The sequence below is a fragment of the Blennius ocellaris genome, assembly GCF_963422515.1.
Source record: "Blennius ocellaris genome assembly, chromosome: 16".
NCBI classification, from domain to species: Eukaryota; Metazoa; Chordata; class Actinopteri; order Blenniiformes; family Blenniidae; genus Blennius; species Blennius ocellaris.
The window spans coordinates 12930023-13002111 of NC_137665.1; the positions used below are offsets into that span (position 1 = coordinate 12930023).

Here is a 72089-nt window from a genome sequence, read left to right on the forward strand (position 1 = left end):
TCCAGTTGAACAGCTGCCTGAATGAGAGGCCCATAAATCTACTGCTGAGTTGAACTATAATGTTTGTCATCAATCAGCATTCAACATAGGCTTTAGCTGAAGGCTGCAGGTTTTCAACAACATGCCGTATGCTGAAAAAAGTAACCAGGAAAAGACCAGAATAAAGTTTTGGTTACATGTAATTTAGTTATTTTCTTATGACTTCATCATCTTTGACAGAAGCGTGCATTGTTTTAACACAATAGTCTTATTATTACACAATGCTCCTGAAGCCATTTTTTTTATTTTTTATATCTGAAACAGAACCAGAAAAGGAACTGTGCATGGACTGATTGGAACAGAAAAAGGATCACAACAAATGTCAGGATCCTTTCGAATGAAGAACAAAGAGCCCATGGACCTGTGTGTTTATGACTCTTGATCGGCGCGCAGAGTTCATTTGTGCTGCGAGGCGGTTCGAGTCCCCGACTGTGAATCAGGCCGGTCTCTCTCTCTGAGTGTGGAGAATTGAATTGGTGTGGATGTTTGTACAAGGGAATGGAAGGCAGCAGGGGAGGAAATGCTAATGATCTTTACGGGCAATAAACAGGACGTATATCTTGGGGCTGAAAGATGCACATGACCTCTAGTGTGATTTAGTTACATGGAGTGAGTGTCTGGGGAAGGTTCATGTCAAAAGGTCTTCCTGAAGGTCCATTGAAGCAGAGATGAGAAAATGCAGAAGTTGAAAAGACCTTAGTCACATTCATCGGAGCCTGCATTATTTTTCTTTAATTTAATCTATTAATTTAATAATTCTAATCGCTTGCTGACTCACTACACACTCTGGTCGTCTGTGCCATTTGGTGTAACACTATTGATTCCTCTGGTATCTAACAGTCACTGACCTGTGTGTATTTGCGTGCAGAAACATTTCAGCAATGTGCCGTCGCACTTTGAGATCAAAGTTGAGGAGTTTTTAAGATTCGGGTGGTTGGCGGGAGCTTGGCACGCTGAATATGAATACCTCCTGCTGCAGGCCTTAATGGTGGAGAACACCCCCAGCCCTACCCCTCACCTATTTTGGTGTTTCTGCCCTTCAATTCCCATAAGCCCTTTCTGGCCTTGCCAAGTTTGGATAGATAGCTATGGGGGCCTCTTCCTCTGATAGCAGTGTGACTGATAAGCCTTGTGTGGGACTGAGACTACTCTGAGAGGTGCCTTCCCTTTTGATAATAGAATCTATTTTAAATGGGAAGAATAATCTGACCTTTAAAGAAATGCACTTCTTGATTTTCCTGCAGATGGGGGATGCTACTCTTAAGTTTCTCTCCAGTGTTTGCAAAGAGCCTGCTCACTTATAACGAAACTCACTTTCTGAAGCGCCCATATGCCAAGATTTTAAAATATGATAAGAAGTCAGTGAGTGATGTATTATATCAAGGCATGGTAAAAATAATTCAGAGCTTATCATTTATCATGATGATTCTGAAAGAAGACAACCATGCCCTTTACATTTCTGTACAGATTAAAACAATTTTGGCACAAAATTCAAATTACAACACTGGATGTTGACATATATTGAGCCCAATTTACTGAAGGTTTGTGAAAATAAAACACATGCTAATGCTGATGCTAATGCTCTCTGCTTCATGAAAATGAAATATTGCCCATCTCAACAGAAACAGAATACTGACAGGATTGTATCCAAATAGATTCACATTCTGCATTGTCTCTTTTAAATTTCTTCTCATTCTTCATATCTTATTTCCTAATTACGTCTGGTGTTGTTTTCTTTAGGTTTAAATTTTTTATGTGTGCTGAAACTCACTGAAATGTTTGCCAACCTCCTCCTCCCAAAAAGATCCAACTTCACATGATCACATTTCATTTTGTTGACATCTCCATGCAGTTTTTAAAAGGAGAATCTAGAAACCATCGTTTCACACTATTATTCTTATTTGCCTACAAGGGATGTTTCACTTAAATGTGATTTTTTTTTAGTCTTTATTCAACAGTTTAATAACTTATCATTTTTCTCTTTTGCATATTCTGCGAAATCCACGCAAAAGATTATCAAGATTTCCACTGTTCATGTTTTGTGCTTTTTCCAAGACTGAAACGTGTCTGTCTCCTACACCTGCCGATGTCAGACCTAAAGTGACATAAGGTTTGTTTTTCTTTCATTCACCACCCGTTCTGGAAATATTCTGTATTGTTGCACTGGATATGAGGTCCATATGTATTGTAATCAAAAAACGCTCCATGTGTCCTTGTTGTGGTTATGGCTCATGTTGTAGTTTCACCACCAGAGCAGGAGGAAAAAAAACCCCACAATTTCTAGGAGATTTATCTTTCTCCACCCTTGTGGTGTACCAAATGGCAGCCAATGGGGGGGTTCTAATGTCAAGCAGCCATTTGTTGAAAATAAATCCACAGAATAGGGCCACATGTTTTACAGTCACATAAGGTATATGTTGGCTTGTAAGTATTTCAATCGCAGCAGCTGTAATGGCTCATACATGTACAAAATATACAGTATGATATAAAATACATCATGGAGTCTCCAGATTTGTTAGCAGATGCACACCAGCAAGGCTTAAAAGGACTGTTTTATGTTGTTTATGTTCTCGGCTGTGGTGAGCGAAACAGATAAAACCAGACCTGCATATTGTATACTATGCTCTCTGGCTTCCAATGCAATTTCCTGGTCTGGCAATAACTATTCTGCTTGATTCCTATGCGTCCATACTAAAGCACCTCAATGCATTATTGCTTGCCTGCACTTGCCTGTGTTCGTCTGTACTCGTGCTCCCTTTTTATTTTTTCATAGGATCCAGGCAGCATAATTACTCTTAACTGCACCACATATCAAACGGTAGGGTTAATATACGATATGGAAGACACTTTTATATCCCAATTCATTATGCAGAGTAGTTTTTTGAATTTGTACATCAGCTTCCAAAGACATTAAACATAAAGAAGCAGTTTTAAATGTTGCTTTTAAATGTTGATAATCCGCATTCCTGCATTAAAGTTCTTTCAAAGTTCAAAGAGTGCAGCTCCTCTTTCAGACTATATGCACATGATGAGGCCTATTCATCCCGCTCTGGTGCAACTGAAACAAGGGACGAGAGTCATGAAATTTAAAAAAACTAAAAGGCTGGATCACTTGTGCATACAACACCCAAGTGATAACATCTGTAGCGCGTTTGATGCCCACAGGGTCGTACCACCTGTTCCAGCTTGATCTATACAGCATAAAGTGCACGCTTGCATGCAGATTGTTCTGCAGGCGTAATATTGCGTCATTTGTTCTCAACTTGAGAAATCTTCGGAGTCAGAACGGAGATTAATAGTTTAATTAAAGCAACAGAAGAAAGACGAATGACTGCGAAAATATGAACAAAAACAATGGCAACATATTCATTAGAGACTAGGTGGGTTTTGCTTAAATGCTTCCAAGAAGATTAATCATGTGCTCCTACAGAAAGTACACAAAGCTGTTCTGACTCACATGAGGATTTAAAAGGGAGGAAAACATCATCAGCCTCCCTGGCACGGTTACATGTACAATTAAAATATCATCTGTGCCGCAAAAAAAAAAAAAAGAAATCTCAGCTCAAAGTTTCTCAAGCCACAAAGTCCTGGAAATGATTCTAAGAACTCCTTTCACTGTTTAAACCTGTTGTGCGGTAGAAAAAAAAATTCAGAACTGTCAAAATCAAACCCTGAACATGATAAATTGCTTCAGTGAATATCCAGTTTTGGAATATTCTCAAATATGGGAACAAATGTTTCATTACAGCGTCCTAAACTTATTATTATGGACTATATGAGAAATGTGTATTTTAATACACTTACTAGAGTGACATTATTGAGTAACAAATAAATGTTTATATATAAATGTATTTAGATGGAAACTGTGTGGGTCAGCCTAATGCAGGGGCAACAAACGCAGAGGCCACAGGCAGTGCAATTTTGTTTCCAAGTCAGCCACAAATAATAGTATTAAAATATCGAGATAACTAAAATGTCAAATCTGTCTTTATTTTAGTGCAACAACATATCAATACATTATTTAGAAGTTCTTATTAAATAAACTATTATTTTGCAACACATGACAAATCTGACATTTGAATGAAAGAACAGCAATTTTAACATCATGCCTCCGTTTATTAGGTGCTTTACAACTTACAGATCACAGTGGATTTTTATTGCATTATTTACATCTTTAACGACGTAAAGCATCTGGTCACATGTAGCCGGAACTCAAACACATAGTAGGTTAGTTCATATTATATCAGAATAACTTGTACATTTCTATATCTTTATGACTATCTGACTCATCACATAATACGGACTAAAGTGCACCTGTCGTGGTCAAATGTACATACTGCAGTTAATGTCACAATTTTTCATAGCTGGTAAACTTCATTCTTCAAAACAGATGAGAAAAACTACAACCTTGCAGTCGGCAGCACCCAGAGTTTATGGCTGTATTAAGCTAGTGCTTATTTAAATGCTGCAAATGTGTCTGCAGGTTAATGCTGACAGAGAGAGACAGGAGCTCTAAAATAGCTTTGCTCCACAATGTAAGTAAGACGTAACATGATTACAGTAACTCCAGAGCTGCATTAATAGTTTCTACTGCCTCTGGGTGTTTTTCTTTAGGTCCAACACTGCTCATATGAAACTGATTTGTTCAACAAACTTGTGAAGGGCTTTAAGGTTTAATCATGTGACTCATGACTGAAGCACTACTAAAGTTACGCAGATGCCTGAGGGAAAGAAACAATCCACTTTATGGGTGAAATGAAAATGAGGTGCATCAACGGCGTCAAAACCCACGAACATGTGAAGACAGATTCAACATGAATGTTTTGAAATTACCATTTCTGAGGACCCATGAGCTAAAGCTTGGGATATGTTGCCATTTTTTGCCATTTGAAGTATTTAGCACAACAGGGGAATGCCCATGAGAACCAATTACAGATAAATACACCACAAAGCAGAATTTGGAAGAAAGTGTGAAATTGCAATCACTTTCAGGAATCTAATCATTTAATTCATCATCAGTTCAGAGTGTATGTTTTAGAGATACAATGCACCTGACAAACAGAACGGAGCAGCTGATGAACAGGCTTGTGTACATGGTGGTGAAACGCATTTGGTCTGCTGGAGGCATGGCACTGTGTGCGTCTCTGTCTCTCTCTCTCTCTCTCTCTCGCTCTCTCTCGCTCTCTCTCTCTCGTCGCCGCCCCTCTCTGGGCCCCCTTTTCCCTCCAAAGCCCTCCTCTTTTGTTCTTGTGTTTTGTGCTTTGTTTGAGGCCTTCTCTTATTGTCGGTGCAGACTCCAACAATCTATTTATGGAAGCAACTTTATATACGTTTCTGTCAGGCATGTTTGTTCCTTTAAAATGCAGTTTTGAATATAGCAACACAAGTGCATCACATGGCTCTGGACATTCCACCCTTTGCCTACCAGCGGCTCCTTTTATTGACTCTTTTAATGCATTGTGGGAGGTTTGGGTGGGGATGAAGCTGAGGTGGCCACCCTTGTCTGGATGGCTTGTTTTATTTGAGGTTTGGATTCACCGCACAGGATTTTTGAGAGACATGCAGAGTTCAGTAGATGACAGGGTGCTGGACATACCTACCGCACATTTCCACACTGAAATGGTGTCAGTGCATCATAGGAGTGTAACCCATTGTCCCTCCGCTCATCATGTGCACATTATTTATGTATTTAAGATGGCAGAGGGATGAGCTTTATTAGCAGAGTGAGGTTATGCAGAGGTGGAACTCTGTGTTTATAGTCCACACATGGAGAACCCCTGGTCAGATCGCTGAACCACAAGGGTGTCATTTCACAGTTTTTTTCTTTTCTTTTTTCATCAGCCACATTTCCTTCACACCCCAAAACACATGATATAGTGCTAACAAAGAACGTGCCTCAATTCTATTCACAAACTCAAAAACAGACAGCTGACTGCTTGAATACAATGAAATGAAATGAAATGAATTAAAATAAAATCTCCTACAACAAACAAAATCTCCAAACATCTCGGCAGGTCTGGGTAACATCTTGAACCCGATTTGCTCTGCAGCAGCTGTGCAGGAGAGCCAAACTTTAAGCTTAACAAGCTTGTGTAAAAGAAAGCCTGAATAAATGCATGGGCCTCCCTGTGCTTTCAATCAGATAAGAGTAAGTCCAGGGAGCAGGCATGAACTTCTCTGAGCATTCCTCCGCTGCAACACACAAGACGGTTTTTGTCTGCCCTCCATATCTGTGGCCCCTATTCCAGTGTCAGCGAACGATGCGTGCTGGTTATTAGATGCAGAGGCCTTTATTCGCTTGTACCTAATTGGATCACACAGAAAGATGATGTGATTAGATCCTACATGCACTGTAGTCAGTGGGCCACCCTGCTCTCGTATGGCACGACATGGTACGAGTACTGCAGAGAGGCGGACACTGCATCAACACAATCAAACACACCCAAAAGTGTTGTTGTCGTCCTTTTATGTTTTGTGTCTGTTTTGTGTTCACCGTCCCTCTGATGGCTGCCTGGTCAATACAGCTTTAGTTAAAAAAGAAATAAATTTAAAAAAAGCTGTAGCATTTATCCAGAACCAAAGGGTTAATGCTCCAGCGTGACACAGGAAGAGATGGTATCATTATATCTGCAGCCTTGCAGCCTCAAGGCATATTTTGAATCTCCACACCTGGTTGCATTAAAATCAAAGGAAGGAAGGAAAAACACTCACAGAAATAAAACCCCCCAGTCATTTACATTTCCATGGTAGAAGAAAAGTCACTACTATAATCACTATAGTGCTATTTAGTGGAGCAACACACAACGCCTTTATACACTATATCCAGATTTCGCTTCAAGTTTGTATATTAATTAATATATCACTGAATGAAATGCTTGATAGCTGCTGATTAAAGTTTGGAACCTTATATTTACCTTAACGTCTGTAGCTTAAGTATGTCAACAAAGAGTTTATGTGTCAAAATATCCTGGTCCACATACCTCCTGTGGCACTAAACATCACTGTCAGACACCACAATGCAATGCAACAGAAAAACCTCCATTTATACCATATACACAAAAGAAAAATCTATACTGCTTATACTGAAAAAAAACAACACCATTGTGGGAAACCTGCAAGTTAAAGTACAATAAGTAGTTACTATTTTATCTGTATTTCATTCAAGCCTGTAGTTTTTTTCACAACATTTTCCTTTTATTCCCTTTCTTACATGCTCCCTTTCTCCTCTCGTACTGTCTGACATTTCTAACACTACTTTTAAACTGTTGATAATTCAGACAAAAAGGGATTGTAAGAGTTCTTCCTACTGCAGATGTTGACACATTTGAGCTACAACCGTTTTGGTTACAAGCCAAGACTAAACAATTTCAATGGAATTTATTAAATATTTATTATCTAAATGAAAAATGTATTAGAATGGGAATTTGTGCCTCCGGTTTTACTTCACATCAAGTCTTCAACATGGACTGGCTTGATGACAAACAAATTTGTGCTGTTATTCATGCAAAAACTGTGTTTGTCAGTCAAATTTAAACAGGGACGCGACTGATGGTGTCCTGCTCTGAAGCGACGTCAGTAAGAGGAAGTGTTGTGTGTGAAGATGAGCCACACCTCACAGAGGTTGGACCACATTGCACCTCCTCATCCCATCGACCGCACATGCGACATATATGAACAAATAAACTACGGAGTCAAGTTGAACTCTCTGTGCCCCTGCTATAAAGAGTCTCTGAATTCACCTCTGTCCTGATTTAAAAGAAAAGGCAACACTGTGAGAGTGAACGTGCAAAATCGTGTGTCACGGAGCCATTGGCATATGATACTTTTGGATCAGTGTCCATGTTGAGGCGAGACAAAGATGCACATTCCTCTCACCATCACATCAGTGTTGATATTTGAAGATTGTTTAAAGAAGGGTTTGCAAGTTTGTTGAATTATATGTATTTTTTAATAATATTTTATTTTCCATGTACATAAAAGTCAATCGGGTTCATTTTGAGTGAAAAGATGATGTTGAGTGTTGCTAGAATCTTTTTGTTAATCCAGTTTTTTTTAACAACTGAGTCTTCCACAGCTCCATTGGAATCACATGTGAGCTGATCACAGCGCTCTGATTGATTGATCAGCCAATCAGGAGCAGAGGGATGAAAGTGTATGAGGCAAGATAGGGCAAGATTTTTCTTTTATCTTTGCAGAGGCTGTGAGAAGAGGCCATTTGTCGATTTGTAACCTTAAGGCTGCAGTTGAGTGAAATAAAGATCCTATTTTTTTTTTTGGTCACTACGACAGAAGAATCCAAGATCTGATCATTTCACTCTCATCCAGTCACACTGAAGCGTACCAGCTTAAACTAATTAAAGATGCCTCTAACCTCTTCATTTGACTGAGTCGACTGTAGCTTATTATCACGTTTGTATTCTTCTAAAAGTTAGCGGGAGTCTTACTTCAGCTGCATATTGCAATAAAATCCATGAACCCATTTCACTTTTGAGTTTCGCTGACGAAGTAAAGCATTTCCATCTTATTAATATCTGATGGCATCATGCTGGCATTTCTTCTCACGCAACAATAAATAATACTCCATTATGTCTAATGGTTTGTTTACTGGTTTTGGCAGGCTGCAGGTTGTGATGTATGGCTCTTTAAATGGCGCACACTGCGCTGTAATTCAGGCACGGCAGAGATATATGGTACAGATCATTTTCAACGTCTATGATTCACATGCACGGTAAAAACAAACAAACAAACAAACAAACAAAAAAAGCGTTCCAGCAACTGAGTTTAAGAAATACTTGAAATACTATAATATTTCAATCTTATAGCCGTCCATATAAAAATAATTGTTTCAGTTCTATATGGAAAAGTATATACAGAAGTAATTAAGTTGGCTACAGAATGGAGAGGAAATAAAGCCAAGGCATTCATTATTAGCCAGCAGTCGTCTGCTCTTATTCCTCTATAAATAGTAGAGGAGAAAGATGTGGGATAGATAAATTCAGAGAACATGGAAGAGGCAGACAGCATAGCTTTACAGCAGGGGTTCTTCCTGAGATGCCATGAGCCCAGCAATCCCCACTCCTCACTTCAAGGGGAGCGCTGCATTCTGGAGCAAACTGCAGGGTTTTACTGTTGTGTAACAACCACAGTGTGGTTCGAGGCTTTGAGTGAAAGGGAGGCTCTGTGTGTGTGTGTGTGTGTGTGTGTGTGTGTGTGTGTGTGTGTGTGTGTGTGTGTGTGTGTGTGTGTGTGTGTGTGTGTGTGTGTGTGTGTGTGTGTGTGTGTGTGTGTGTGTGTGTGTGTGTGTGTGCGTGTGTGTGTTTGGCCTGATACATGTTTGAGTGTATGTGGGTGATTGCACTTGATCTGATAAAGTACAGTCTGTGTGCTCTGTTTATCTGTGCTCTCTTTCCCATGCGCGGTTTGGAGATGTATGCACAAACTATGATTGTTTAACCTAATTCTACATTACAGATAGCATTAGCCCAGAGCAAAATGTAGAGCAACGAGGAAGTTATCCATCAAAGGTTGTGAAATTGTGTCCACACGAAATCTGATTTTGCATATTCTACAAACAGAATTCCCTTAAAGATGGCGACAATATAACGCAATGAGACGAACAAATATGTAATCATTATAAACCATTGAAATATATTAGTTATGAAAAATGTCATATTTTATTCTTTGATGGGACGCATTGTTCATGCTTATTTTTTTTAGCATGAACGGCAGACCTAAAAAAATGTTGGAACTGGAACAAAAAACTGATAAAGTAAAGTCACAAAGTAAAAAAAAAAAATAGGTTGATTACTTATAAGTTACTTACATTAAAAGCTTAAGGTATTTTAAAAGTTTAAAGTACTTTTAAATGTTTAAAGCGTTTCCAAACAAAACTTGAACCCATCAGACTCTGCTTCATTGCAGTTTTATTTCAGTAGAATTCAGTATAGGATCACTGTATTTCTTGATATGACTGCTAATGTATTAGATACTAAGTAAGGAGTTCCTCAAGGAGATATCTTGGGTTCGCATACTTTCTCTATCAAGAATGTGCCCACAAGAAAATATTGTGTTATTTTTAATGATACATCATTTCCAAAATGAAATGTTTTAGTTTCTCCATTTTCCAAGTTGTTGTTTGTATAAGATTCAGCTTTAAATAATTAAGAGTAATTTGTTTTGCATGTACATGTAGCAAATCATTCCCAAGTAATGGGACAAAAAAAAAAAAAAATCACATGTTCAGAACTGAGTTAGTTTTTGTTGCTTTTGCTCAATTACAATCAAAATATGGTGTTTGCAACTTTTCCACTGGAAAGTGTAAAAGTGGTTTTAGTGCACCGTGAAGAATCGGCCATGTTGTTTGAGGAGTCGGGAGCATAGGATGAGACAGTGCTGATGTTACCAAATAGAAGGCATCTGGATTTAGTTTCACCCCGCTGGGGCCTGGTCCTCAGCAGATGGTGCTCGCCAAACAAGCAAGGCTGATTAGAAGCAGAGGGGCGCCCCTTTTTACTTATGTGCTCTCCCTTCATGCATGTTTGTCAAAAGGCCAACTTTAATAACATGTACCTCAGTAGTTCTGCACTGTAATCACGGAAGGGAACAGGCTTATTTAAAAGCTGGTGACGATTGATCAAGTCTTGTTTTCGTTTGAGTTCTCAGCTCACAAAACACGGTTGTCGTTTTTATTCATCTTCTTTTTGCTCACAACCAATTTGTTTTCGTGCTAAATGAGAAACTTCGGACAGATGGTGTTGAACGAGCAGTTCAGCTGAGCCACTGTAACATCTTTGTCAAGATGGGAGCAAGCATGTACAAAGCAGCATATTAGTGAGACGTCACCTCCCTGCAAGTTTGGCAGCCCGCATTCACAATATTCTTTTCTTTTCCTACAGACTAAGTCGAATTACAAAGCATTAGCTCTGGATCCTTGGAAAATGGAGGCGGGGGTGCACTAAGCCACTGTTCTACTGTAATACAGCATGGAAAGGTTTTCTTCTCTCTTTGCCCCTCTTTTAAAACTCTCCCCACATGATATCCACATGATATAAAAACACCCTGTACAGCTAACCCACAATGGCCACGGAGTTTACAAGCTGTGGGGGAGCAGGCTGAGCGGACTGTGAGTGTCACTGCATGGTGGTCCAAGGCCCTCGGTGTCAGCCACCATCAGGCTTCATAGTCTGGTGAACTGAAAGTGGACCTTTGATAAATGCCTGGCTTTGTTCAGGGAGGGCATGCTGGCATGTTTTTGGGCAATAGGACTTGCTTAAACCATGCATGTGTGTAGAAAAACATGCCATTTCCAGTCAATAGTGTGAATAAATAAATAAATTTAAAAAAATCCCCCCAACAGCAGCTCTGAAAGTCTTCATTGCATGTTTCAAAACAACATAGAAATGTAAAGGTGAGCGTCATTGTCACATCTTGTGCAGCATGTTTGTGTATTTTGGCTCCCCAACCTCGAAATGAGTTGTTTATGGTGACAAAGCTTCAGATTGTGATACTGAGATGTCACCTGCTCTGAGAATTTGCTGTGTCCCTTACAGAGAGGGTGAGCGGGCCTCGTTAAGTTAAAGCTAAGGTCCTCGGAGACACTGAAACAAAACATGGGACAGCTGAGGAGCTTGAGGAACACTGCGTGATTGGACCAAATGATAGGATAACATTTTAACAGCTGCTCCTGCCATTGAAAAACACAACTTGAAAGTGCCAACATCCCCTTGTCCTTCCATCGCCCCTCCCCGCACCTCCATGCAGTGGAAACTGAGGTGACTTGTGTGAAGGTGGGGGGGGCATGAGAGGGGGGGGGGGGGGGGGGGGCATGAGAGCCAAGCTGACATTATATATTGTTCTCTTGACCCACATACTGTACCCACAAGTCCAGAGTTCACAAAGACACTTTTCAGATTTGTGGTTCTCGGCTTTATTCTCTGTGAGGAGGATTCCTTCGCTTCAACCCCACAGCCTCCATGTGAGGGTCCAGTCAGGAGCGAGACAGAGAACTCTACACACAGCTGTACCTCCCACCTTGTGAACTTTGACAGCGAGAGACTGCGGCATTTTTCTACCACGTGACGCAGACTTTTTCTATAATAACGCACATAAAGCGTATGGACCCTCAAGGAAGGATTTGTCTTACAAGCAGAAGGGAGGATTGGAGGAACGAGAATGTCAGATACGAGAAATGGAGAATTTCATAAAAACACAAGGGTTTACAGCTTCTTTATAATTTATTGCTTATGGATGAGTACATTTTAATTTACAGGAAATCTGAAATTCAACCAGCATATACAACTTGGTGTATATTTTGGCCCAGCCGGCTGGCGACATGCAAAAATATTTAAAAATTATTTTGTCGAATTAAGGGTACATAGGCCAGAGATTGCACCCTGTTCATACAATATTGCTATTAAAATTAGCAGTTTTCCTCTTTGTTCAGTTGATTAGCTTATTGGAGTCTTTCTTAACCACATAATGGCTTTAAATGCTTAAATGACTGGAAATTCTCAAAAAAAACTCAATAGTTGGCAGTTCAATGTCAGAAGGCTTAACAGTTCTCACATGTGTTTGTGCAATCGTACAAAAGTGAATGAGGGAAAATAGAGTAAGCTCATTGTGTTAAAGGTTCCTGTATGAATCATAACATCGGTTTACAAAGGAGGTGTGATGGTCCGGTGCAAAATCTGCTCCGTGTCCAACAGAGTTTGGGAAGTGTGAAAAGTCTGCTGACCTTGAAATGAACCAGGGGAGTTTAACGGCGGTGACTGGTCGCATTCTTCGTCTTTCACCAGCGGTGGCCGTGGATACAGTCGTCTTTGTTAGTTAGTGGCCATCAAAGACTTCAAAGACGGAGCTGAGCGCACTTTGGTTTTCCGACTGACCACTTGACCCACAGATGCCCCGCTTGTGAGGAGCTCTAATAGGAAATGAACTAAAGATTACTCCGAGCACAATCAGTCAGGGGACGGAAAAAAAAAAAGGAGCTTCACACCAGAGGATATGAGCTTTTGCAACAAGAAGTGAGAAGAATACTCAGATAAATGCAAGGGTGGTGGTCTTTTACTTTCAATTAATACTGACTTTGGGTGGCATGGCTGCTACTGTGAAGGATTTAGTCATTCTCTGTTATTTCTTTCTTGTGAAAAGGGCAACAGTGACAAGGTATGAATAACAAGAGGACCAAACAGCTTTGGTCAAAATGTCATCTTTAATGTCACCCTGTCATTGATACAAAGCTGTGCGTGATTTCTTCAGAAGTGGTTGCAATTTCTTTTTTTCTGGCTCAGTCATCACCTTTTGTGACCTTCCTAACTTCCTGTTGAACGTTTTATTACTCCCACTACAACATTTAAGATATACTGAAAATAGAAGAAAAAAAAAGTTTATATTTGCATGTGTAATAAAAGTAAAAGTTCGAGGGTCACATTGTATGACTAATGTGATGAAAAATACATGTATTGCCAAGGGGAAATTGTTCTGCTTGAACTTTCATCAATACCAGATTACTGGCATGATCCCAAAGTTCTGTCTCAGTCAGGGTCAAGTCATTTAGGTCTGTTGGTGCCAAAGCAAACAGTATGAATCAATGTGCACTGTAGGTTGACACACTCATTTTGCTTCAAAAACATAGTGTATTTATTAGTCTGAAAAATGAGGGTTTTAAAACTGTTCAGGGAAGAGATAAGATGTTTAAAAAAAAAACCTTGTTTTTGCTTTTAGCACAGTCAAAGTCAGAGTTCATTTATAATTCCAACTTGCGCACTTTGTATTGTTATGCATGAGTATTGCAGATACACTATTTCTTAAGTTTCTCATATTTAGCACTTTACTGAGCAAGTTTCTGGCAAGTCTTGAACGTTTCATATTTCCTTTAACCTGGCATTGGTAAGTTATCTACAGTAACTGTAATTGTAGAACCTTGTACAAGGCTCCAGTAAAATGTATTTCCCATTTGTGTTTTCTATCATTTGATTGTCTTAAGGTGTGATGTTTACAAAACATATATACATGATAGGCTTTTGTATCTGTTAAAAGATTTAAAAGTAAAAAAAAAAAAAAATTGTTATAGAATTGCTATTTAAGACTGTGATTAGGTGAAAGTATGATACTCAACATACCATGATGAGGACCAGCTCACTGGGTATTGTTTTTATAATTGGTTGCACATGAGAGATGAATGTGCGAGTACATATTCATGACTCAAAACAAGCAGAACCTTTACAATAAAGTAGGAATGCTGTAACAAAAGCTCTTTTGTAATGTTCAGCATCAGTTATTTAGTGTGTTATTGCCGATGCTGTTGAAGAATTGATTGAATGAATAGTATGTATTTGTATTGCTGCAACTGTTGTGAAAACAAATAAAAAACAATAAACTTGAGGTTGTTCTGAATAGCAGCACAGTTGTAATTATCCTGGACTGAATCACATGTGCTGAGACTTCCTTCTCTTGTATGGTATTGCATATTGATTTAAATAGTTACGTTTCTAAATATTTCAATGTGTAGCTGTGGGGTAGGCAGCCCCTCTTTAATGGAACTCCTCTTTTTCTCTTTCAATTTTCAAAAACAAATCATATATTGGTTGTGACAGTCATCTGTTTGATGTTGAGGATGGGCGAGGGAGCTCCAGCCCTCTCTGCCCCCCCACTGTTTCCCCCTTTGTTGTATAGTGCAAGTTTTTTATTTTGCTTTTTCAATCTCAAACGTTTCCTTTTGTACCGTCACTGTGCATCTCGTCGTCTTCGTCCTAAGTGCTGTCTGTTAAATATCTAAGTTTGGCACGGACCTCGTGCTTTCTTGAAGAGGTCTGCAGCCCATGAAGCCACTCTCTTATGTAAAGTCCTGCCATGAAGCAGGCAGCAAATTGTGTTGGCCTCAATTTAAAGCTCTTTGTAACATCGCCAGCCAAGTTGAAGTGGATCCCCCCATTGACACATTACATAGACTGCCAAGAAAAGCTTAACTATGCATGTGAGGATCTCACTTTCCACTGAAGAATGGAGCAGCAGGGGAGCAGATTAATATTGTGTAATAATGTGTAGAAACGGGCAAACAGAGATTAATTCCACTGCATTCACCCTGGTGTCATCACTATTAAATAAAACAAATGAAGCAGAACAAACAGTCGGGATTTGTTTATGAGCTTTGACGGAGTACAAAGTACCGTGGAAAGCATTTTGAGCTGTTGCTGAAAGAGCTGGCCATGGACGTGCATGTTTGTGACCGACGGAGTGAACCACAGTTAGAACTGAGTGGATAAACAGATGATTCATGTGGACATGCCACACAACAATAATGACTTCTTCAAAGAGCCCACAGCAACAACAACAACAAAATATCTTTTTTTAATTCAAATCCCAAAATTAAATCACTCTCAGACATCACACTATGGTGCAGACTATCCTGCGCCAAACATTTTTCTCTCTACCATTTGGGATGCGTTTTTGTCAATGACACATTTCAGTGATGACTCAGCAGGAAAGTAACTTTACCAACAAGTCATCTCGATACCTTGGAATGCTATTTAATCAATGAAAAGATCAGTGGTATCAGAAGAAATCAAAGGGAAGAACCTTGGGCTGTTCTCGGTGGGAGGAAATCATATGCTGCACATGGTTATTATGGCACAAGAGAGGATATACTGTTCTTCATGGGTCCTGAGGCATTGTGTATTTATGTTCCTGCATATAACCGACTTTGTATAACAGTCATAAATAATTATATGGAACACTTCACAGCCTGAAGCACAATGACTGTATGCAGACACTGATGTTGGAGCACAAACACTGAACACAGACTTTCAATATGAGATAAAGCTGAAATATTTCACCTGGAAGCAGCACGTGCGCATGGTATACCCCTTTAGGCTAGTGGCACTCCTGCTGTATTCTACCATTCAAAGGAATAAAGTTTACAACATATTCACCTACTGCACCAAAAGAGTGATAATGGGAGATATGAGCCACTGACAGCTCCCGGGAATGCATGTCAGGATGTCGTTAGTCAACTAAAGCTCGGCGTTCAACACCGTTTGCTCGGATACTCCAGTGGAGAAGCTGGTGGACCTGGACTTTTGCCCCTCTGATGTTATCCTGGATCAAGATCTTCCTGACCAACCAATCACAGGTTGTGAGGGTGGCTCAGCTCTACTCCCCCATTTGGACACTCAGCACTGGTTCCCCCCTGGGCTGTGTGCTGAGCTCCCTCGTATACACCGTCTGCACACAAAACTGCACCGCCACTCACCCCTCGAGCGCCACCATTAAGTGTGCTGATGACACCAGTGGGCGTCATGACATGGTGTGACTATCTGGTTTTCAGCCTGTTCCACCGTAGACAGGACGTCTCAGCAGAGGGTCACCAGGACCAGCAGTGAAAATCTTCAGTTGCCCTCTGCCCCCCCCTATGAGAACATCGCACCCTCTCACTGCATCAGTAGAGCAAAAGCAATTTGGCCAGACAGCACCCACCCTGGCCAGCAGCGCTTCAGCCTGCTGCCATCAGACTGGAGACTCGGAACATTTTTCCCCGGGTCTATCAGATGTTTGAACTCAAAGCAGTAATGCAGAGTGTCACTTTTTATGGTTCTAATCCTCCACCCACATTTATTCTATTTATTATATTCTATCAGTTTTTATTTTACTATATTAATGTCGGCAGTGTATTTTATATATTGTGCCTCTTTTGCACATGTTATTATCGATCATTATTAATATTTTCTTGTTTTATATGTACATTTTGGATTGTTGTTCATTTAGATTTTACCGACCAGTGGCAGCAATTAGTATTTTCTCGCATGCCCCCATGTATGTTGACAATAAAGTTATTCTATTCTATTGCAATAGATTAGAATAGATATAGATAGTCTAATGCTCTCATCAAAACCTGATTCATCACCTCTATTTTATAAATACGTTTGTAAATTTCAGGATAAATATCAGACTAATCTAAAAAATTAAAAACCTTCTGGTGATTGTTTTTTTTCTTAATGTTGAATCTTCAGGAAGTCTTCTAACATGGTTTGACCCGCTGATGTGGACTCGCTTAAAAATGCAAATGAGACCCTCATGCTTATCCAACCGGGCTGCTGAATTGTGCTTATTGAAAGATTGATGTGAAGCCAGAATGCAATAATCTATTCGAGAGAGGTGACTCGGGTTCCCAGCTCCTAAAGCAGTGATGCTGTTTTAATTGGCTTTCTTCATCAGTTGTGCATTATCTGTCTCTGACCACAGTTCCAGGCTTATCTATTATGTTATTGTAGCGATGAGGAAATTCCTTCTTTTGTGTCAAAATAACAAAAATGTTGTGTTTTTGCCTTATCATAAACATTTTTATTTTAAGTTTAAAGGTGCACTGTGTAAAATTAGGTAGTTTTAGGCATGGTAAAATGACCTACACCAACAAATCGCATGTATAGAAATCATCATGTGAGCTGATATGTTCACGGTTGCTTGTGTTTTGCAATGCAGAAATAGGGAATGATAAATCTCCACATCATGGGGCAGAGAGCAAACAGCTTCAGGACATTAATGTCATTGCTCAGCTTGATCAAGTAGTGCTTTCAAAAACAGCAGAAAAACAGACTGTACTTCCCGACATTGAAACAAATGCTGACACTCTCACTGAGCAACCATTATCACTGTCAACAAAAGAAAGTTTATGCACTGACATACATTCTGCTGTTGTTGCCTGAAGGGGGTGACCATAAACTTATCTGAAGCTGATTTGTGCTGATGCAGCAGCTCACAAGTCACATGCTGCCCTCATTTTCAACATCGCAATAATGATCATTTAACTGTCAGCTTGATGTCTCTTTAATAGCGTCTCTATTTAAAGTTGCTGTCGGAGTAGAAAATGAAATGCAACTGGGCAAGGAACTCTTGCAGTCTTTTAATATATGCTCCTCCTAAATATCTCTTTGAATGCAATGCCCAGTAAATAGGAGTTTAGTGAAGTAGTAACAGATCTGAGACAACAAATCCTGATGAAAATATGAAAAGTCGGTATCACTTACTATTTGATGCACACAACAATTTGCTTCAAACTGGAGGAGAGTTGCTCAATGATGATGTTTTTGAAATTAAATAATGGGAAAAATATACTAATTTCAGACAATGTCCGCTTGTTATATACGTGTGGCTTCAAGTATGTTTTTGCTCGAGTTGGAGTGGTTGAATCTGAGGTTTAACGTCCCTCTGTTATTTCTTTCATTACAGTGACCGTTCTATTAATTGTGGGCACTCTTGTTCAACTGTATCTGCTGGATTTTAGATTTATGTGCATGATAGAAAGATCCATCAAGCACTTATTGGTTTTACAGTGTGGGGAATCTAATGAGAGCGTGTCAAAGTTTGCATGGCCGTGTATATGAACTGCATCGGACTCGCTGATCGTATCAGGATCAGTCAACACAGCTTTGTGTGAAGCGAAATGGATGAATCCAGGAATGGGATGAGTTAAAGGGCTCAGTAAGTCACTGGCTTGGGCCCAAACACCGTCCTATTTGCATTCCTCAAGGGCAAGCTGTCCAATATCATCTGTGCTCGCTCTGACAGAGGCCCCCGAAGCTACAAAGGACTTGCTGTGTCGGCTTCTTCCCACATCACTTTTGTTAGAGACGAGAGGCCGACTTCAGAGGTGCTTCATTATGCTGACTCCGCAGCAGAGGATGCACCTGCACACAACAGGTGTTTACCTCCTCCTCCTTTTATCCTGAGAGAACTTTTCAGGTCCTGCCAACAGCAGACATTCATTACATGCCGTATCTGATGTAATTGCAATTTCTGGAAAGGTGTATTAAAGTTTGCATTCCTGTCCTTCTCTGAAATGTCAACTGTCAACCACTTGGAACTTGAGCTGCACGCACGCACGCATGCACGCACGCACACACGCACGCACGACCTGACTCATATTGGTTTGGGTGAATTAATAATCTCCAACATCTCGCTCGGCAGAGGTATCGAGTGTCACGACTGAAGCCCGCGGTGTGTCAGTCTTCACAGGGAAGCCGCGCAGGGACTCCGCAGCTGTGAAATCTAACATCTCAGAAGAAAATAAATAAAGGGAGAGCAGGTTGTCTGCGTGGGGGATCCAGGTCGAGCTGCCACAGTTGGAGGAGATGGGATGTACAGTGTATTCGTTCTGTGCAGAAGGATTAGGGTTGTTTGAGAGAAGATAAGACATTGCGGGATCAGTGTGCTGTTAAATGTATCTGCCAGAGTCAGCAGAGGAACAACAGCAGTGCAGAGACTCTGCCAGCATTCCTACAGATCAACACCAGCCACCAGCTGAAGGGCTCCTAGCTCTTACTCTGGCTGCCAGAACTTCAAGAAAACTTAGAAATAAACCTCACTGTGACTTTTCAAATCCAAATTTATCAGTGACGGAATTTTATTCTTCTTTGGCTTTGATTTAAATTGAGTCGGCGTTACTTGTATAAGAGGTGGTAATAGTAAATGTATTCAATCAGCTGAGCTATAATTAAGTAACTTTTTGTTCACTATGCAACTTAGGTATTTGCACAATGCTGTAGACTGAGCCCTGTGGCGGCTGTACAGGTCTGCAGGTGTCATACCTGTAAGACTTTGAATACTTCATGTATTACTTTTTAAAACATTTTTCTTAACATATTGATAAATAGAAACTCCCCTCACAGCTGTCAGAATCCGATTCCAATCCATATAACACACCTATTATAATTACTACATACTGTACTGGACAGGAAAACAAAGCCTTTCAGATGTGAGGTGAGTTATCGTTAAAACTTCAAACAACTCAATTTACCTGCTACTCTTCAAGAGAGGTTATCCACATACTTCACATATCATCTTTAGTTGTGAGTAAAGTTGTTAATACAATGCAATGGGATCATTTTTAGGTACTTTAACAGGGTATTTATGTTCTGAGGTCATTATATTCAAAAACTTGTGCATCACTTTATGTTTTCTATAAAGCCATGCTGGTAATTGCAAAGAAATACACAGAGAAAATAGTTGCGCTAATTATTGAGATCATTGGTAATTGTGTCATTTTTCTTGTAATAGCATAAACACCACAGTGTTTATCAGATTTGTTTTGGCAATCACCTATTTGGTGCACTTTATTTATGCACTAATTTGATGAAAATGTGATTGATCACACATAACTATAGCAAATACCCATTGGTGGTACAGCAGTTAAAACACCCTTTGCAGTGGCCTCATGTCCTACAGTAAATACACATCCCGAATCCAATGTAAGGCCCCGACTATGCTTTATGTACTTAATCCACACCAACATGACAACTGATCAACAACAACAACATATCACATCAAGATGCCACTATGCAGCTTCCCCATCAGATCATCGTCATCATGTCATCATGTCTGTCTGTACACGATTGTATGGGAAACACCACTTTACAATAAAAATTATTTTAAAAAAACTGCACAAAATGCTAACAGCAGCACCAATCGAACACAGAGAAAGTAATACAAAAAAAAACTAGCACTCACCATCACTTGTAGATTAAATCCATCCTGCTGTAAAATGCTGCAAAAAGACTTTGTTGGCCTGAGTTAGCTCATCCATTTCTGATGTCGGTCTACTTCCGGTCCGCTATGGTATCATCCGATCTTGCTGTTAAATTACCCGCCATCATCACTCCAGAGTAGCAGATAATAATAATCACGCGCATGCCCATGGGCCAATCAGTCAGGCCCATTTCAATGACGAGGGCAAGGCCAGCGCTCGAAACTTTGCTGGCCCTTAAGGCGGTCCGCAAATAACACATCTAAATCTGATTGGCTGATTATAGTGTCACTCAACATTTTAACCCAATAGCAGCGTCCAGCTTCCATCAGACGGTTGCAATGAAGTTACTGCCCCCAGCAGAGGAAAGGAGCTGTGATGCGTTGAGAGGACATAGGAGATTTGACACCACTATAACCAGTCGTCTTCTGGATAAAGTTGCTAAAGTCACAAATTGATACAGATTTCAGAATCATCTTTTAATTATTAAGTCAGTGTAGTTTTCTGCAAACACAGTAGAGAATTGATACTCATGTAATACGTCAAGGGCGAACATTTTTTAATGTACTTTTTTTTTAATGTTAAACTATGAGTGATTTTTTTTCACGCTATTTTGCAAGAGGTGTGTTTATTTAATTGATGTATATCCAATTTTTCATCTTCACCACTGCTGGGAAACACAATCTGGGATAATAAATACAGCTGCACTCTTAACACAGATAGATCAGTGTGAACCTGACATGATACCAGTAGATAAAATGTTCCCACACTGTGCTGATGCCACTAAGTGGAAACCCTGCACATAAACTCCCACCCTTACTGAGGCAGGGAAAGGGATTCCTAAAATTACGAGGACATCTAGTGGTCAGAACTGGAAGTCCTAATTTGATTTATCATATTTGTTTTCCTAATGCCATACAAACACTGACCACAGCCTGAGTCTTGTTGTCCAAAGCAGATGACAGTGAGCTGGTGAGAGTATTATTAACTTATAAAAGGCTCCCAGCTGCAGAGACATCAGAGAGCTGTCACGTGTGTGGATACACAGAGAGCTCAGTCATTTACTAGAGGGCATGGTGTCTGCATCAGATGACAAGGTCCTCAACACACCTGAGCCAACATACAATTCAATGGCCTTCAGTCATCAGCTGCTCTCTAATTTAAAACGTATCGACCGGTGCTCAGTGGAGTACAAGCACTGAGAGACACTTTTGTCCTTCGGCTATGGTCTAATCGCCGCCACAGCAGCTCTTTGAGGATTGTGGAGTTGATTGTGTTATGCCGAGGCCCTCCGCATTTGTAATCTTACGGTGAACATAACAAACACCACTCCTTGTCAGTATCCTGTATGTATTAATATTCTTGTGAGCAGAGTTGCCGTTGTGTGACAGGATGTGCTGGAACCGCAGGTAGCTGTTGCCTCGAGCAGGTAAAATCTTAAAGGTCAAGGGAAGCCAGAGACAAAGCATCGAGGGTAGCAACACGGGAGACTGATGGCGAGGATGATGACACTCTGGGGAACATGAAGGCAGGGTGGGCGATAGGTTAGTATCAGCCCGTGGTATTTCTCCATGCTAAATATATCTGCTGAGCCAAAAACATGAACAGACAATCAGAATGGCAGTCTCAATGTTTGAAGGTGAAGAAGGCGCCGGAAAAAGTTGAAATTTAATCTTTATTGGGGTCGGAGACTTTTCCCAAAAGGTTTTAATTCAATAAACAGCAACACAGGCGTTTACAGTTCAAGGACAAATAATCCACTTTTACAATAACAAATAGAAGATAATTGGCCTCTTACAGACATTTTTCACTTGCTGTCGCCTTTAAATCTGAATAACAAACCTCAAAAGAAGTGCTCAATTCAAAATCCTCTGTAATACTTGAAATGAAATATGTCTGAGCTGGCAGGCAGAAACCTAAGTCACGGTCAGTTTTCTCTTAATTCACAGTCGGAAGTCTTTTGTCCCATTTTCGCAAAGTTAAAGTTCGCCTCTTTCTTTCATGACGACCAAGGTACAGCTTTTAAATATGTTGTGCAGGAAATGATTGCTACTTTAATACTATTACTTCACTGGACATTTGAGAGCTAAGTGCTCTCTTTGACTCTGAAAAAAACCACCAGAACAAATCAGTCAACGCAACGATTACTGACCAAATTGCCTCTCTAAGGGCAATATAAGGACATCTACAATACTGTGGCTGAATACGGACACATCCCTTCATAATGGGTAAAGACACATTTCTCTCCTGGAAAAAGATTTTCATTGAACCCCTCCCCATGACATTTTCTCAAACCTACAATAGTGTTAGAAAGATATAAACGTCTTCTATGTTGTTATCCTGTTATCAAACATTGTAATATTGACCTTCTTTGACTATATAATGTCTGTAAACACTCAAAGTGAGGTTGTGATTTTTCTTCTTTTTTTTGTAAACATCTGTCCAGAACACCTGGTTTGAAAGTAATACAGAGAGAACATTGTCACGGCACTGTTAAGTATCTAAATATCACACTGAAATCCTAATATCTTTTTTCTTAATAAATCATACAATCAACAGTGGGAATGGTGGGGGACTTAAATCAACTATTATTCAAAAAGCTGATACAGTTTCTACTTGAAATCTTCTGAAATCTAAAATAGACTAAAGAGAAACTAAAACATAGAGACATGTGGTGTTCAGATGGACTGAAAGAGTCCCCCCTCCCACCACCACCTTCCTGAACAATCCCTGTAATGCAGCACACTCTCCAGGCATAGATATGTTTTTTTGCGTGCTTCATCCTTACGACTCCACAGGCTCACGACAAAGCACGATACAAGCAGCTACGGTAAAAAGGTACATCACTATCCAAACGCTGTCGGTGTGAAGATTTTGGTGCTAAGTTTTCGATGCTTGCTACAGTGGGATGATATTTTTCAGCTTTCCTTCAATTTCACCAGTGCGTTTCATCTTTTTTTTTTTTTTCCTTTCGTTCACTGAAGCTCAGTTGTCCTCAAATCCATTATCAAATCTCTGGTGAGTCAAAACAATACTGGAGCCTTTAAAGTAAAAAGTAATGTGCAGTTTTCTTATCTACATTTTCTTTTTCCTGTAAACGCTTTCAATGCAGTGCGACTAGACACTCTAAAACCAATAAACCTGAGTTTCATAAGCTTTACAGGCCTCACTTACTGTAAGTTTAATGGTGAGAGTCACACTGGAAAAGCCTTGAATAAATTATCTTGCATTTAAAATTCAAATAATTCTATTTCCTCTCTTTGTAATCCATTTTTAATTATTTTTGACATGAGCTAATCTCTTTCCAGTTCCAGCCTCTTGAGGGAAATTATCTGAGCTATGATAGTACCAAGAGTAAAATCGGGAATACTTAGGTCTAATTTATCAAGTATTCTTTCAGCCACAACAATCTTAAGTTTGTTACAAGATAAAAGTAATTGGATTCCATCTTTAGGGTGATCCTCGGCCTTTTGATCCCGGCCTTCCTCCTGCCACAGCTTTGGGAGACTGGTGAAAGCTGGTGTTAACTTATTCCTGTCTGGCCAGTGAGGGCTGCGGCAGGAAGGGGGGCCTCGGCCCCCAAGTATAATTATATCACTGCACAGATTCATTATCAGTTCCACTCCTCTTTACCTCCAGAGATTATGCCCCGCAGCACGATGCAAACTCAGATTTTTAATTCTGGCACATGAGGCTTTCAGACGAGGCTGCGCTGACTCAAAGTTCCAAAGACTTTGAGATGTTTGATGGTTGCTTCTAAAGCTTTGTGAATGCTGCTTCAACTCATTAGCTGCAATTAACTCAGTTTCTCCTAATAAATGTTTTTGAACCTCTAACCATCTGGACACGAAGCCACCCACTGTGGTACGTACTGTGTAATCTTTGGGGATGTCAAGGACGCATTATCTCCCTTTCAGTTAACAGATGTCAGAGTGTCCTGGTGTACTTCCACCACAATATGGCTGATACTTATTATAATTTCTCTTGCTAGCAGAAGTATTAGCGAGGAGCCACAGTGATTCGTGACTTCACAAGTGTTAACTCTGTAAACAGATCCATATGTTGTGGGAAAGAATTCAAAGCTGTGCAGTTTCTTTGCAAAAATTATAAAGCAAATGGAGAACGTGAATACGGCACACTGATCAGCCATAACATTATAAATAAAAGAATAACTGAAGGATTTGAATAATGATGGAAAGACAACTCGAGTGATCCTGGTTTGGGTCATTATCTAACAAAAAATGGTTCAAGGAGAGAAAAGAGGTCAACCTGTGACGGGGTCATGGACCGCCAAGGCTTCTTGGTGCCTGTGGGCAGAGTAAAAGTGTGATCCGATAGCAAAGCTACTGGAGTGCAAACTGCTGGTAATACTGCTTATGATAGAAAGTTGCCTGAAAACACAGTGCATTGCTGCTTGTCATGTACACAAGCAGTAAAAAAGGGTCCTACTCAATATCAGGCACGTTCATTATATTATAGTGACTGCTCAGCGTGTTTATCAATTTGTAATTAAGATATTTTTAGTCCAAGGTTTAGTTGCTCTCACATAATGAATGAATATTAAACTAGTTTATAAAGCAGGGATCATTTTGAGGTCCTTGAAAATTAAATTCCCTCTGCCAGGGAGCCAAACTGTAACGACAAGCATACATTAGAATTATGACTGCTAAATATATCTAAAGCACTAACTATCGGATTGTAAATTAGATTTGTTGAATCTAAATGCATAGATGATGCTGGATGGTGATGCTGCGATTTGTACAATCCCCTATCTGTGCAGTGTGGGTCTTCGGTTTTCCCCTATACTGTCCAAAACCACTTAGTCGAAATGAGTTAGTGACTCTAAATGGGCCGTGAATATGAACTGTAGATATGAGTGTGTGTGATTGTATCTGCCTAGTTTTAACCTGCCTTCACCTGGATTATTTTCAGCCTACTGACAATCTAAGTTGGGTAAATGCAGTGTAAAATAAGGCTCCAAATATATGACGCATATGATGTTTTTTTTACATTAAAATGTAATTTTAGTGAAGTGATATGACCTTCCTACTCTCACACTTTTGGAAATTGGCTCACACACTGCACAGAGAGTGGTTGCCACGGCACACGTGTCTGTTTGAAGACGCTCCAGAATTTGATAACATGATATATTTGTTGGTAAAAACATCCATCAGACTTGTCATTCATAAGAGAGCGGATGGGCCTCTTTACCACTGGGCTAACACTGTCTTTGGCCTTTTCAAAGACCCAACAAAAGCTTTGTGAAGAATTTTAAAAATAGAAGCAGGCCGTCTTTAACACACCTACTCAGAAAATCCAAAAGACAAAGCAATCCCCCAAAGCCATGAATAACAGCAGCAACTAATAAATACAATTGTTTTTCTGAGCCGATCAGTGTTTAAGCTGAAAATGAAACTTGATAAATGCTCCGGCTTGCACATTCACTTTCATAGATCTTTCATCCTCACGATGTCACATGAAGTATGTGAAAAGTCTCAACACCTTTGAAATGTCCCTGCAACTAATGAGCATATCTGAGGTATAGATTCAGACTCTGAGTGACGACTATCAGATATGTAAGCTACTTCCACAAAATAGTTTTCTAATGTTAGATCTATCATATCAAAGATTATACAACAAAGATAACAGTTACCTGATTACAAAAAATATAGACTACTGACATTTAGGATTGACTATCCATTCAGTTCTAAAATAGAGTTTAACTGAGACAGTATAGAGTTGCACAGTGACAGGATATTCACCTCCCAGTGAGAAAACAGCAATACGCGCCACCGTTTTCCTTTTTTTTTTTTCCCCTTACATTTTGGTATAATCACTCAACAAACGATACGTTGGAGAAAAAGGAAAAAGAAAAGAAGTAATCTTGTAAACATTTTGTACCAGTACAAAAGCACATGTTGCGGGACGCGGTCGGGGAAACACCAAGACAGCTGACAGCTTTTACTCTTCCTCCATCGACTTCTCAATCTCCTTCAGCCTGCGGACAAACTCCTGAGCCTCCCTGTCTCCGACGCGGGCGTCCAGCATCCTCATGATTGGCTTCTCTGGAGGGGAGAGCAAATAGATGAGGACAGTTTCTAAACCTGACACAAATACCTCGATATTGAAAAGGATTCATGCTGTATGGGAGAAGTAATTGAAAACCCGGTCCAGCAGCGTCTGGTTGTCTGAGAAACCAATATTATGTTTGTATAAAGAGAAAGAGAGCTTGATATTGCCTGGAGCTATACGTACCGCTGGGTTTACTGCGAGACAGGTGCAGGATGACGGGCTGGACGCTCTTGCCAGCTGGAGAGGCGCTGGGCCTCCCCGGCCAGCAGAAGTCGCTGAGAGGAGCGACAGCTTCGCCGGCGAAGTCGTTGGTGGACAGCCAATCATAGTCCATCACAGTGAAGGTCAAACAGGCGAACCTGTGTCTGTACTGTTCAGGACTGACATGACTGGAAGACAGAGACACACATGAGAAGCAAGCATTGAAAGACTGTCAAGCGGCTCGAGGAGAACAGGACTCACAAGTAGAAGAGCTCGTCGAACACTGGGTGCAACGTCTTCAGTTTGACTTGCGTGCGCTGACTCTTGGCCAAAGGAAAGAGGTGGTGGGGGCAAAGCTCCACGATGACAAAAGGGTCACTCAGACCTGTGGGAAACCCCAAAAATGAGTTGAAATTTAAGCGTCAAGTGAAAAATAATCAGTCTGACTTTCGCAGTTTTACCGTTGGCATCCAGCGCAATGATATCGGCAGCGTGCAGAATCTCCACAGTCAGTCTCTGCTCCGGAGCGTCATAGTAGCACTTCACACTGATCCGACCGTAACGTGTGTGTTTGAGAGTTTTCTGCAGCATTATGGATTCAGAGCAAAAGTCATTTCGATTTGTAGCAACAGCATGAAAGAAAACAATGAGCGTATCTTCCTGATGTTTTCACGGGAGTTTCAGTCAGCGGTAAAACAACAGAAGAAAGAGTGTTGTGATTTCCAATCACTACTCCTCCTCCGTCTACCTTTAAAACGAGAACGACAGCGTGGTGAAGTTGAAACACACCTGGTGGGAAATCTTTTCCAGAAAGTACTGCTCAATCAGCTCAAAGGAGGAACATTTATTCAGCCTGAGCTCCTCATCCAAAGCCTGTAACACAATATGGCAAGAAAAGAGACAATGACATGCTTCATACACATATACACACACACAGACACGCACACTTTTCAAGAGATTTGTTGAGATGTTGCTTTACTTTCTACCTTGTAGTCTCCACTCTTCATGTCTTCAAGGGAGAGGCCCTCTCCCTTTGCATGGAAGAACTGCAATAGTCTCTAAAGTAGTTGAATGAAATAACAATTTTACATTTTATTGAGATGAGATTTTGGAAATCATATTGTACCACAAAAAACGAAATAATTCTAAACAAGAGCAATCTGACATTTCTGCTCTCTGTCAAGGGTCAACATGGACACAGGGAAATGACACATATTCCACATCCAGATCAATTGCCTTTATTCATTTATTTAGTTTGGTGTTCACATGATTTTATTTCATAATTTGAAAGAAGACAAGGCAATATATTGCAAAATGAAAATGTACTATTGTAACAATTATTTTGATCCGGATCACCACCAAAATTTAATGGGTTCTTCCTTTGATCAAAATGCACCTGTGTACCAATTGTTATGAAGATTTGCTCATTAGTTTTTGAGATATCTTGTTAACAGGCAGACAGACAAATAAACGTGGATGATTTTATAACCTCCTTAGCGGAAGTATAAAAAAATGTTGATTAAGTTGGCTTCACAATTGTAATGGTGAATTTTCTACATTGACAGTTAAGGCATTGAAAAATAAAATCTCAGAAATGGCATTGAATCTGCTCCTTCAGCTCAAAATCCAATTTTTCCTTCAAATATTTACTAGCCTAAACGCATCAGTCTAATTATGGCCTCAGACCTGAAATTCAACAACCACGTTAAGACAAGAACAAAATCATGAATCTAAAAATGCTGATTTTGATACAAGTATAGCAGATAACAAATTTCACAGTTCAGAGTCTGCAGGTGCTCAGTTTAGGGTTGCAGGTAGAAGCAATGTGTCAACTACAGGGTGCATAAACAAGTACACGTTGTGAAGTTTGGAGGTGAGTCAGGTACAGGTACTGGTATAGTTACAAGTGAAAATCACTACCAATGAAAAGAAGCTATAACCTTAAAATTAAAAAGACAACCTTTTAACAAAGCAAGAGAGTATATTAGATGCATCAGCAAAAATGTCAAGGAGAAAAGGAAATATATTACTGGTAAGAAGCAAAATCTACAATGTCACGATGTCGTATTTAGTAGTCCAGAATGCATTAGAATGCACCATTAATGGTCTATCTCAATCAATTTTTTTTATATAGCGACCTTCACACACACACCCCCAGTCACCAATCCCCAAAAAATTGGACACCCACATTTTTGGGATGGACACACAAAACACCAATCTCTGCCTAAAACCATGAAGTAAAGTCTGTTAAACAGCTGCAGCTAATCCAGAGTCCAAAGGATCAACTTTCAAAATATGCTTCTGGTCATTAAAGCTTCGAATGGTCTCGGGCCGACACACAGCTCAGATTTACTTGTAGAATATAAGACATCCTTTATTTCTTTATAAATCACTATGAATCGTCTTATGTCTGAATAGTGCTAAATAAATAAATTGGTCTTCTCTACCACGAATTAACGTTGGAGAATATTTCCCTGCTCTCTGAAAGCAGATGTTGTGATGCCAGAAGTCTCCATCTGTACAGCATGTTGGAGTTAATTTTAATTATACACATGAGCACGCTTTGGTTTTTTCTTTGAGTTGGTGGTGGATGCAGGGCTTTTTCTCAGAATTATTCTTTTTCTTGAACAAAACTCTTTTCATGATGACCCGAAATTAATGGAGGATAAAGCTGCAATTGATTACTTTCATTCATGGAATAAAATAATTTTTTAGAACTGAACATTTGCGAGCAGAAGTATCTCTCATGTGTTGCCAAATTTGCATATAAGAAATAATGAGCACCACCTGTTATCACTACAACTGACATTTTATTTTAAATGCAGGAGAAAAAAAATGTAATCTGCACTTTTTTCAGATTTCACTTCTGAGCTAAAACGGTCGACAACAAATCTTACATAACATTGTTTACATTTCATTCAGTGTAACTTTGGATTTTAAATGTAGAGAAATGTAAGTTCAAACCATAAAATTATCAAATTCATTTTGACAATCATTTTCTAAAATTTTAATTCAGTTGCTGCATGATTGATTAGATCCTTGCTCCCCACACCGACGGCATGAAACCTTTGACAGACAAGCATCATATCAGTGTGTCAAACTCAAAAACTCAACCCGCTCTTGTTGCATGCTAATATACCGCGTCCGGTCCCTGTTGGTCAGGCTGGCATTAGAATATATTGCACTTCCCACATTGTCATTCATCAGGGATCTCACTCAGGCACTGAACTTCTACCCAGCGACTTCATGAATACCTGATTTATGCTAAAAGGTTCACGACAGCGAGCAAATAGTGATAATGAGAAATAATCCATTACACAGCAGACACATGTCTTTATAAGCCAGAGGAATTTCTGTTGTTATTTGTTGGCATAGTTAAAAAACAAACAAACCCCCCAAAAAAACAAGTGTGTGAAGCAGCCAGCACTGACCTCCACTGTGTACTGGAAGCGGTTGTAAAACTCCACTTGAACGCCTCGGTTTTCTGTGACGGCGTCCAGGATCATGCGCAGGAGCAGCTCCCACATGCTCTGCAGAACTCTACCAGCAGCAGACACAAAGAGACACCCACACGCTTGTGCTTACCAGCTTTACCAATTACACCCTGGTACCCTCACTCAGCCTCACGTCTGTTTTCACAGACAATGGCTTGATAATGAATACTTGTAAGCAGTGTAACTGATAAGGGGTGTTATTATTATTGGAAAGCATACATGCATCTCACTTGTTGAGCTGTCAAGACGTTTAACCTGGAGCTACTGAATGGATAAACTCCTCATTAAAGAATAAAAAAAAACCACAGCTGGTCTTGTTATGGAGATAAATTTAAGACTTATCGTTTATGGAACCGACGTAAAATAGTTTAAAAACCTCCAGGTTTTACCACACAGACACATGTTATTTGCACTCAAAACATCAGTGGCAGCATGCTGCATAACTGGCTCACTTTCAACAACCCACTGTGATTACACTATGTTTAGCATGTGCAACTGATTTGCATTTACATGCTCTGAATATTCTTGGACCATGTGCTATACGTGTCAGTTTAATTTTGCATTGAAGTCTTTGTTTGCGTGTTTATGGTATGACTCAATGGCATATTTAATGGCAAAGATATTTTTTCCACAATGTGGAGACTGACTTTTGAGCCCAGAGCACTCAAATTATTTTTCAACTGGGACTAAATATTTAGTTCATATCCTCATACGGTAAAGGTGAAAATAGAGTGCAGCGTGAAAACACAAAAAGGCAGTAAACACAATGTTGTGCATTCACACTTCTCACAAAGAAAGGAACAAGTGTTGTGTATTGGCGTTTCATAACTGTCGCATTCATGAGGATTTATGGTTTCAAACAATAAACTATATCGTGATTGAGAAAGGGCCGACAGCACTCAAATCCGAAGAGAATCCTTTTAGAACAGATGAGGTAATTACCTGCTCAGGTTTTCCTTCACCAGATTCTCAGTGAGAATGACCATTGTGTCTTGTAAGTACTTCATGAGAGGAGACACAGCCTGCAAAGATGTCATACATTACATGAAGGCAGGAGCTGAAACACCACTGACATTCAAAATGGCAATTGTAGAAAGCCATTTCCGCATACGTCGTCATTGTTGATGGAATCAGGGGACAGGCTGATGTGTTGGATGTACCGCCGCAGCTCCGGAAGCATCTGCACAGAAATAATGTGATTTCTGCTTAAAGAAAAACTGGAACTTTAAAAAACCGGGTGAGAAATGGAAGAATGAGGTTTTCATTCTTTAACTAAATGTGCTCTCGTTGCACTAGAACAGTTGCTGTGGCTCAAAAATTACTCACATAACTTGAACTCTACTCTTAGAAAACCCATCCATCCATCCATCCATCCATCCACCTCTCATCATCCACCTCTCATCATCCTCCTCAGTGAACAGATCACACAAGTCAAACAATGTGCGATAAGGAATACAAGTGAAATATTGTCTGCGTGCGATACAATCTCTTATCTTCTGTTTGACATTTGTGTGTGCAACTTCATTTTATAGTGATTTTTCTTCTAAGGTGTGCAATACGATATTTTGGGTACTTTTGTATAAATGTTTTGTTGACTTTTTTTTTTTAGCAGGAGTCATTACATTGTGTGTGTGTACACAGTGCACATTTCATCTGTATATTTTTGTGGCTGATCAAGATCGGATTGAACACATTGGCAAAATAACACATTTTAACTATCCATTTTAGTGCCTTTGCTTTAATTAACATGGGATATTGGGCCTTGGGCATCTTGACCAGATTGTGACATCTGCTTTTTAATGCAGCAATACAAACGACACAAAAGCTCAACCTTTTGTATTGTGGTAAGAAGCATTTTCTCAGCTGGCCCTCCATGACGTCTGTTAGCAGACTTCATGATTAAAACAAAATACGTTTTAATTCTTTTTTGTACACCTTCTCTTTGGATCTCTGCTGTTGCACTTTTTCTCTCACTGCTTTAACATTGTGACAGACCATACCACATATGCATTTGTCTTTTTTTTAAATCAAATTTAGATTTATTTGCCGCAATGGTTCATTATATTTAACTTCACCAACATGTCGAATTCAATATTGTTGTATTTCATTTTGTGAGGGCTTAGTGATCAATCCACTCAGTCTATGCTGAATACAAACAAACCAACATGAACCATTTCCACGTGATTGTTTTTCAAAACCCTCGAAAACCTAATTTGAACACTCCTGGTTGCATGTGATGTCACTTGCAGTGGCCGTCTGCAAAATGCACACAAACTTATTTACATATATCTAACACATATTTAGGCCTCCAGACAATTCTGAGTCATCGATCAGCCTCAAACGCCAGTTTATGGATTGTGGAAGAAAAAAAACAAAAAAACATCATAAAGACACAGAGAACATGCAAACTCCACACAAAGAGGCCCCTAAAGGCCTCCTTGTCACCTTCCAGTCACTTCTTCTAAATTCATAAAAGTGCTGCACGTGCATTTTCTGTCCTTTCCAGCGTTTGTTTGACTTGTTTTCAGTGTGTCTGAGCTTCACCTTGTCAGTGAGCAGCGAGATGAGGCGTTTGGCTTCTCTCTGCAGGTCCAGGTCCATGTTGAACAGCTGTCCGTTGAGCGCCTTGTATACCTGCTCCTTCCCCTCTGGCCCGCAGGACTCCTCCATGGCCCGCTCCAGGCCCGGCCAGTCCAGGTCACGGGGCAGGTGACCCAGGAAAATGCGGACATGCTCCGTGTTGTTCAGGGCGATGCAGAGCTAGCAGCAGGTGGAGGTAGAGATGAAAAGAGAAAGAAAGAAGAAGAAGAAGAAGCAGGTGGAGGGGGTGGCGTGTGAGTGTAAGTGATTGACGACAACATGAGGCAGCTGCTTTGTTTTTGTGTGTAAACATATCCGCTCTCCTGTCGTGCCCTTTGTATCGACAGGGGACGGCATTACTGACGTCACCGTGTGACCTCCTGTCGCTCGGTCTCGCTGCAGGCGTTACCTGCACTGTGAAGCCCTTGTGGTCTCGGCCCAGCTGGCTCCTCTCAATCTTGCGCGTTATCATCTCTGAGAAACAAACGGCCTCGCTGCAGAAGTTCTGCGGCACATGAAACCGGTTTTGTCAACACGGCCCCGCAGCACGTTTCCTTCACCGTTCTGACTGCTAAAACATCTCCTATATTGTATGCTTTACAGGAATGGTATATACACTGTCACAGTCATGCTTGCAGGATATGAGTATACGAGTGTGGCTGCACGGGAAGTAGAACTCACATCCGTCAGTCGGGTGACAAAGATGAAGGCCCCCGCAGAGTCTGGCCAGGCCAGCTGGTGCCAGATGTCGCGTACCTGGCTGAAGCAAGTTGCCACTTCCACTGCTGAGGAGCTGTGTTTGGCTTGTTGCAGCGGTTCAAACTGCCCACATGGCAAATGCAAAGGTTTTGTAAGATTTAAAGTTCAAACAATCGTGATATAATAATGTGATTGCAAGGACTGGTTTCTTAACCTTTAATGTGATTCTTAGTTCTAAAATAAATGTGGGATCTGAAGTTGTGAACTTGATTCCACGTATTAGTTGCCTCTTCAGAAGTAGTAGTTATTTAACTAGTTAGACTTTCTACAAGTAAAAGTAATTTACCTAATGTTTTTAATTGTCTCTCTTATTTTGGGTGTCTTAATCATGTGCAGAGTTGTATTGCTGTGACACATTAGCTGAGCTGTCAGCACTGCGTGAGTCCAAGTAATGACTGATTCACTCATTAAGTTTAGTCAAACACTGGAGCCTGCACTTTATTTTATACTGTCTGAGTTAATCTGTCATGATTCATATCTGCTGTTTTCATCTGTAAGTAAGGAGAGACCATTTTAACAGTATTGCAGAACAATCTATGACACCAGTTCTTGAGGGAATTGACTTACAATATGGCAATGAGAAAAAGAAAAATGCAATAAACAACCAACATGTAGACTGCAACAGTTGTCATGTAGGTCCAAAGAAAGAAGTAAGATACAGTGTCTGTGTGATTGGTGTACTGTACTGCAGGAAAAGTAGATCAGAATATGCCCATAAATAAATGACAAACTGCAGAGCAGACATTTTAAACAGCTGTCCAAGTGTCAAGCGTATTTCACCATTTCTGACTGATTCATGCGTATTGAGTATGACTCTATGGCTTTATCATTTTTTCTTCACATAAAAGTGCCCAAAGAGTATTGAGCATATGTTTGAAATATTGTACTCGTCTATACAGCTATCAGGTGAACTGACTGAAGAGAAATAACATTTTTCAAGGAAAATTACAATGGATTTATTTATCCAACTAAAATCTAGCTCAAAATTCAGCATACCATTTATATTGCCTATTATATGATTGTAATCAAAGCACAAATAGTAGTTTAAAAGAAAAAAGAAATGCAAAAGTTACAAAATACTTATTAATTATCAATCAGTTGAAACCATTTCTGTGTGACGATAGGTAATTTTATTTTATTGCTCTGATCATTTGAGATACACTTCATTTAGTTTTGTCTGATACATTCAAAGCCTTAATTATCTACTTGTTACATCTAGTATAGCCACAAGGGTGGTATATTGAGATAAAACATGATAAGTGTAAAAAAGACTGAAGAATATTTTGAACGGTGTTTGTCTGATGCTAAAGTACTATTACTAAATTAAAAAGAAACTTGAAGGCATTGAATTACAGAGATAAAATGAGAATAGATGACCATGCATTTTGTTTTTAATTGTATTGTTAAAGAGACAGAAGCATCTCACCACGTCTACATCCACTGCGTTGCGGATCCTGTCGCAGGATCTCTCATGAACGATCTGCAGCCACTTATGAATGGAGGACTTGAACCAGTTATGAAAGCCAGTCAAGGCTAACATTTTAGCGTCCCTGTAAGAAAAAAGAAATCAAACCTTTTGATTTTACAAACTGAAGCAAAGCCGCCACTAAGCCTTTATATTAAGGCTCCTATAGGAACAGTCTTTAAGAACCAACTTGAGTGGAAGAAACTCTCGAAAGCCTTTGAGGATTTTCAAGGACATGAAGAGCTCAAAGATGGTCTCTCCCATGGTCTGGGTCAACCTGGAGCTCTCCTGCTCCAGAGTCCCACACACCCGCTCCATCGCTACATTCACATCGTCAGCTACCTGATGTAGGGAAAAAGAAAACAACATTTTCAAGCAGCTCCATCAAAAATAGCATCGAGCAAGACAACACCTTCAATAACAAACCTGTTTTTCCAGCTGCCTGTATGCAACGCTGAAGAAATCTACTTTCACTGCACTGTGAGAACAAAGATGAAGGGGAAAAAAAACAACAGATTCTACGTTATTGCTCTTCATGACTGACTGTGGAAACGTTGAGTTGCATGAAAGCTGATATTCACCTGCAGAAGAGTTGGTTGTAGATGTTCTGGCCTCTCTGGACATCTGCACACACGGCATCAACCACCTGTACCCGCTTCTTCAGCTGTTCCTCCAGAGTCTGAGGAACAATATCCAAGTGATGCCACAATCTCGAGCAACATCCCTCACCAGGAGTTTGATCGACTTACCCCATCTTCAGGTTTATATCGGGCAATTAAGCTCTCGTACCACTCGGACGCTCCCTTCTGTTAAATTTATAAAAGCAATATGTTGGTATGCAAGGGAGCAATCACATTTACATGCAAAGGCACCACGTCGTACCACTGACATTCTCCCAACAACCACACAACAGTTTTTGCACTACTGTGGTTACCTTAACAGCAGTAGTGATGTCCAAGTGAAGCTCGTTCCGTAGAGGACATACAGTCTTGAACGCCCGCATGTTCTGCATGTAGCCAATCCCCCTGACATACGTGAACAGGAAAAATCCATTTACAATCCAACAGTGCGACCAGCATAAAGGCAGCAAACCCAGCAAACACAAATTACATTGTGATTCCACCTGAACTCTGCAGGAAAAATACAACTTTAACTACCAGGTGAGTCATTTTGTGTGTGTGAGGTGTGGATAATGTCTCCCTTGTGGCTGAGTGTGACTTCTTGCTGCTAAAGTTTCTCTAGAAATCCAGCAGCCTTCAAATTCATCTGGAACATGGCTGCTGATTTTCCCGGCTTGGGGTTGACAGTGTAGATTCCTGGTAAGTAGTCTGTCTTAATTATCACACACGATATCACGTTATGCATACAGTACATTTTTCATACATTAACCAGACATTTTCAGTGATGCTTATGCTCCAGGTGATTTCCTCAGGGTGACCTGTTCAAAGAAACCTTCCTTTATCTATACACCAGGTAAAAAAAAAAGAAGGTCAAATGAATCACCCTTTCTGTATTTTCATGAATGCATACACTACTCTTAGCAGTGTGTATGAAAGGATTAGGTTTGTGACTGCTGTTGTGGAATGGAAGCTTAGTATGATATTAGTAGGAATAGCTGTTATGTTTCAGCTATTATACACAAAAAAAAAAAAGTGTGGTGAAGAGTAATGTCCATTGTTTCCTTTGACATGAGTGATGAGAAATGACCGAGCTTTTCCTGTGTGGGTAAGAATCCCAGCACTGCTTCCTCCGCGGAGGGTGGATGTGGTCTCTCTGTGTCTGTTGGGGTGAAAAGGTTGGACGTGTTCTCGGCATGGGAGCACGAGCGTGTGCCAAATGTGATGGCGGTGTGACTTTACCTCAACATGAGCTCGTAGCGTGTAATGGCAGCGGCGCTGGTGCAGGGGAAAACCTGACGCATGTTCTTCATCAGGCACAGGCAGTGCTCTGTGTACAGCCTGAAGCTGTCTGACAGCTGCCTCTCCTGGACACAGGAAGGGCCCGCAGTTATAGCTTCCAGTGGCTGTGAGACATTTTTGGCTGGACCAAAAACCTTGATGAATGTCAGTGAAGAGCCGAGCTAATGAGGTGACTGTTTCTGGATGATGAAAGTTGGTTTATTTATTTCCTTTGATGATGGAGAGCCTACCAGGTCACCCCGCACAGCGGGAGGATCCCACTCTGCATCGATGGTCCTCAGGAGGCGCAGCAGCAGGGAGTAGCACACCCTCTGGGTCCGATGGTGGCTGCTGTAGCACTGCCAGCGACTGAATAAAAAAAAAAAAAAAAACACGGACCTTCCACTTGATGCCGAAGGTTTCATGTTTGATTTGATCCGCCGCCAGTAATACTCACATAATAGCTTGTTGGAGAGGTGACAGGTCGGTTTGCACAGCGTGGTGTGTGAGCACGGTCCATGCAGGAGGAGAGACCTGCCCATTCCAGTTGTATGGCTCTCTCTGTCGTTACATGAAGAAACTATGTTATTTCAGTCATACGTTAACCACATTAAGCCTTAATTGTAGTTTTGGAAGGCAAGGCAATTTAATTACATTTTCAACAATGTTATAATAATCATCTTTTACATGTACAATATTAAAAAAAAAACTGAACCACATTTCATATACACCACGGTTTTAGCCGTCATACATGTACTAAATCTGGGCAACCAAGCATGTAATCAACCACAGCGACCCTAAAAGCTAAATTTCACTCAAGTGGCTAAATGTTGCCACAGAAAGGAAAAATTACACCGGCTGCAATTTACAAAACAATAAAGGTGCCAACAGATGTCTGTTCAGACTCAAAATACAATGTCATATGTGGAATGCCTCAGTTCTCAGCATGTGCCAAGTATGAAGGAATCACCATTTTATTCCAGACCGGACAAACTAAACATGATAGATCTAATGCTTTGCCAACACTTTGACTGTAGTCAACTGACACACAACACTCTATCAATGTGTTATACGTTGCATGAAAAGGCAAACAGACCTTCAGGAGAAAGGACTCCAAGAGGAGGTAATTGGAATTAGCAAACCTGAAGTCTATTTAAAAGTTAATGACCAAAGACCTTCAAGAAATGTGGATTTCACTGGAGGAGATTGTAAAGAAAAGGGCTTACATTTATATAGTGTCCTTTCAGTGTTTTCGAGCAGTTATAAGGCACTTTACACTGTTATATTCATCTATTCACTCAGACTAGGCTTGTGTGTGTTACAGAAAGCCACTCATATACAAGCGGAGATATAAAGTCATCACAATGAGCACAATCGTGAAAAAGAAATAATGACTCTCGTGTGACAATTACACCTCATGACTTTGGACTGTGGGAGGAAATCAGAGGACCTGAAGAGAAACCACACACAAAGAGAAGACCACACAGAAAGACCCCCAACCAGATTGTGAGGATTTAACTGAGGGTATTCTCACAATCACAATTAGCTCCACAGGGCCTGAAAAGACACTCACCTTGATGTGAGTGTGCTCATACTCCACAATCTGAGTTAGTATTTTCCGGTGGATGGAGACATTTGTGTCCTTCTTTGATAAAGCCGTGTCCCTCTGAAGGTAAAACAAACACAAGATTTAATTCTGGATACACCCTCTATACCATATAAGATATTCATCGATAATATTATGTGCTGTAAACACCTGGTTGGTGAAGAGCTTCAAAATCAGGTGACATTCTCCCTGAACCTTCGACGCGCTGGATCGGGGCTCGAGCTTGAACCAGGTGTCGTAGCCCACGACGGGGATCTCCTGCAAGAAGGAAACAACCTGATTAGTCATGCTGACACGCTTCCGCGGGAATCAGTTAGTGTTTGATTTGTCACCGCAAACAAGAGAGGCTGTGCCACTTTTGGATGCTCACATTCAGGGGGATGTTGATGCAGCCGAGGAAGTCATCCGCGTTCTCCTCCGAGCTTGATGAGGCAGAACCATTAGCACGCACCGACTTTGCTATCTGCTTGAAGTACCTATATTTAAAAAAAACAATGGAAAAAAACAACAACTTTCATATTAGTTTTTTGCTGTCAGACAGCTCATTTGAGTTCCTAATTGTGAGAGCTTTTGAATAGAGTGCAGCCAAAGTGCAATGAGTTCTTTTTTCGAATAAAACGTGGTTATTTGTCAGGATTTTTCGCACATTTCATGTCTGGATTATGATCCCTACGTCCCTTGGCGCTGATAGCTATTCTGTGGTTTTCATTAGATGCGTCTGCTTTGTATTAGTCTCTGGGTGATCTGTCTGAACTCTCTGTGTTCTCAGTGTGTGCGGCTTTATTGGCACCAAGCTTTCCTGCATGTCAGCCTTTCGAAGAACAAACACGGCAATCCTGTAAAATTACAAAACAGGGCGGTGTCAACTTTTTTGAACAACTGCCGACAAGCCAGCCCTGTCCATTTATGGGCTACAGCGTTGTAGAAAGTGATACTTTCAAGCGTTCAATCACTCATTTTCTTACTGCCACAATGTGAATTAATCAATGACCATACTGGACTGCAGTGTGGGACATGTTTTTAGAAGATAGCCTTAAGACATTAACATGCATTATTAATTAATTAGCATTATCATATAGCACACAGTACTTTCTATTACCTTCCCATTCCTCGAAGGCCACTGACTTCATTGAGTTTTTTGCAGGCCTCAGCAACAGACACGTCATCATCGTGATCCCTAAACAAAAGGAAATTATAAAATATTTCAAACTTCAGTTTCTCCAATAAAGGAATTAGTTCTTTTTCTTTTTCACATTGAATGTTTGGAAGGTTTCACTTCATTGTCAGCATTAGAGCAAGCTGTAAGAAGTGGACAAATGCTTTTATGGTTTCAAACAAGTTGAGGGGCAATTATATTTTTACAACCATGCAGAGATTTTAAAGGTCTTCTGGCTCACACCAAGGTGTAATTTTCTGTTGAGTTCTGTACTTCCTGATGCTTTTCACATTCAAATGTATTATTATGATCTGCTTTTTGATCAATAGACTACAAAAAACCTGATCTCCTACCATGCTGGTGAGTTTCTTTTAATTTAATTCGCTTGTAAGTCTTAATATGTGGTCTGCAACTGCTGCAATGGTTGGACTTACAGTATTATTTTCTCTTGTATTTTAATATTAATTAGCTTCTACGCCCCTTAGAAAAAAGATCTGCTCTAAAATGTGTGTACTTTTAGAGATGATTAATTACTTTACCCTCAAATTAGCTCATTTTAAATGAATTTCTTTTTAGCAATGAAAACAAAAAAAGGAATTGATTGTAAATCCCCCTAACCCCAAGATGTGCATCGCCTTGAGGTTCTCTGGTATCTCCCTGGTAAATATAATTAAAATATCACCAAATCAAGCATTATTCACAGCTGCACTGGTTTTTTTTTAATATGAATACACACAGTATCGTCATATTTCTGCGTTCAAAGCTTACCATATGTCCAGATGTAAGAGGTCATTGTGGACATCATCTATTTCACTGAACAAACAAACAAACAAACAAACGAACAAGCAGAATAAACCAGTACATTTAAAAAGTGCATGATGATTTCCAAGAGTAACATTAAGTTCATTCCATGAGTGCTCCTGTTACAGAGATGAAATGTGCTGCCCTGGTCACACACTGTAAATAACAGCTTTGGGTGTTAGTGTGAAACAAATGAAACACTTCGTCCCGCCTGAACAAGGCGGCGTGTGCAGAAAGTCCAGAAAGGTCAACGTTTGTTCATCTTGTCGTACTCACAACACGAAGTGCTCGTCCCACACCGGGTTGAGGGTCTCAGGTTTGACCTCGGTAACCTGGATGCAGCGGGCGGGCAGCACCTCCTTGGTGCTGGAGCGTTTCTCCAGCTTCTCCCTCCTTTTCCTGAAGCTGAACTTCCTCTCCTTCTTGTCATCAGTTTCCCGAGGGCTCTGTCCCAACAGGATTCCCAACATGCAGTAGGGGTCACTGTACCCTGGCATACCACAGACAGACACATATTAAACAGCTGGAGTGTCATTTTTTTATGCACTGTGGGTCTCATTTTTGAAACGTGTCACCTATTGTTGCGATCATGAGGATAATTATTTTATGACGTGGCATATATTATACATCTTCTAATATACATGCATTGTTTCCTCTTCTCCAGAGCAGCTTTTGTCATTAACCCGTGGGTTATTTAATATTTTGCGTAAAGTGGCCATCCATTGAGACATAATACAATCTGACAAATGTCAACTAATTACAGGCATTCTGGAGGAGATCGGACGGAGGCATGCACACTGCAGCGATACCGAGTGCCAACTTTAATTAATAGTGGGTATTAACATTATCCTGTGCATGCTCTTCTTCGGGAGATGTCATTATATAAATGTCAGCTATGATAAACTGACTCCCAAATACATTTATCAACCTGGCGTGATATTGGGGAAATCTCGTTTCCACAGTGATTCAAAACTGGGGTTATTAGAGGAATCAGCCCACCATGAACCAAGCAAGTCCCATCAACAGCTTCTGAATGAGGCATAATTCACTAAAACCATACTTTGCATTCGGAAAAAAAAAAGAAAGCAATGCATTGAAAAGCTCTCACCATTTGCATCCTTGGCCATCAGATTCTTTGCTTTCATTACAGAAATTCTCAAGGAAAAATTGGCTCGCTGTGGAAAATGAGATCACACTGTGTTCAGTAGGAAGTTATATGAAACAAACAAAACTAAATTGTACACTGAGGTCATTCCTGTAATTTCTTGCTGAACACGATTCTCCTGAAAGTCAATTCAAACAGAGATCGGCATGCACCGTACAACAGGAATATAAAGAGTCAATTACTGCCTGGTGACATGGAGAGTCTGTCAGTCACAAGGAAGAAAACCATGATGTAACACCTTTTGAAGAGAGCGCACAGGTTTTAACAGGGATATTAAAAGGTCCCTGGTATTCAAGTGCAAGGCTCAGAACCATTCGAAATGAGTCTTATGAACGTTACAGGTATTACATCTCACAGCTCTGACAAAAAAAAAGAAAAACAACAACAACAACAAAATCTTCAAGGGCATCTGCACTCCCACTGAGCCTCTCCAGGCCATGCTTTTTACTTTATTACTTCTGCACTGGTCAGACTGTGAGCATGAGAAAAGAGTCACAAGTGAGAGTTTAGTGATGTTTCTAAACCTACAAGGGGGTATTTTCTATTAAGAGTTGAATTCCTGTCTTTCCACCATAAGTTCACCCAGAGCGACTTTCTCCCAGCACAATGTAAGAGTGTTACAGCTTTTTACAGCCAGAGAACATAATGCATTTTTGGATCATTTTGTCATCCAAGAAATGTCTTTCGTGTTTTAAAGTGTGTTTGTTTTTTTGTTGTTTTTTTTTTTGGGGGGGGGGGTGTGACATCATGTGTTTGGTTTACATCAGGTGGACCACATAACAGGCACAGGGAGAACATGCTGACTTTATACAGAAATGTGACAACAAATATTACCAGCTGGCCTCACCTAATGCAAAGTAAATGTAAAAATAATAAAGGCAATGCTATTTAATGTTTTGTACAGAATACTAATCATGACAATGGCTGTTAAACATTACTAAGATTTTGTATAAAGTGAGTTAAATGTCATGCCCATGTAAATAGATTATGCTTTTGATTTGCTTATGATCAAATGATGATGATGATGATGACAATAATAATAATAATAATAATAATAAATACAATGACTGACATATTCAAACAAGGGTACCAAAATGAGTGTTTCACAGGCCTGAAGTCATGTTTAGATAAAACTAATCTGAAGTGTTGGACGTTGAGGCACATACAGCTTTGCCTGACACTGAACATTGTCATACAACATTTATTATTGACATATTTCCACTATGACACCAGCTCTATGACAGGACCTTTTAGCATGATGGCTCAAACAATTTAACAATGTTTATAATTAGTATCAGGAGTGACAGTTTCACACAACTTTATTTATTTACTGTAAGTTGATCATAGATAGGAACATTTTCTGCAGACGTATTTAAATTGATGTCAAAACTTGATCACCAGACTGTAAGGAAATAGAAAATGACTGTTTTGAAATGTTATATTCTGATTCAGAAACTGAAATGAAAACGGAGAAGGAAAAAAATGTATAGCTCACCACAACTATGGTGGGCTTGTTAAAGTGTACTGTATTTCCTAGTAGTCAAAGTGTACAGTTTACATATACTTAACTATATCTTTATGAAAACGTTATAGTCGTAGATTGAATGTGGTCCTGTGAATATAATTTGCACAACAATATGAAATCTCTCACCTTAGATTCTTTAACTTTTTGGAGAATGATATCATGCTCCTCCTCGCCCATATCAAACACCTCGGAGAGATGAACAATCACAAAAAGGACGTTAGAAGCAACAACAACCTTGTTAGGTTGTTAAATTTACACCAAGAGCCACCATGTATAAAACATTCCCTCATCAAAGTAGACAAGACACATTATATAATCTTTAGCTATGTCACATTCCTTGACCTGCTGCGAACACAAGCTGCACACCTTGTAAGAAGACGCCCACTCCAGACAAAAAAAAAAAAAAAAAAAAAGAATATCTAAGCGTGACACCATCTGAATGAATGTAATATCACAGCTGAATATCAGCACACAGTGTGACTGGGCTTTGATGTTTAATCAGTTGTGAGCCAACAGCATCTGCTCTGATTCTTACAGGCTGCACACAACAAATAACACTCTCTGTAAGGGTAGATAGATAGATAGATAGATAGATAGATAGATAGATAGATAGATAGATAGATAGATAGATAGATAGATAGATAGATAGATAGATAGATAGATAGATAGATAGATAGATAGATAGAACACACACACACACACACACACACAGGTCAGTTACCTTCAGCAGGTAAGCAAACAGCTCGTCATCACTTTTGACCTGTTCTGGTGAAGGCACTCCGACCCTGTTGACCACCGTGTACACAGCTTCCTCATAAAGCAGGTCCAGCTACATGAAGACACACTCCACTTAATAACTACCTCTCCAGAAATAAATATGAACTAAAATGAAAAGCCAGCGTTGCTTTTCCCTTTGTGCATTCTGCTGTGCTGCACATCTAAAGCAAGACATGAAAAGCCACAGCTGTGTTGTTGTGGCCGGTTTGAAATATGAAGCCCTGCTGAAATTCGATAAAAACAGAGAAGCTGAGCCGACACACCTCCGTCCTGCTGATTCGGTCGGCGATAAAAGCCTGGTCCACATGCTCTTGAGGTGGCGGCACTGTGCAGGCCCCTCTTTGGCTCTGTGAGAAAACAACACCAATTCATCCCACAGGGAGTGAGGAAAAGCCAATGTGACAGTAAAACATGACTGTCAGGACTTTAGAAGGAGTAACCTCCTGCCATACCCTTTAGTCTACTGTCAAGTCACAGGAGACAAATGCAGTAACTTTAGTGCACTTCTATGAGAATAACTGTATTCAAAATATCAATTAGGTCCACAGTCATTTCTACAGTAATAGGGAGCATCACTTGACCTGTGGGGTCACATAAGTGAAAAAGCTGCGTTTCACTGTGTTCTTTTTCAAATCAGTAAACACTGCCTCTACAAAGACTTGTTGAAATCTGTCACAGAAGCACAGGATTTCCAAGGGGATGCACTTATTTTTCTTTGCATGACTGCGAGTGGCAAAGTGACCGGGATACAACAAGGGAAACAAGATAAATCTCAGAGGTAAATCCTCCACAGTCACAACAACATTGAATTGATTAATTAGACAGAAAAAGATATTTGACACAGTTGAGCCACACATGTACAGTTTGGACCTACAAACTGATAAATAGCTAGAATGTGCACTTTTGTGTAACAATGTACATCTCAGCTTAGAAATCATTGGTTTGCAGAGGTGAGAACTCTTGATTCACTCAAATAAAAACATGCATTTTAGGTGAATTGGTGACTCTAGATTGTGAGTGTGTGGTTGTCTGCCTCTCTGACTTTGCCCTGTGATGGACTGCTGACCTTGGCAACAACAAATGGTTTATAGTCAAAGAAGTGCACTGTATTCATCAGGACGGTTCAAGTGAAACATGTTTTATCAAATTACGGGGTCAAGATATAATCGCACACCCAGGCATTAACATCTCTGGGCTATTTAGTCACCAATAAACCAACTTTAACATTTTAACAGCAGGGATTTGTGATTGTTTGCATTGTGAAGATAGTGTGTATGAACTCATGCATGCACAAGGAAAACTTGAAATCTCCACACAGAAAAGCCCCCAAACCAAGAATGAAACCAGGATTTTCTCATTTTGAGGCAAATATGCGTCAAAATAAACCACTGTGCAGCTCCCAGAAGTTACTGCACAATAAAATCATCATATAACAGCTTCAGTTATTCTTTTTAAAGTAGAACAAAATGGAAATTTAAATTCAAATTGAACCCAAAATAGTCATTTCAAACGTCCACATTCACATTGGAGGAGATAAAAGGTATGTATGTCTTTCCATTAACAGAGGAGGTATGCGTGGAGATTTCTCATGTTGTGATTATAATCTATTGTTTGCTTATTGCCTATTTTATACTCTGTTGACACACAGCAATTTTAGAAATGAAGCCATAAAATTATCGCTATACAAACATGTAAATAAAGCAGGATTGGCGAGCTGTGTCAGTGGGAGGGAGTGAACATGGATCCATGGACAGCAGCTTGTCACAGCTGAGCTTCGAGTCTTCAGCGCGCCCTATTTAACCCAGTCCTTCTGTCTACAGACGTCACAGTGGCCATGGCAGTGGGCTGGGAGACGGCACCGAAGCCGAGTCGCCACAGATAATTATGCTTCAAGTGTGTTAACAGACGGAAAGGTGAAAGTTGGGTGAGGGGTGGCGTTACCTCAGCCTGGGCCGCCCGCATCATGTTCTCCTGCTTCTGCAGGATGGCGTTCATACGCTCAAAGAACTCCATGCACTCCTCAGACATCCTGCCAAGAGAGAGCACGTTCACAGAGAAGCCTGACTTCTAAAAATAGAGCTTGAAGTGATATACCATGTTGTCAACATTCACAACATTCACATTTCATCAGTTTAACCAACAATGTTCAAAAACAGCGTGAGTCGGTGACATGGCGTAGCTTCATGTTTATAGACACAATGCCAAAGCGTCCGTTGATGAAGATGATCGTTATGTTTCAGCTACTGGACTCCATCCCCTGAAAGTTCATGTCGGTTTCAGTTATCAAACCCCATCTTGTCGAAGCATTCAACATGTCTGCACTCCATATGAACCGCGTTAATCGGGTCTGATGAGTGGGGCTGTGTGCAAAATGCAAATGATGTTTTTCCGTTTCCTCCAGGTGTGAGTGATTCCCCCGACTCCCGCTGGCCCCAGTTGTCATGGTGATATGGGCATAGTCACGGAGATAGGGGAGCTGAAACTGAACACTCTGGGAATCCCCACCAACACTACCTTCACCCCCACATTTCCCTCCACCTAAACGTCTGAAGAGGCGTCTTTCTGTATGGAAATCAGCCACGCTCTCCGCCCTAATTTCCCCACAACCGCCGCCAACACTCAACACAACCGCCCCCCCAAGCTTCTGTCTCCTTCCTCTTCTCTCAGCCAACGCTATCACATTATACAGAAGAGCTGTCCACAGAGGCCCTGACACGCTCTTTTATTAGCGTCATCGCATCGCAGCGGGCGTGTGGCAGCCCATCCCAGAACCCACTGACTCTCGCCACAGTGGGAGAGCGGATGGTAAACCCAGGAGGTATTGATGGAGTGGAAGAAGAGGCTGATGAGGTTTTCTTTAGAAATGGCCTCAATAAAACCTGAGAGGTGGATGTGTTGTAGTTTAAACTAGATATGGGCAATTTCAAATATTGCCAGGTGCCGCATAAATTTCATTGTTACTTACCGGAGTTCAAAATGATCACCAAACACTTCAACCATATGAGATATGTGCTGAACGGCTATAATGATGGTCTCTGAATTTCGTTTTTAAATCATCACACATGCATGTCAGAAATTTAGTTTTTTCCTTAAAATTCATAAGTGATATTATAACAGAGAAACCAAGCCTTATTCTTCCAGAATGTTGAATGCAGGAAAACTCAGAACTAAATATAATATTCAAGTAAGAATTACAGATGACGATTGGTCCAATATGTCGGAAACACACCATTCGACCACCAACAGACACATTTGGAGGGAATTCTCCTGGAAGAATCTGGTTTGTTTCTTTATAACTCCAAAAATAAAAATAAAATAATTACATGTACAACAAGTATGCTGGGGAACTATGGACATTTTCATGTGAATCATCCTCAGTTGTTTTTTTTCTAATGTCATAAAATAATAGTTGTTGGGGAACAATTAAGACAAATATTTGAATATCAACTCCCCAAGAGCTGTTTGGGTGTATATCTGTAAAATCTTTAAAGTAATTGCTACACAAATAGATACAAATCTGATTAAAAAATAAATAAACAAATAAATAAATACGGTTAGGATATCACATGATGATCCTTTTTGTGTGGACAAACATTTTTTTGAGAAGGCTGGGGAGAAAAAAGATCTTTTTTTTTCATTGTGTGGATGTAGAATTCTTAGAATTCCGCCACTCTGGGACCCGTGTTAAAAAAAAACCTGTTTTCACACCAAAAAGGCCAAAAACAGCACGTTTAAGTTTCCTGGTGTGGACGGCCCCTTATTAGTCACAAGCAAAAAAACGATATCAGAAGAAATCCGGTTGAGGAAACACCACCAAGAAAGAATCAGAGGCTAAAGATTGCAGAAGAAATCATCTTAGTGGATAACACACATACTCGGACTCCAGTGGGAAAAATGGAGCTGGACAATAAACAATGAGCAAACTTAGAAATCCTTAAAACTAAAAATAACATGAAGACATATCCCGAGTGGCATTCCTTCTTTGGTTCTCTGGTTTGTATTTGTGGTTGTACATGAAAAATGTGTTTTCTTATAAAGATTTAAGTTAAAAAAAGAAAGAAAGAAAGAAATACAGTAAGTTCAGTGTAAATGTTAAATTTCTTCATTGCTTCAAAGCATCACTTTATACACATAAAACAGTTGAATGAGAGTAGCTTGGTAGTGTTTTGAGAATGTATGGAAATTATGACAACTTTTGAATGAAGCTTTCTGATGCTCTCTGCCTCTTACTTGATTTAAATTGTTTCCAATTATTTTCGAATTAAATACAAACATATTCAAAGGTGTGCACATTGTAGGCAATTAGACACATTAAAACGAGTCATAATAGGTTTTTTTTTTAACAAACGACACATTCAACAAATTGAACTCAACAACCATTGACAAGAAAAAAAGTATTTATAAAATATGAGTAATGTAAGTAGAATACGCGAATAACAACAATAAGGATAAGTGTAATATGAAGTCATGAAGTGTTATCAAATAACATTTTCACAAATGTCAAAATGTGAAAAAAAAGTTAATTATCCTTATATATAGCTTGAATTCAATAGTTTTGAAAAATATCTCCATCCTATAGTCAATGTGGTAAAAAAGATCAGTTGTAAACTGTTTTTTTGCCTCAAAGAATACAAGAAAGAGCCCCCACATGACCTGTGAGCTGCCTGCTGCCCATGTCTGGTGGAAATGATTAAATTCTTACGTCAATACCTGACTCACCTCACTAAAAAGAGTTCTCCTCCATGTGAAAAATCCCCCCCACATAGCTTTAATCAGGACCTCAGCTTAAGTTTCCTCAGCCACGTTTGGGAGTGCAGCTGCAGCCACATTACAAATGCTCATCTTCCTGATTAATTGGTCCAGAACTCATTATTCATCAGACTTGAATGTTGTCAACATTTTGTCTGATTATTCTGTGCAATCAAGGGTGCAAAATAAGAAGAGATCCAGTTTTAAATGAGGCAAAGACATTGGACACTTTACCAACAGATTGATTATTGATTGATTTACAGTAGTTGTTCACGTCAGCGATCAAAATTAGCTGTTCCTTTTTAGTTGATGTGTTTTGATAAATCTGCTGAATACTGTTCAAATTCTCATCTGCAGCTCGTCAGTCTGAGTTTGTAAGCTAAAAACTACAAAGGGAGTCGACAATCTGTGACAAACAAGGCTTGTTCCATGAATGGAGGATTGGGAGCTTTGTTTTTTTGGAGCTTACTGCTTTTTTTAAATTATTTTTTGTGCACAAACAGAACAAATACGCCTCATCTCAAGTTAAGACTTGTGTTTTGAGACACTCAATTCTCCCCACGTCTGTCCCCAATCGTTCACGGCAATATTGTATCCAGAAATCTGTCCCATCTTTTGTTGGTCAGATTGAGGATTTGTTTGGGATAAAGAGTCTGGGATTCTTCTGGGTTTCACATTCTGAAGTAGAGTCCACGTGATATAAATCCAGTCTGTTTTCATTTGATATGTCTAAAAAAGACTTTAAGAAAATATCCAACGAGGCTTATATCTTTCATCCTTTCTCAATCTCTCTCTTCCTGACACATGTGCACAAACACACGGCGAGAATAACAAACCGATTTGATGTTGCTAGGAGACGGGTCGTTTTTTTTTTTCACTTTCTTCTAATTTATTTTTAGAATTCAGTCAAATGCTTCAATTATGATTTCCTGTCCTGAGAGTGGATCAGATGGAAAAACAAATAAAAACATGCGCCCTCCAAGACTTGTTACTTGACAGATGAACGTTACTAATCGAGAGACTGAAGGTGACAGCAGCCCTTCACTTTTAACTTCAATACAATATGGCAGCGCGTACATAGTAATTAATGTTGGAGACATCACTGTCATCTGCTGCATGAAAAACAACGTGACGTCGGTGTGCATTCTATTATAATGAGTTGATTTTTTTTTTCTTCCTAAATCTGATTCATCACGGTTGCCAGTGCATACGACGAGCCTGCAGCTCATATCATGAAGGAAGATCTCCATGACAAGGATCCCCCCTCAACACAAATAAGACCACTGTTTGTTTTACTCTAATTACACGTTTGATTAAGCAACGCAACAAGGCAGGTGAAAAGGCTTCGGTGTAAAGATATGAGCGCCAAAGCTCTGACTGATTTTCTCCTCGCTACTATTATATTGTCCGACTTATAGCGGTTGAAGGCAAAGTACATCTTGGACAATTTACAGTTAATTACAGATCAAATATAGAGACTAATCAGTCTCAAATGCACGTTTCGAGACATTACCAGTGGAAACCGATGCATACACAGGGAGAACATGCAAGCAGTATATTAAACTCTACATCATCATGCAGCGGGATAATGCCATGGTGTGAAACGATTCCAGCTCAGGTGTCTCGATACTTCACAGCTTTGTGGCACATTTTGGATTTGTTCATGTGTGTGCAGGACAGGTCAGGTCAACCGATTGTTGGCATTTTAAACCAACATGAACAGACAATCCAACTGCTTAATAATAATGCGAGTTGTAAATATTGTTACACTCCTTTGGTTTTGCATGACAGGTTTTATATATTCAGCTCTAAAAGCCTGTGTTGTAAGATGATTAATAGTTCCAACATCCATTTATTTCTTTTTATGATTTATTCCAATAAAACTATAAAGATTTATGAATCAGCATTGCTTTCTTCTGACACTGTGAGTCCACCCAACTTGAACATGGCGTGTGTGAATTATAACTATTACTACTGCCCATTTATAAAAAAAAAACAAAAAAACCCCAAACAACTGTTATTAATACAGCAGGTGAGCAAGCTCTACTTTATCAAAGTACTTGAGTAAGTGTATGTCTCTACTTTACACCACATATAGTTGATTTCCAGTTCAGACTTGGTAAATAGCCTCCTAAGTACCGGTAACTGTTGTACTACAGTGAAGCTGCATGCAGAACTAAAAAAAACATGTGCTTTTTATTACTGCGGCCATAGTGCCATTTACTTAAAAACAGTCAGTCAAAAAAAAAAAGGTTTAACTGCACAGTCGGGACAATTTCTTTTTAAAGAAATACATTCTGACTGCAAATGAATGGATCCGATGTGTAGTTTACCAACCCTGATCGTCCTGGACCTCCGCCCTACATGTTTAGTATCCTTGCTCCAGACTACCTGAGTAAATTTAATGAATCATTAACAAGATCCACAGAAGCCTGAAAATGAGCAATTCATTTAAAAACAAATGTGTTGGAGCAGAGAGACCCGAGAGATACTGAAACAAGCTACTCGCCAACAACCTGAGAAAACATTTACACGTTGCTGGTTCTGTCTGTCAGTCTGAAGAATATTATAGAATAGTTCCAGCCTTTGCACTACCTACTATTGCATTTGGGATTTCTGTTTAAGGTCATTCTCGATTGGTTGTGTTATAAAAATAGGAGATCTCTGGTACAGACAGAAATCCTGCTGAAAACTGAAAAGACATTGAGCTTTAGTGTGGATCATGCAAGTTCAGGAGGAGAACGGTGTGGTGATTAAACAATAAGAATCCAATAAGTCTAAAAAGGTAGACAAATTAAACAAATGTGTCAGCAAATTGTGGTTGATGTAAGAGTTCCGAAGAATCCCATATTCAAATACTTAGTTGTTATAGCTTTTTAGATACATGTGGGGAAAATGCAACTAATTAGATGTGTGCTCCTGAAGCTCCTGAAGCTCCTGAAGCCCCGTTGACGCGACGATATTTTCAAGTGAAAACGGACAAACATTTTGCGTTTTAGGTGCTTGGAGCCATTGAAAATGCAACATTTTGAATGCAGGTCCCAAGATGTAACTTTTCAAAAACCCAGCCATTCTGTCTCAAAAAAATGTACTTTTTGAAAATGCAATGACTTCATCTCCGAAAATGGGGTAAAATGCGACTTTTAGGAAACACTGCTGCTGCGTATGTGCACCACGGCCAAAGTAAATAGTTCTTCTGCACATGGGCAAGCACGGCTCCACTGTGCAGCCCATGTCTGATTCAAGCTGTGAAATTTAGATCATAATATATTCATTATGAAGATATGATATAATACAAGGACAGTCATCAATTCATGCAGTAGATTTTGAACTTTTACTCTGAATGACAAAATTTACCAAAACGTGCTGAGAAAACGTGTATAAATTGACATAGCTGTATTCACAAAATCAAAGTTGTCAAAGTGGTGAGTTTCATTGTGTTGGCTTCGAAAGTTCATGCCTTGTGATGAAAGCAAAAAATGGTCATAACTCAGACATGTGCAGCTTGCATTAAACTCCAGATGCTTATAACGCACCATACACACAAGGTGAGTCATACATTTTTTCTGCTAAATCTGAAATTGGGTTGGTATTGTACATTCCAATGTTGTTCAAATTTAAGCCAAATGTAGTCTTTGAAATTAAGAGTCCTTGGACGACTGCCAGACCAGATTTAACCCCCCAAAAAGTCTAAATCACGACGGGTGTTTGGTGGATATCTACATAGTTTTTCAGCATTTCTGCAGTTTCTGTGTATAGGCACATAGTTTTTAAAATGACACCATGCAAACATGAACAAAATATAAATAATATTAACTATATATATATATAAAATTCTATACTTTATTGTATAGCAAGTGAAGCTCATCTGCAAGTGTCTTCATCTTGCTTCCCTCCAGACCTCTAATAACTGCTTCACATCAGGGCAAAAAATATAATTTGCTCGACCGCATCAAAGAGTTCACCTCCTCTGTGCTGCTCGGCACTCCGAGAGGCTCGGCTCTGACAGCCGGCAGCAGTACTGGGTCAACAAGTGTGGACGGAGCAGCCCAAATCCACCCGGCCTCATTTGCAAATTCTCAATTAAAGTGGGAGCGCAGACAGGTCAGCGGCAGACTGAATAGATAACAAAGATCAACGGCCTGTCTCTAATGACGTACGCCCTGGGTATGTGCTCTGCTGGAGCTCAGTGGTAAGGTGGTAGCTCCGGGGGGGCGGCATGGGAAATGAGAAAAAGGAGAGACACTGTCAGTATAAGCCACTTTTCAACGAAAACATTAATTACCATTAAAAAGATGGTAAACGTAATAAAAATTAACCACACTGACAATGCTTTGGCTTAATAAATATATGTAAACATGAAAATGAGTCATCGTAGAGTAGTCTTCAAATGTGTATGAGCAAGCAATGGAGAAATGGAAGCGAGCGACAGCTTCCAAATCCAGAGAAAAACCAAAATCTCACAAGATGCACTGAAAGACTAACAAGGACTTGAACAAAAATCATTCAATCTCACATCAGAGACGTTGTCCTTCCTGGCTCACAGTAAGCATAGCAGCCAGTTTGATCTTTTAATGTTTGAGGAAGATTGACAAACTTAAAAAAAAAACCACTATCAAGACACTAGCTAATTAATATTTGCTTCCTTTCTTTCCCTGCCTCTTTCTTTCTTTGAAGTATTACTAGCCCCTGTGTTTCAAATAAGAGAAGGAAAAACAATGCTTGTACTACATAATACTAGCCACCACTTTTTTTTTTTTTATGTGTTTGACATTTTTAACAACATTTAGGTTCATACATTCATGTAACTGTTACTAGTAAGGCAATATGTTCTTCCTACAAATGTAAATTATAAGGTCACTAAGCTATTTGTTTGAACAATTTAAGACTATAATATGCCTTTGGGTTGAAGACATCCAGGCGTGTTGATCTGCCGGTAAATGTACCATTTTCTAGGTCATCTTATGTTATTTATATAGGAGGTGTTAGTGTGTCCCTTTGCGAGCATTTATGTGTGACACTACTGCGTGAGGTTAGGCAGAGAATGTGTTCTGATAGGTGAGAGGGTTGGGAATATTCTGTATCACATTTTCTTTTTATATTTTTGATCCCTGTTTTCTTTTGCCTTATTGCTTTTACTATTGTGTCGCTTCAATATTACCCCAACAGTTAAGTCCATTAAATCTAATTATGTCTTGAATGTCTTCTTTCTTATTTAAATCCGTGACTAACTTGACTAAAGTGACTACAGGCTGTGTTGTAGGGGAAATGTAGGAGAGAATGCAACTTTTTGAAAATACTTGGGGTTCATTTCCGTGAAGATGGCGGAAAAAACAACATTTCTGAAAGGCTGCCAATGCCTATGTGCACACCAGCTGTAGTAAATAGTTCCTTTGCACATGCGCGAATATACAAAAAGTCTCAGTACTCGCAGATGTTAATGTTTATTGCGTATTTCTCTTTGTGCGGTTTCATTTCAAAAACAAACAACTGCACCCACTAGTGGCACTACATTCTAACTCCATTGTTTTCAGCGTTTCTGCTGTTTTCATGCAGTGGAATTGTGAAACATTTCTGAAATAAAAATGCAAAATAATGTGTTTTCTCATGAAAAGCCGTGTAAGTGGAAGTTGTAAGTTTTATTTCCCAATCTGATTCACCGGTTGCGATGTAACCTTGAAAAGTTGGAATGTTGAATCTTAAAACCAACCTATTCAAATTAAAAAAAAAAAAATACTATGTAGAAATAGGGATAGCTATTTGTCAAGAAACACACAAACTTTTCATTCTTTTTGAATTGGTGGAGTGGATGTGCTGTTACATAATTATAACAGCAGTTTATCAAACACCCCAGACATTTTAGTATATGTGCCACACTGGAAGGAAAAGTCATTCTTCATACTTATTTTTGCACATCTACCAAATATGAATATACACAAGACTTGTGGTGATATCCAAATGGGCTTGTGCTATCCAGGACTTCCTTGGTGCAAATAACACTTTCAGAACTCCCCATCAAAAAGCTATTCCTTCTTCTCACTTGTTCATGATTTGTCTTAGACAGGAAATTCATTCCATTAGTGAGTGAATATGTAGCAATATATGTTTCAGACACTCCCTGTTTTGACGACTCTCTGTATACCAACTTCTCACAAGGTCTATGGTCCTTAATGTCCAAATACATTTCTCCTTCTGATGAATATTTATTTTATTTCAACTGAAATAACTTCTTCTCTGGAATATAACCACAGCCAGAAATGTTTCTCTCAATAGTTTAGGAATCGATGAAGGCATACCTCAAGGGACAGATTTGATCAAACTGTGCACAACTTCGAAAACATAAAACTCGAGCAGTTACCAAATAATGAATGCTCTGAAGTTAGATGCAACACTTGCCCCTCTCCATCAAATGATTTGCACAAACAGCAAGTGATCTGACAACAGATCAAACCAGTGTGGAAAATTTTAAAAGCAATTTGCCTATAAACTTACACATATTGTATTTTGCTTTCTATATCTCGAGAATAATTTTCTTCCAGATCTATTTCTCTCACAATGTAAAAGGAGGTTGTGCCACTTTTCCTCTGAAATGCAATGAATTCCTCTGACAGTGTGGACAGGAAAATTCTTATTAAGATGTTAGCTTGCCATTTAAAAACAGTTCTCTTCTTGATTATATCTGACAACCAAATGGGCTCAAACAAAGATTGCCACTCTTTCTGTGACATCTTATATGATTGACACTATAGTACCAATCTGAGCCTCATCCCAGAAACATCATTCTCATTAGACAGAGGGAAGACAGTTTCTTAGGTGAAGAGGGATTCTCTTTTTTACACCCTCGGGCAATTTGGTTTTAGTTCAAGATTACTCTCTTGGATAAGGGGGCTATATTCTTCCCTTTTAGCAGCTGTTGAATGGTAACCTCTCCTTCTATTTACCTTTCATGGCAACAAACAAGGTTGCCCCCTTTTCACCTCTTTAATTTACTCTTGCTGTTGAACCACTATCATTTGCATTGCATCGGCATGGAAGGCTGATATTAAGAGTACAGTAATATATGATTCAGAGCATAAAGAATCCCTTCATGCTGGTGACATACTTTTATATCGAACTGACCTATTAGACAGTCTACCAAGAACACAAACTTGCAAAAGATCAAGCTCTAAAGGTAAGGTATGAAAGAACGAGACAATACAAGTGAATGCATAGCAAAGATGATCACCTTTAAACAACTTTCTTTTAAAGTCAGCTAACTTAAATTTAAACCAATTTCAGATCATAGAGCATGGATCCTCTAAAGAAAAGCCACCACCACATTTTCTCATATGTTTTGGTCCTGCTAAATGGTGAAGTTGTTCAGATGATGAATATATAAAACTTCAACAACTTTGGTATTATCTACAAAACCTTCTCCTGTTATCGCAATGTTTGGAGTACCTCCACAAGACATGAATCTCAGTCACGAGGGAACAAATATAACAGTTTTACCACGTCTTTTAGTGGAAAGACTGCTTAAGTGGAAAGAAAAACTCCCACCAACCAATAAACTATGGATCAAAGACCTTCTGCATCATTTGACATTGGTGACACTGTGACAATGACCCCATATAATTATTTACATTTTATGCTCTCTCCTTCTTGCAAATACCCTCAGATGTTTGTCAGACGACGTTTATTTGTACACATAATTGTACAATATTTGATCAGTGAATTGTACCGTAGCATGTGCATTGATGGGGCTAAGTTGGAGCAAAACATGAGAGGGAAGGTGTGACACTGTATTTAACCAATATGTTTGCAAACATTGCACAGTACATGTATTCCAAATATTAATATAAAAAGCATTGAGTAAAAAAAAAAAACAAATCCGATCAGCGTGAAATGCAGCATTTGAAGTTATCTCTTATGATAAAAATAGGCACTGGTTGTCATTACAAGGATAAGTTCACATCATGGCAGTGGCCTATGTTTAGGTTGCTATAGAAACCTCAGGTTCATACTATTACTTTCAGCTCCAGATGAAGCTTCAAAACAAGACTGGGGAAAAAAAACGTGACTGATTTTACCTGAACCACTTTGCTGGACTGAGAGAGGCAAAGGGAATGACTGCACCTGCCAACCCTAATCCAACCGCCTCCCCGCTGAAGAAAGACCATGAATAAATATAATATCAAAGAGAACCTTCCAAGAGGTAAGAACCAAATCAGAAGAACCAAAAATCAGGAACAGTGTGGACAAATCCAGAGTTCCTCGAGAATATAGCCAGATAATGAAGCCATATCTAATGACTTAACCTCATTTTCTAATTATCGATATAATTTGCCTCAATGAAACCTTTCAAAGCCTCGAAGAGCTCCTCGTTTGCAACCCACATGTGTGATACCACACAGATTGATACTGTCAGTTCCATTAACAAACATGTCTTTAGCAGGATGAGGAAGTGAAGTCTGACCAATGATCTGGGGTTTGACTTGGCCTTGGAATACACAAGGCCAAGCCAGTTTAAGTCTTAACTAATTTCTTAGTGACATTAACTCATTCAGGTTCCTCCCAAAATGTCATTGGCCTGCACTTCCAAGCAAATAGAAGTGACAGTGGCATATTGGAGAAAAATTAAGTTAGCTAACCACATTGTAGTTGTTTTAATTATTTTAAATATTATCTATACATTGATACCATATTCATTGAATACTAATGTTACATCAGAGTGATTTCAGAGTAATTCCCCAATAATCGAAAAGGCAAATCCCAAGGTGCTCCACTAAAATGTTGGATCTTTAATTAGAGAAAGTGGCATGAAATAATCATTTAGACACACAAACACATTAACCAAACGTGCTTCATGGTGTTGGGAGAAGATGTGGCTCTAACAGCAGCAGTGTGCCATGCAATGTGGCACTCATGTTAAAAGAGGCATGCGGCCATCAGGCCCATGTGGTGTAAAACTGATACAAGAAAGCAGCATCTGTGATCCCCTCGGTGCCTGCCTGTGAATGTTATTTCATAGTGCGTTTGACGCGTCCTTTGGGGAAAAGGCAGCTTGTGAATGGGCTACTCACCATAAGTCACAACTCCAGAATGAACGCCAGGCAATTAAAACTGTATGTTGACAAGAAGCTATGACCTGTGGCTTCAACAGGACGACTGATGGAGAACAAATGAGGAGCAGACATGAATTATTGCTTATGAGAGCGTGCTGCTGCTTTCCAATGGTTGTCATTATGTTTCTGAGATGCACTGACTGCACCCTAATTTACTGAAGAAGATTGTAGTTACCAGAGCCGCCTCTTCTGCAAAAGAGCAGCGATAAACACATTTTAATTGTACCTGAAAGAATTTTTCTCTTACTCAAACTGAAAGATTAAAGCTGCAGTTGCTACATTTTCTTTAATACCACTGATGGTGAAACATTTACAGAAAAAAATGCTCCATATTCATATATTTACAACATGGTCTGTGTGACAGATACCAAATTACCACAACAGAAATGAATGACTGCATTAAGCGTGCGTGAGTCTGCATGTATTCACTCACTCACTCACTCACTCACTCACCTGCGAGGTAAAGGGTCAGGACAGTGCGTGAGGGGGCTGCTGGCGTTGGGAGGCGGCTCCCTCCGGCTCCTCAGCGACTGGCTCCTCTGTACCTGCCGCAGCACGCTGCTCTTCAGGTCCAACAGTGTCGTCATGATGTTTCACTGGCAGAGCAGAAACAGAGAGCAAACCTTGAAACGCCATCATGGAGCTTCAAGCTTCGCACGGCCAGAGTCCATTCACCTCTTCTTTTAGGATTGCACTGATTTAGTCTTGTGCAAATCCAGCCGAGCTTTCATTTTAACGGTTAGCTGCATAAGTCGAATGTCCAACAAGTTTTGTATTGTTGAATCAAGTTAGTATAACAAAAAACAAAAAACAAACCAAATATAGAGTACAATGTTTGTTCATGAATAGCCTAAGCTGTAATATACACTCAGAATATGTGAGGAAAGCAGCTTAGTCAAAGTGAAATGATGATGCAACTATGTTGAGATGTGCAGTCAGGGGAGGCTGATGAGGCTGAATATTCCCCCCCAAAATGATGATGACATGAAAGCATCTCAATATTTGTAGGTTGATTTGTGCTACAAATCCGCACATTCCTGGTCAAATTATGAGGCGTTGCATACAGTAAATCTTAACTGTTTTACCCCCCTCAGATAATACAATCCTTTACAAACCTCACTTATCCATGTGTGGATGATTTTGATAAGAGCCATGAAACTAAACAATAGTAAGTTTTGTAATATAAGCTTCTCCATTGGATTCATGTTTCTGTAATTCCGGGTGCAATGAGTCAGCGCTCCAACACTGGAGGATGAAGCTGAAGACTGCTGTGCTAATTTTAGTTCAGAAGTCTGCTGGAAGTTGACTAATAAACTATTAAAGAAATGCACGAGAGGTTTAATAGAAAATGTTGAAGCAATGTTTCCTGCATTTGTAATATCAGTGTAATCATCTTTAAATAACTTTGTTTTATCTCGACTGTAAGTCTCTATTTTCTTCGTTGTTGTAGTTGAACCATGGATGTTAACATAGCATCAAACACAGAGATTGTGTGTCTGTAATGAAAAAGTGAAAAGTGGGTTCAACTGGACATGAATGTTCTTGATTGAGAACTTTTTGCAGGTCATGTTTTGCTCAGAGGCACATCAGTAGCAGGCGTTGGCGATGCCTAAATGGCAAGACCAAAAAAAAAACTGTCGTCTCAATGGCTGTTAAATAAAGTATTACACAGATACTGAATCTGACTTGCTGGCCTGCAGGTAACTGATGCTGCAGAATGTTCTCAAACGTCTTTGAACAGTTTTAACTTTTAAACTTCAGGAAACTTCCGCAGTGGTTTTGTCACAGGCATACATTCAAGGCTTGATGTTCATCGTCGAGAACGTCAAGCGGAGTGAGTCAAAGCTGCACCGTGGGTGGGGCTGACAACCCGACCCTGCACATCACATTCACACCTTCACCCCACACGAACATGAAGGACTCAAGTCACTGCCAACCATGAAAATGGTTAGTGGTGCATTCTGTATATCAGCCCAATCATCTCGTGTCTCCATGAAAACCATATCTGGTTGCACGATTAGAGATGTTCACACAACATAACAGATTTGTTGCTGATCTGCTAAAGAGTTGCACCTATAAATGGGCACAAGCATGATGATCGCCTCAACAGATGTGTGAATACTGATCTGAACTACCATTTGAATACTGAACAGATGCACTGAGAGTGGAATCAGAAGGATGAGAAACAGAACTAACACTATCCATTTAGCATGTTTGCCTTCACGGATATGCAATAGCGTGTGTGGAAGAAGGTTATGCTAAGATTAATGCTGCACATAGTGTAATTTACTCTCACGTTCCATACTATTGTGTGTTTATCTGTGTATGAAAAAGATGTTGAAAATCGTCTCAGCTTTCAGCAGAAATGCTGCAGCCATCGTATTGAGAGGCTTTTCCTCAGCTGGAGAGTTACAACTTTTGGATGCTGACTTTACTAGAAGACATCCTCTGAGTTCTCGCTCAAACTTTTTGTAACTTTGTGTCTCTCATAACTTCCTCCACAAACACACTCAGCACTGCCTGTAATTGCTCCAGTGTGGCAAATTAACCAAAAAAAAAAAAATGTATATTTCCAATTGATTGTTCTTGTACTAGTAGCCTGCTGCACAACACACAATCCTCATCTGAACACTTCTATTTGCGCATGATGCCCCTCGTGATTCGTAAATCACCTGCAGAACGTAAGTGATTTTATTTTGGTGAACATCGGCGGTGGTGAAAAAGTAGTTGGAAAGGTTTTAGGCACCGTTTACACAACACCATTGTCAAGTGAGAACGGATAACTTGTGTTGCGTTTTGGGCGTTTGTTTACACAGCATCTGTACTCCGAGCCACCAATGTTTCTAGAGTATTGTTCTCCGCTCTTGTGTGTGGTTTCATTACACTTTGTATAAACTTCAGATTAATACAGAGGAAATATACAAAATGACCTGCAGATAACTGGGGAAGCTATGGCACAGAAAATATGCAGCGCATTTAAAAATCACATTTTTTGTTTAGCAAATGCTAGATAGTTTTTCATACAGTATGGGATTCTTGGATTATTGTGGCCATAAAATCTAAATGTATCAAAGTGATCCCGTGTCCCAGAATGAATGGCACTGTTGCTGGGCGGTTCACTGAGACTGAGGAGGTCATTTTCAGAACCTCTTGCCACAAAGTAATTCCCATTTTGGCCTAATGGTGTCTTGACAGTATAACTGAATTGTGAGACCTCCAAGCAGTATTGTGCACTGTCACTGTCCCCCACAGAAGAAGTGGACTGTTTAAGACGTCTGTACGATATTTTTCTCATGTGCACGTGTTGTAAGAAATGTACAGGAGGCAAACTCTGCTGCTTCGCTGTGTTTTTTTCTTTTTAACAATAATGCCTCTTTATGACCGTTAATTGAAACTTGTGTATCTGTCATGTCTACTTTTCATTAAGATGTAATCCTTTTTATCCGAGCAGAAGATTGGGTGACTATAAATAACTGCGATTCAAAGAGCTAAACACCAAAACCTCACAGGAACATCACATTTATTAGCTACATGGTCAGAAAACAACATTTGCAATCACAACAACAGCAGCCTCATGTCTTCTGTCACATTTCAAGTCAAAAGTACAACAATCTTGGAAATGCAGAGTCATTAATTACATAAATGCCAGTAGCCCGATGAACAAAACTCCAGGATGCTCACACATCTGCCTAGCAACTGGGGAGGTAAGTCTCCTTAACAGCATCCAATCATTTTGTCCTGCGTGTCTAATTTACTCTCTTGTGAGGCTGATGTGAACTTGGTATGAAAGGGGCTGTGATGACCAGGGGTATCTTTTGAGAGTCACTATGCCATGAACAGCAGTGAAAAGAGGAAATATACAAAGAGGGAATAGAGGAGGGATGACAAGGAGAGATTTTGATTGATGGGAGAAGTTGCTTCAGGAGACAGTCAGACAGACAGACAATCTTTTTTAGATGCGAAAGCCGACGACTTCAAGCTGTTGAGCCTGAGGCTGAGAGTTTGCAGAAGACACAGGCATTAGTGATACAAGGCAGTGAGCTGGGCGTGCTTGTTGACAGATAGTCAGAGCTGATGCGGCCCATTTTTTTTCCAGTTGGCACTGTTGAGGGCTGCTTGTTTTGAATTAGAGTACTTACACCAAATGGATCCAAATATTTGCCCGAGTGCTTCAGGCCAACTGCAAGGGGAACATTATGCTGCTGCCTTTCCTGCGCACGGGGAGCCAGACAGTCACAATGTAAGTCCCCTTATTGGCTGAGTGCAATCCATCGATCCAGGAGAAAGACATCTGCTATATACTTCGATCCACACTTCACTGTGTCAGACTGAAGTGTCTACACTCCTTCTCTATCAGATATCATCAATGTGTCATTCTCAAAGATAATTTCTGCTGCACGTAGTGATTTTTCATAGCTCTGCAAATGACAGGAATGTGCTTGAACCATAGCATTTTCAGCCGAGGTGGTGAATGTACACGCGATCATGTTAGTTACTGTTGTTAGTAGCAGTCCTCATTTATGCTGCTGCCTCAGAGTTGGATTGATTCCTGTACGGTTTCTAAATGTCACTGAACACAGAGGCTACAGTGGAGTTGTGCCAGAAACCTGCAGACGCAAAGACGTGATGACTGTCTTTAGATATCTGTACTTATCTACATTATTAAGAAACAGCAGGGCAGAGTGATTGTTCCACTGAAATATAGAATTAGATTTGAATCTAAAATTAGATTTGCTCTCTTGATCCATGTGATCTGACTTCTTGTGATTGGCATGTGTGGATGCCAGTATTTCTGTCAAGGCAACATTATGTTTTATAGTGTTTTTCTTTTTGTATGTACATATTTTGTTTATGTTCTGACATATCTGGAATTAATAAATAATAAAAACATAACAAAATAACCATCTAGGGTGCTCTCAGATAGTTAAGCTAGGAATATATTTTCATCCAATGTGCACTTTTCATTACCGCTGAAAAAAACAAGGAAAATACACATTTAAGGGGCATGCTTGACATTATTATATATATCATATGTCCATATGCACACTGGCAAATAAATTTGGTAGCAGGTTGGACCCACTTTTACTTTGAAAACGGCCTTAATTCTTCATGGCATCTATTTTACAAGGGGCTGAAAACAATCCTCAGGGAATTTGGTTCATATTAACATGCCAGCATCGCACCCTTCCTTGCAGATTTGAACATCCATGATGTGACTCTCCTGTTTCACTACATCCCAAAGGTGCTCTATTTCACCAAAATCCTGTGACGATGGAGCTAATTTGAGTCCAGTGAAACAAAAGAAGGTGTTTTGGATGGTTGGGTCTTTGCGGCAAGGTGTGTTATTGTGCTGGGAGTAGCGATCAGAAGATGGATACACTGTGGTGATATATAGAGATGGACATGGTCAGCAACAATACTCCAAAGATTGCCAAGAAAGTATCCCCCACAGGTAGGAGGGATCCCTGCTTTCGTGATGTTTACACAAAATTCTGACTGTACCATCTGAATGTGGCAGCAGAAATCAAGACTCATCAGACTAGGCAATGTTCTATAATCTCCAACCAGTCTGTTCATTCTCCTCTGACTTCTGGCATGGAGAAGGCATTTTGGCCCGAAGAACTGCTGCTGCTCACTTGATATTTTCCTCTCTTTAAGACCGTTCAACGTGAATGTCTGTACATCAGCAGTTTGTTAAATATCTGTCTGACACTGGCAACCTTTATTCAAAGTAACTTAACTCACTTTTCTCATGCTCGGTTTGACCTTCAGCAGCTCGTCAATGTGCATCCATCTTTATTACTACACTTTATGATTAAGAATCCTATTGTGCTTGTGATAAATTCTTTGAATAAATGTGTTTCTGTAAAATATTTTCTCATAAAATAGCTTTGCTGACTGCTTTTCCAACGCATTTTGAACCAGCAACATTCCTGTTGCACTAAGACACAATGCCCCATCATCAAAATTGATTTCTAGACCCCATAAAGATTTTGTATTTGTGTTTACTTGTCCACCAAGCAATGATATCGAATTGTTGACCTTTTATATCCATGTATGGATATTTGTTTTAGTCTGATATAGAACTTTTGACCTCGTCTACATATTCTGGTGCTTTTATGGGAATTTGTCAGTTAAGTTCACCAACCCCTACAAAAATAGTGAGCCTAGTTTGTTGGCAATGACTCTTTTAGAAAAAAAGAACACAACAGCTAAAGTTCACAAAGCAGTGGTCCTAATCAGGGTGTTTTGTTTATGTTTAAAACACATGTAATATTACATTTACATAAACCTGTGTGCAAAGCAACATTCATTCTGACATTAGCTATAACTACAAATGGGATTTTGTAAAAAAAAAAAAAAAATCTCACACAGGAATGACTGTCCTCAGTTTCAAGCTGTGCTGCGGTTATATTTGTGTGTTTTTGTCACCCAGGGTGAGCAATTGTTCAATGTTTCATGCTCTATTGACTGACTTCTATTTAGCAGTGTTATTCTCTGTTCATTACACCTTCAAAAGGCCAAACAGTTAAAATACTCAAGGCAAGCTCGACTTGCTGTGGTAAACAGGGAAAAACATTCTTTTTTTTCAACTTCAAACCACGGTGTCACCAGTCGAAAACCTGCTCGGGCATCATATCTTATCCGTCGCGTGCAGGCTTGTCAGCACGGACTGGTGACAGTGAAGAGGCGCCGGTGAGCAGCTGTCTCCCAGGTGAACTCATTTCAATTACAGGAGTGGATCTCTCCCAGCTGGATTTCACTCCATCTCAGCAGTCAGCCCATGGTGACAAAACGGGAGAACATGCCACCATTGGTGGGGGTGGGGGGGGGGACTGCCAGGGAAAACCGTCAAAGCCAAGTAAACGCCTTTTCTCGCTATATCGTTGCGGAAGTCATGCCAGTGAAACACTTGCTCACCAGTGTCTCACTCTTGTGAGGGAGACCAATGAGCCCGGCAGCCAAAGGCGACTTGCTGATGGGGATGGAGTGTCTCTATGGTAACAGCAGAGGGAAAGGAGCTGGTGAATACAGGTAAAAAAAAAAAAAAAAGGAATTCCACAAAGGCAGGGATAAACATCCATAATGTGTTCATCCTAATTACAGCTAAATATCCATGCAGTTTACACTGACAAGTGTGACAACACCGCCAGTGGTTTACGGTCGTAAAATATGGCAGACTTCACGAGGGGCAAAAGCAAAATCTCTTTAGTCTCTCAATGTGTCAGTGTCAATCACAAGTGACAACCAATCCCGAAAATAGCTCAAGCCTTAAAGCTAAGCAAAATTTGCAGCTTCTCGTGTATGTACAAGTCCTAACAACAGAGGTGAGGAGGCAATACGGTTTACAAAGTGGCCCATCATCAGCAGATCTCTCAGATCATTTCCAACTTTACATTGTGTCACCATCCACGCACATCTCTTTAATATACTTTCTTTCTCTTCAAACTAAATTGAAAATGTTATGGATCACAACACAAACAGCACATTTTGCTGAATTCAAACGCATCGCTCAGAGGAGATATACATTCACACCGTATCAGAAGTCAAAGTGAATTATCTTATCGTGTTGTAGCTGTAACAAGAGACCTTTAGAACAGAATCATCAGTGTTATTATGGTGCTGGCCCTGTGGGACACAGAGGCTAAATGGATCAAACTGTCAAGTCCATGTCAAATCCATAAAAGTCTTCCTCAAGGAATGACAAAAACAAAAGTGTAGTCATCTCAGCAATCTATATCGTATGCACCTTTGGATAACACAAAAATCTATAATTCAGCTAAAAAAAAAAGAAAAACATGGCACATCCAGTTGTCTATTCCCACAAGCTCCCACAGTCTGTGTCGCCAAGGCACATGACAGGCACTTTGGCTCGGAAAATTGATTGCCAGAGAAAATCCCAGGAATAGACGGTTGTGAGCTTTTGTGAAAGGGCGTCTGCGGCGCAGCCGAGCAGTGCAAATCACTGACAGAAAATATGAAAGTTAAACAATGGCACTAATCCTTGCTTATTATACCACAGATAATGCATCCTTTGTCGCCCTAAAAACACCCCGTCAGTGACACTTCTGTCAGAAATAGCAGCGATTGTGTCTTGATGCAGGAGCCAGAACGCCAAATCCACGGTTTTGCGCAAAGAGCATCAATCTGCATCTGCGAGAGCGCGTACTACAATGAGACACTCTGAAGTCACACAGCCGTACTTTTGAATGCTTCATTTTGTACTGCATTACAACAACTTTTGTGTCATGACTGCTTGAATGAGAGGAGGCTATTTTCACAACTCATATATCATAAAAAAAAGAGGCAATGATTAATTAATGAGCAATGGACTCGTGATGATTAGTCTAAAGTGGGGCCGTGACCTGCGTCAGCCAGTTTCATCACAGTGTACAAAGGAGAGCTGCAGGGTGTACTTCAAAGATGATTCCTGCAGGATTAAAGCATTCCCGTCGATTTTATTGTCTCTACACACATGTGGAATTATTACCTGTTAGTCTGCAGTTTCACGCAGTTGATAAATGAAATATGACTCTTTTGTTTTAACCCTTTTAATCAGCAGCACATGCAATTACTGTCAATATAAATAGTACAGGTAAATTACAGGCTTGGGATTGCTGCAGCTGTCACAGGGGGGGGAAACAATACTTGGAGCGGAGATGTCCGTGGGTGTGCATGTGTGCGTGAGGAAGAGACCTCCACATGCTTTTTGAAAGCGCAATATTAATTTATACACAGTATAAATCCTATCAGCAGGGAAAGAGGTTAAATGAGAATAAGGTCAAGATCTTTTTATTTTTATACATACAAAACAAAGCACTGCATTTTTCAACAAAGAATGCTCTGTTGCACCTGCATGCATACCTGTGAGTGTGTGTGTGTGTGTGTGTGTGTGTGTGTGTGTGTGTGTGTGTGTGTGTGTGTGTGTGTGTGTGTGCGTGTGCGCGTGTGTGTTTCTGTTGCTGGGTGTGGAAGTGCTTCTGGATTTGCAAATGTGGAGAGTAGCATAATTCCTTTTCAAAGCATTTTTGAAAAATTCAAGACATGCATATAAGAAAACAATGAATCAGCCATGAGACCCTGCACCTGTCAGAGTCAGTCAAAATGAAACACCCATTTCATTTTCTTTATGTGTTGATTCCTGATCCAGCAGTCAACTTGTGTCACTGATCAGCTTCCAGCATCAACATCCTTAGAGTAAACAAAAAAGGTAACTTTTTTTTCCTTATTTGACATAAATTGTACAGAATTTACATTGTTTTCTTCTCACATCAAGTGATGATACTCCTGAGCTCCATAACCTGGTATCTCTATAATGTGCTGTTCATTCATATTCCATCAACAGAACTTCATAAATATCTATATAAAGCCTTTTTTAAATTATTATTATTACTCTAAGGAATTTAAATCAACAGGTGCAAAATAAAACATCCTCCTGAACTGAATGAGTTACTCCAGCTGATGCTCAGTTTATGCTTTATTAAATACTTAATGTTGACATGATATGGATTGATAGAAATCCTTCTTACCTGCGTCTCTGGACAGTTTTCCCAGTGTGAAATCTTTTAGCTGCTGCGTGTGAGAGTTGCTGTGGATCAGAGGATGCTGCTGATCTCTGCAGCAGGTCGCTGTTTCCCCTCCGTGGACGTGGATGTGATCAACTTATGAGAAAACAACGTTTGTGTATTTTTCTTGTGACAGTCTGAAGACAAAAAGCTCATTTTAGCCCCTGGAAATGCTCAGAGTCAGACTCACGCGCCGCGATGTGCTCCCAAATATGGCCAAAGGAAGAGCGGGGACCCTTCACGGACATAGAATACCGTGGGAAATACGGGAACTTTCGATGTACGCAAACACCGCCCCAAAAAGACTTCAAAAATATATATTTATATGAAGTATTCTGTTATGAAGGAGCACAGATCTATATGTTGCTTCTGTGCAAAGTGTTATGGGTGGTATAAACAGCGTTTTAAATGTACATTTAAATTATGTAATTGAATGTTCAGAAATATTTTCATTTATTACATTTTTCTCTGCTATGTTATGCATGCATACCTGTGTGTGTGTGTGTGTGTGTGTGTGTGTGTGTGTGTGTGTGGGGGGGGGGGGGGGTGGGTGGGGGGGGTGGGTTAACGCATGTGAGGTTAATTGGTGACCCTAAAATGATGATGTGTGTGTATCTCTCTGTGATGGACTGGCGATGTGTCCAGGCTGTTACAATTATACTAAGTTTGATAGAGCAGTGTGGAAAATGGATTCATGGATATACATATAAACTAAATTATTAAGAATTAAGCAAAGAAATGTGAAGTATTTTAGTTTATGTATAATAAATCCAAAATATATGGAAGTTTGATTTCATCAAGTTTTGGAAATAGTAAAAATGTCTACTCTAACCACATATATGTGGTTGAAAAAATGGCAATTAAGAGAATGCTATTTGAAAATAAGTTTTGTGTTTCACAACAAAAGAAACTGCATGTATTGTGTTAATTTCAGAGCTCATTTATTGATTCTATGAAGTCATAGATAAAGAAACAGTCAACATGTTTTACTAGGAGGTCCTTGTTGAGTCAAAGTACAATCTGAATTTCTTTTATATTATTGTTACTCATTATCAGATGATTTCTCAAGTGAAAGAACCTATCTTAGCATTTTTTTAAGTTATACAGCTAAAAATATGTATTCCATCTAAAAACATGGTTGTGCCACAGTTACATATGTCACATTTATGTATTTTTTTTGTAGTCACTGTTCACATAAAATGCTAAACTTTTAACTGATATATCGTTATAAAATAAATAGAATTAAACTATCGTTTCACCTCATGTGGCAGTAAGCTGGAAAAACCATAAATACGATTTACATTAAGGTTATCAAAGAGCAGTCCGTTCTGGGTTTTTGTGCTGAATGGTTTTCAAAAAAAATGCTGCTTAATTTGTTTCCAACTCTGCTGCAGGATCTCATTTCTCAATACAATAAATGTGTGATAAGTGATTGTATTTGAGGAAATGTACTTCAACAACAGCAGTTTTACAAGTATTTGAGTACAAACAGTAAACATTTGGAGTACTTTCAAAGCTCTTCATGTAGCAGAGGTTTTTTTTTCTCCACATGCCTGAGATGAGCATGAGGGGTTTTCCGATGTGTACCTGAATGCATCATTCGACTGTTGCTGAGGGATGTCTCCAAGAAAAAAGACAAATAAAAAATCGAGTGTGAACTGTCAGTCAGGAGAGGTTCTCTGTTTTTCTTTCTTTCTTTCTTCTGCCTAATTAGTTCCTCTTCTGCCTAATTAGTTCCTCTACTGCTTTCATAAAACTCTAAACATCTGAGCAGGACTTTAATGGGATGCAATTAGTATGTGTGAGACCCAACCACAATCACAGCTTTCTCTAACTGTACTTTTAAACCTTTGACATATCATAGTAAGAGGCTAAATGCAGTCATTTCACTGTTTTGAACGCTTCTCTTGTAAGTTAGATGCTTTCATTCTAAACTATCTAACAACTCTTTGTGTCGGCATAGCCTCTACATTTTTTTGTTTTTATGGTTTTGCACAAAATATTTGTGCATAATTTAATGTCTAACATTAGTTACAATATACCCATGTTCTGAGAATACCTGTTTTGATAATATATTGAATATCCTGACCATCAGTATGTCTATTTTTCTTGAAGATTCCTTCTCAAAATGAAAACTGCTTGGAAAAGTTGTCTCCCTGACCTCAACCAATGATCTTTCCTGCTTCTGCGCCCCTCTGAAGCTCTCCGGTGTCTCTCAGGAGAAGCTGTGAAAACCACGAAACATAGCACTGCAGTGATGATGAAATACTATTTAAATGTCATCTCTATTTCATGAGGAACCGGAGATAATCAGACTGAATCATAGTGCTCTCCTGGAAAATAAAGGACTGAGATGTGAAAACCACATTTGGAACAAGTTTGGTATTGCATTGACGATGATAATAATAATAATAATAATAAAAAACAAAAAAACAAAGTCAATTATTACTCATAACAAAATGAGTAGCAGATGAGGATGAGCAGTTACAAACGCAGGACTTGGAGACTAAAGGAATACGTCAGAGGTTTTTCTCCCTCGTTTGTTTGCTCATTAGGACACATCAGCGGAGGGGCTTGTGCTCCAGAGCTTTATATAGGCACAGGAACATTAATTATATATACGCAGGGGGTAGAGGTGCCTCTGTCTAAGTGTAGAAATTATTTCACACATGGCCATTATAATGCGGTAAATGTAGACAGGCTCTGCTTCATTCCATCAGACTGTCAATACTACAGCACGTTTCTATGGCGGGTAATGACAAGTAAACTCCTCTTAATATGGTGTTTACTATCACTCACCTTAAATAATCAATGTGAGAATCAATTATAAAGCATTAAGGAAGGCTTTGAGGGAACTGAGTTCATGCTTGATGAATAAAATGACAACTCCGTGTTGCAGAACATGTGCAGCATATGCTTGATGAAAATGTTTTATTGCCATTTTATTGTATGAATGTATTCAACATTTTCATTCAAAATTCTTTATCATCATTATTATTATTTTAACTTCTTCTGTGCCACGCTATTTGTTTAACAATCTTTAACCATTTTGAACCATTCAAATATCACAACATGAGTGAAAATGAGTGTGATGCTGTATTCATATCTTTAACTGTCTCCAAATAAATTAGCACAGATGAAAAGAGATCATGGTGTTGCCATGGTGACACTGCAATCAAAGGAGATCAGCTTTATCCAGCATTCACACTCGCATTTTCTTGTGGAAGTGCGAACCTCTAGTTTAATCTTCACCATCCTGCCGAGGTCGTAACTATTATGAAACACTTGAGCTGTGCAGTTCTGTGCAGCAATCAACTTAAATTTTGTGTTGACTCAGACTTGACTGACTAATTTCATAAAATCCCCGTCAAAAGAGACAATTGTCTCTTTTAGTTGATAATGAGTGGCTTCCAAGCTGTGAATAGATGGTAATGACAAAGACTTTGAGGCTTGACTCCACGGTGAGAGCACATCAAAACCCTCATCCAAAAGCTCTATTAGAGGAAAAAAAAAGAAAAGAAAAGAGAGAGAGGCCTCTCATATCTGTGATGGGTTTTGATATGACTTTACAATCTGAGCAAAGTCAAGCAGAAGGCTTTCCCTGTCTTGAGTGAAGAGACACATGTGACCTCTTTGCCTTGTTTCCATGGACACATCATTAGAGAACTTCCTCAGCTGCCTGCGACTGCTTCAAGTGTTGATGGCAAATAACACATGAAGGATTTGGTTATTATAACTAACGGCAAAGTGAGAACGGAGCTGTTTCAGCATTGCATTGCTGTTACACCGCTGTTACAGCACTTGTGCTGCTATATGTTTCTTGTATGCACTTTACCAATCAATATTATTGAATTTGCAATTATATAGAAAATGCAATGCCAAACATTGTCTGCTCTATAGCACACAAATGGCTTCAAACCAAATGGAATTTTATTTTAATTTTTTTGCAATTCTTGTCTTTTTTCCATCAACTTATCCACAGTTACTTTTAAAGAATGAGAGCAACTTTTATTAAATTATAACCACCTGTTAGCCATGTACAGCTTAGCTTGACAACAGCCTGAGTTCAGTATGTCAGGGCTTGGTTGTCTTTTCAATTTGCATGTTCTCCCTGTGTGAGCTTGGGTTTTCTCACACGTGCAAAACAAACAACAATCAGACAAATAAATAGACAAACCAGGCATTTGTGGTTAAAGTCAGCAGTGACAACAGCTTCTTAGGTAGATAAAACTGTGTTAAAGAGGAATGGATTGATGAATTATGCTCATTCCCTCATTTGGCACAGTTGCTGTAGATTGAAAGCTAGTTTTAAAGTCCCTGTTTATTCCTATCATTTGTTTTTAAATAATTTAAGACTGGTCGAAACATACACATAATACAAATATGTACAAAAGTAAAAAGAATATCTTAATGCTAATGTGAAGTTATCTACACACACCTATATAGCACACACACACACACACACACACCTATATACTGTATATATCATAGATAGATAAATTGATAGAAGTCACATTTATGTTGAAAAACTTTAATGGATTAAAAGGAAAGACAATTTCTTTTTTTAATTTATCCAATAACGTTTTTCATCTAATGATGTGGTTCATTTTAGTTTTT

At 39.6% G+C, this 72089-nt stretch overlaps 1 protein-coding gene across 1 annotated transcript; it reads right to left on the minus strand.

The window, feature by feature from the left end:
• Window positions 1–26515: 26515 nt before the first annotated feature.
• On the minus strand, window positions 26516–58493 carry baiap3 (BAI1 associated protein 3; the record flags this gene model as incomplete). Its single annotated transcript, XM_080510709.1, has 33 exons — window positions 26516–26619; window positions 26810–27015; window positions 27089–27212; window positions 27289–27409; window positions 27617–27700; window positions 27814–27885; window positions 30259–30367; window positions 31264–31343; window positions 31433–31501; window positions 32866–33081; window positions 33311–33406; window positions 33583–33723; window positions 35087–35210; window positions 35316–35467; window positions 35552–35603; window positions 35707–35804; window positions 35875–35931; window positions 36060–36150; window positions 36985–37109; window positions 37275–37392; window positions 37481–37584; window positions 38597–38689; window positions 38780–38887; window positions 39000–39105; window positions 39729–39806; window positions 40554–40598; window positions 40863–41076; window positions 41695–41761; window positions 43403–43462; window positions 43998–44105; window positions 44317–44400; window positions 45995–46082; window positions 58360–58493. 33 exons carry the CDS (start codon window positions 58491–58493, stop codon window positions 26516–26518), a joined length of 3528 nt encoding a protein of 1175 aa, XP_080366835.1.
• Between the last annotated feature and the right edge of the window lie 13596 nt (window positions 58494–72089).